This window comes from Thermobia domestica, chromosome 12, assembly GCF_964235325.1.
Source record: "Thermobia domestica chromosome 12, izTheDome1.hap1.1, whole genome shotgun sequence".
Lineage (NCBI taxonomy): Eukaryota > Metazoa > Arthropoda > Insecta > Zygentoma > Lepismatidae > Thermobia > Thermobia domestica.
Genome location: NC_137465.1, coordinates 28,564,796 through 28,636,884, shown reverse-complemented (window position 1 = coordinate 28,636,884; position 72,089 = coordinate 28,564,796). Strand labels below are relative to the sequence as shown.

At 35.9% G+C, this 72,089-nt stretch overlaps 2 protein-coding genes across 2 annotated transcripts; both read left to right on the top strand.

The window, feature by feature from the left end:
* Window positions 1-788: 788 nt before the first annotated feature.
* On the top strand, window positions 789-1,259 carry LOC145665911 (zinc finger MYM-type protein 1-like). The gene has a single exon (XM_081733016.1). The coding sequence runs from the start codon at window positions 789-791 to the stop codon at window positions 1,257-1,259; it is 471 nt and encodes a 156-aa protein (XP_081589142.1).
* A 22,388-nt stretch (window positions 1,260-23,647) lies between these two features.
* RIOK2 (RIO kinase 2) lies at window positions 23,648-70,134 on the top strand. Its single transcript, XM_081733573.1, has 7 exons — window positions 23,648-23,887; window positions 33,740-33,881; window positions 43,724-43,892; window positions 48,554-48,763; window positions 59,941-60,132; window positions 62,013-62,105; window positions 69,495-70,134. Exons 1-7 carry the CDS (start codon window positions 23,822-23,824, stop codon window positions 70,090-70,092), a joined length of 1,470 nt encoding a protein of 489 aa, XP_081589699.1. The 5' UTR covers window positions 23,648-23,821; the 3' UTR covers window positions 70,093-70,134.
* Window positions 70,135-72,089: the final 1,955 nt, after the last annotated feature.

Sequence of the window (72,089 nt, the reverse complement as noted above, 5' to 3'; positions counted from 1 at the left end):
CGGAAAAAGGAAATTGCGTTTTCTGAGAGACTGGATGACAAAATGGGAATGGCTAGTATTTTTTCCCTGTGAAATGTGGATCCTACTGTAAATACTGTGTTATATTCTCGTCAGAATATGCAGGAAAAGGCCTGCACCAGAAAGTTGGAAGTTTGGTATCAAAACCTTTCGACAATTCGAAAGAAGCAACTAAAAGATTTAGAGAACATTCTACGTCGAAATTCCATCTGTTTTCAACATTGGCAGCAGATTTTTTTTTTTTTTTTTTTTTTTTTTAAGATCATGACATCAAAAATGGAGGATATTGCTACGCAACTGAATGAACAAAAAAGAAAGGAAAAAGAACAAAACAGAGCGGCTTTGAGAGCTTTAGTTTCTGAAACTGCCATTTTCTGTGGAGAACAAGAGTTGCCCTTACGAGGTGACAAAGACACTGATCCCTTATCTCTAGAAAAACCGCTTCACAAGGATGGGAAATTTCGGACATTGTTGCGATTTAGAGCACTTTATGATGAAACTTTGCGAAAACATGTAATAAACAGTCCCAAGAATGCAACTTACTTAAGTCCTGAAATTCCAAATGAGATAATAGAAGTTTGTGGAAAGCTCATACAACAAGAAATAGTGAATCGAATAAATCAAAACAAATATTTCGCCATTTTAGTAGATGAAACATTGGACATGAGTTAAAAAGGACAATTTTTGTTGTGTGTTCGTTACACTTATGAAAGCACATTGAGAGAGGATTTCTTGAGTTTTTTTTTTTTTTTTTTTTTTAACTATGTAATATGAGTGCCGAAGCCATCAGTGAGACAATTTTGAATAAGTGCAAATATCTGGAATTAAATCTGAACTATCTTGTTGGACAGGAATATGATGGAGCAACCAACATGGAAGGGAAAATTAGTGGTGTGCAAGCTAGAATAAAAGCGCAGTTTCCAAAAGCTACCAACGTCCACTGTGCTTCTTACCGACTGAATTTAGTGCTTTCTCATTTTTTATCAGTTCCTGACGTGAGAAACGCCATCGGTGTTGTGAAGGAAGTGTGCAATCTCTTTAGCAACAATGCTTTAGCGAAGGAAAAACTGAAAGTAAATATAGAAAAACTTACACCAGAGAGCAAGAAAAAACGACTCGTCAGTGTGTGTGAGGCAAAATTCATAAAACATCACGACTCATTGAATGTGTTCTGTGAGCTGTTTGAACCAATAGTTGTGACATTGACAAATTTATCTATGACCCACCGAACTGTGGCATAAACTGCGTCGACACTTTTGGCTGTCATAGAGAAAGGTTATTTTTTGGTGTTAATGGAAACGTGTGAGCTGATTTTTAGTTTTACTCTATTATTGTCTACCTATCTTCAAAATCCGAACCATGATTTAGCATCTGCTGTTCAATATGCTGAACAAGCAACAAGTGCGAGAAAATGCTGACTCACAGTTCAGTGATATTTTCAAATCTTGTTCCAAATTAGCAAAGGAAATATTCGGAAGTGAAATCCAGGCCCCTCGGGTGATTGGCGAACAAATGAGAAGGTCAAATCTATCAAACTGTTCTCCAGAAGAGTATTTTAGAAGATGAATATTTTTACCATGTTTGGATGATTTAATCTCTGGGCTAAAAGAAAGATTTTCTGATAACAAAGATATATGATCTTCTCTAGAGATTCTGCTTCCAAATAATTGCTGATGAAAGAAAGCTGCAAGACCTTTCAAATATTTAATTCTATTGGGTAACTTTTGTTTCTGAACCTTTCATCAAAGTAGAGTACAGTCTATGGTGTGAAAAATGGCGAGCAGAACCAAACAAACCTCAAGGTATAATGGATATATTGGATGCGTGTGATCCAGCCTTCTTTCCGTCAATTATGGGGCGTTTACACTTGGTCGATTTAGTCGCACGACTAAATCGACTCGCTGCATTTGCCACTAAATCGAAGCAACTAGGCCGAATCAGATCGATGGATGTGTTCAATTATTTCAACCACAGAAAATAGAACGTCTTTTAATTCAGTTGCCAGTCGATTAGTCGCTTTCGATCAACAAGCTATTAAGTTGAATTCCCGTGTACACGGTCGATTAAGTTGAAAGTGACGTCAATTCAACTGAATCGAACGCAAATCGACTAAGTGTAAACGCCCCATTCGCAAGCTACTTCGAATTTTCACTTGCTTGCCCGTTTCAACAGCTTCTGTAGAAAGATCTTTGCTTCATTGAAAAGAATCAAATCATATCTCCGAAACAAGATGGGTGGTGAACGGCTTACAGGATTTGCATTGTTATCTATTCATTCCCAGTTATCGCCTGATGTTGAAAAGGTGATTGATGTGATGGCTAGCAGTGGAGAGAGGAAAATACTTTTTTAACTCTACTACAATTGTAATTTTTTGAGTAACACCAAATATCAGGGGCTTACCTGAGACTTCTAGTGCATTTAAATACTGTTTTCTTTTTAAATTTTTACAGTATTATTTAGAGTATTTATATGTAGAAAATACACTGTTTTTAATGCAGAATAAAGCTCTTTGTGCAGTTAATTCATGAATTCACTCTTTATATATATCTATATGTATGTATGTATGTATGTATGTATGTATGTATGTATGTATGTATCTATCTATCTATCTATCTATCTATCTATCTATCTATCTATCTATCTATCTATCTATCTATCTATCTATCTATCTATCTATCTATCTATCTATCTATCTATCTATCTATCTATCTATCTATCTATTCTTTTTAACTTGGTTGTCCCTCCTCCCCCCAAAAAATTATGGCTACGTGTTTGAACACAATATACACTTACATACGGCTATGCCGAAATTTTCCTATTTCATCCTTCCCTTTTCAATTTTTCTATCTCGAATCACTCTTCATTCTTCATAGAACAATGTGTTTATGCCGAGTTTAGCGATGAATTATCCTCACTCACCGGCAAACCAGAGTTGACAGCAAGAACGATCAAAGAGTTCTTTGTTGTTCAGGCAGCAACAACACATTTGCAGTAAAGAGAACACCTGCAACCTTGTTTGAAACGTCACTGAACAAGCTGGACTAGTTTGTTTGTGTGTGTGTGTGTGAGTGTGTGTGTGTGTGTGAGAGAGAGAGAGAGTAGCCAGTCAGTGATTCGTGTCACAGTGTGGTAGGTGGTAACAACTCTGATTCTATACTTTCACACTAAATATTTTTAATATTTTACTATGTAGTACGGTTTTATTACACTTCTGCCTGAAGAATTAAATTGGCGAAGAAGGAGCCAATCAGTGATTTGTCCATTTGCTCGTTCACTACGAAGTTAAAACACTTTTAAAAAATGCATATGGAACTTAATTCAGCGTGCGATATCACCAGGCATTTAAAACAATGTCTTTGCTTTGCTTTTTCCGTCCTGTTGAAGGAGAAAAAGGAAAAGATGAATATGAAATAACAAAATTTCACTATAACCGTACCCTTACTGATAGTATATAATAAGATAAAATTAATTACTGTATATATAACTGATAAACCGTTTTTTATTATCTTAACACAAATTTCATTTTTAAAACTTAATTTTAAAAGTGTATAAATTATTACACTCTTACGGATATTAGCTATATGTGTCACTGTTAGAAGTACTATGGCCATGTGTGTGTCACCATTAAGAGAGGGTACTCGCCAAAAGATACAATCTGCTTTTCAGCACTGTATTTTTTTTTTTTACAACTTAATCCAACAGAGTAAAAGCTTTTAATTATTATTGGCAGCAAACGACAGTGTTTTAAACGCCATGAGAATTGGATTTTCTCGAAAACCACGCATGAGAATTTACCCTCAAAGTATGTTATTTTCTTTAGCATGAGTAATCTGTCTACTGATATATTTCTCATGTTACACAACATTACAGTTTTTATTATTATTATTATTATTATTATTATTATTATTATTATTATTATTATTATTATTATTATTATTATTATTATTATTATTATTATTATTATTATACGGTCTAAAGCTTAAGAGTTAATCATAATTATGGGCTATATCTCATTAACCAGTTTATAATAATTAATCATAATTTTGGGTTACATCTCATTAACTATCCTCCTACAAGTTTCAAATTAACACTTTCGATCCTAAGCCCGAGTCACACTCGTTTTGTATGTTTATTCCAAAAACGCCGGAGCCCGAGCCTAACTCATTTTATTTATTTATTTATTTATTTATTTATTTATTTTTAGCTTCTATGTAACTTATGGGTTGCTGCAGGTCGGTAGCCAGCCCAAAAATGTAGGGGGGGGGGCGATGCAACCATATTATAGTTGATCACCATTTTATAGTTCATTTGCAAGCCTCCTGTGAAAATTTTAGGGGTGGGCCCGGCCCACCCTAGACCCCCCTGGATACGGGTTTGGTTGCTGTCGGTTGTCGACCGTGCTAAAACTCAATCCTTAAGAAATACTATTCACCTGACATCCAGCGAAGAGTAAACGAACTTTTATAGGTTGATTGTTGTGATCAACTTTCTTCGTTTGGCTCCTGTTCGTTCGGTATAATTGTGGAATATCTTGTTTCGAAAAGTATTTAATTTTACAGAAGTTCTATCATTTGAACTAGGGATGGCCAATTCCGGAATTTTTACTTTCCGGAATCCGGAAAGTAAAATCGGAAAATTCCGAAATTCGGAAAAATTCCTGAATTCAGAAAAATTCCGGATTTCGGAAAAATTCCGGAATTCAGAAAAAATATTTTTTCTTTTTGTAATCCTAAGAATTTCGTTCAAATGCAAACGAACAAATTTCCTTTTTGTAATCCTAAGAATGTATGATGCAAGTTAAGCTGAAACTTACATCCTAAAGTATACACTACTCAATCTTCCCATGGTTAATGAGATGTAGTCCAAAAGTACGATGTACTCCTAATATTTAATTTTTGTTTTACTGTGATATTGTCCAGAGGTAATACATATATCACACTGAGATAAACAACTTGACATAATGAAGATGTTATCATACGTAGTTTTCCAGAAAATCGTGAGAAACGAATTTTTATGAAGTTAAAATATGCGTCGCTTGTTGCCAGTGTGATGCAATTGATAACTTTTATGCTGGAATAGTCTTATTATTATTATTATTATTATTATTATTATTATTATTATTATTATTATTATTATTATTATTATTATTAATCGTTTATGTACTGTAAAAGAAAAATATGAACCGTTAAGTAGTAGATTTTATCTGTTGTTTTTTGATATCTTCTAACAGTAATAACAAACTGCTTGTAAATACGCAATGATTATCAAGGACAATGGCATATTAATGTAAGGACTACTCTGCAGACTAGCAATAAACGATAAACAATAACAGATAAACAATAGTTGCAAAAAAAAAGTAACTAACTTGGGCATGTCAGAATGTTCGCGAGAATATAGGGACGCATTGAGACTCTAGCAAAGAGCGTTGTGTTATTATTACTCAAAGGGCCGTACGATGGAGGCATTAACGCTAATGTTAATGGCACTAATGAACACTTACTTGCCCTAACGGTTAACCTCATTTTTTAGATGATTCTTAGAAGTGGGCGTGTTGGCATGCAGTTAGAAGACTTATATCCATTATTTAAAAAGCACACGTTATCTGTGGAGTACTATCGATTTGCGTCACTATCGAACACTAACATAGCACTAGCGACGTTTAAAGTCGAAATTGGAGTCTGACATAAGTGGCTTGTCAACTTCACGGACATTATATTTTCCTTGAATGCGAGAATTTTACGCCCGGGAAATTTGCGCCCTACCACAAAAATAGGAAAAAATGCGCTCGCAATATATTTGCACTGGGATGTTTGCGCCCTACCGCAAAAAGAGGGGAAAATGCGCCGGCTATATATTTGCACTGGGATGTTAGCGCCTTACGATTCAACTTATTTTTGTATTGTGTAAAGTAACTTCCACTCACACTTGAACTAGGCTTGCCTCTCATCGTCTCAGTGAGTTACTCCATCCGTTATAATATTCCGAACAAATGAAAAAAATACAATTTTAGTTCACTAAAGGGCAATCCATACAAATACAATGTTTCATTATACTACAAAATTTACAATAAAAATATAAATGACTGATATATAATTATTTATTAATATAATCAAAGAGTATAATTTAATCTACAAAAGTCTGTTTGGCTCTACCCAGATATCTCTGTTCACAATCCTTGCGAGTTGTTTGGCTTTTTAGGACACAAAATATAGAAAAGAAAATGTAAAGTGAATGTAAAATCAGTTCAGTAATATTATCAAGAAAACTATGTACAGTGTGTTTACTTGCTGGAATTACACTTCAAACACACAATTGCGTTCAGTCGTTCTTTCAGAAAAAATGTTCCGGGGGGCACACTTAGTATTCCGGAGGGGGTCACTGCTGGTACTATTCTATTTATTACACTGGTCTACATATGAAAACTTTTTTTCTGCTGACTGAGATGTTTGACTTGTGTTTTTAAAAATCGAGGTCCCTGATTCCAGTGATGTAGTTAGTTTTCGCCTATCTCGTCAGAATTTTACACAATCGGATCATACTTACATTGACAGAAGTTTCTGATTTGTTCCATATATCATAGTAAGAAACTTATATTCAATATTGTACTATTGCCTTAATATTAATATAAATACGAAACAAGTTATGATAAAGTTACTGACACCAAACCACACACAACCTACTATACATGTGCAACATGATGTTTATGGTTCCAGAATATTACGTATGGAGTAGTTTTACGAACCTATTTGTCAGTAATGAATTCAGATTGATAGAATGTTAAGCAAATCCAATATGTTTTTTTAATTTCATTTACGACGTCAAGCTGATAAATGCACACAACAAAATAACCCAGCGGGCTTACCTACTCAGGCAAAAATCTTCGTTTCTTTGATTTTCTGGAGTAAGTGGACTCCGGAACGTCACGCTGCAAGCACCATCATGTTTTCGTTCCACCTTCCCTGGTGCCAGTTCTCTATGGTTTTGATATCCTGATGAAATCTTTCACCCTATTCTGCACTAAGGACACCAAGATTGGAAGGAAAATAGTCTAGATGGCTGTGTAGGAACTGAAGCTTCACACTCATATTTACTCCTAACTTCTGAAATGTGGCCAACAAATTGTCAACAAGTTCCTCGTAGTTGCCTGCTTTAAAGTTTCCAAGAAAGTTTGTAACAACGACACAAAAAGCATCCCATGCATCTCTTTCTGTGGGGTTCATGATTTGTAAGAACTCTTTATCTTTCATTAGCAACCTTATCTGGGGGCCGTCAAAAATACCAGCTTTCACTTTCTCCTGTGTCAATGCAGGAAATTTCGAGCAAATGTATTTGAAGTAAGCACTATCCTGATTCAAAGCGTTTACATACTGTTTCATTAATATCAGCTTTCTGTGTAGTGGAGGGAGACTCCCACACTTTCTTAGGGTCAACAAGCGGTTCGTTCTGGATGTTTTCCTCTCTCACTTCAAAGTCTACTCTGGCAGGCCACAATCCTCGTACCCAGTATTCATTCCTTGCACGGCTGTCCCATAAACAAATGAAACAAGGATATTTCGTAAAACCTGATTGTTGGCCCAGTAACATTCAAATCCCCTTGAGGTCCCTACACAAAAGCCATCTATCATTCTCATCATTTATCTTCTCAAGGAGTATTTTGAATGTTTGGTAGCTTTCCTTCAAATGTGTGGAGTGACCAACAGGAATGGATGCCAACTTATTCATTCTACAGCAATACACACTTTAAACTCCTCTTCGAAGGGTCAATAAAGAGCCTCCATTCTTCCTCTTTTTGAAAATATTGTAATAGATGCTTCTCTCTCCCGATATACGATAGTTGTTCCTGGTGAAAAAGATATTCATCTCTTTCAGTCTTGAACCCAGCAATTCTGCTGATGCTTTTGGTAGAGCAAGGTCGCGAATTAAATCATTTAATTCTGATTGAGTGATTGATTTTGCTGCTCTCACCACACCATTGGGATTCCAAAACTAAGGCTTGTTCTTCGACCCTTGCTCCATTGTCTGAGATTTTCTACACAGGTCCTGCATACTTTATGTGGTGGCCATGGTCGTCCAATCTTCGCCCATGGTCGCACACGGTCGCATCTTGGTCGCCCAATTTAATTCCGAAATATGCATGATACACTTTTCGTACAAATTCCGAAATATTTCTTCGTTTTCTCGGGGTTGTGAAAGAACCACAAATATTGCAAATTATATCCGGATCATTCTTACACTTTCTACGAATAGATATCATATTATTTAAACTCGGTACAACTGCCGACTTGATCAGAATGTGTGTAGTCTACACTATAGTAATTATAATCCTGTAGATATAACAACACCAATACAGTGCATCAATACTAGAAATAACCAGATCAGTAAATGTTCGCAAAACTTCCACAAAATTCTTGTACACCTTTCGCAATCTATTAACTCGCCTTGTTTTCCGTAAACAAAGAGCGCAGCGTAACTCGTGACCCTGTATGAAAATTCAGCTGCGAGTGCTCCCTTAGTTGAATTGTTTACATACGTAATATTCTCTTCAATTTTAATTGAACATGATTTTGAATTATCTATACTTATATTCTTTAATTCTTACGTTTAAATGTTTTCCAATAACTCGTAAAGATAAAATTAAACGTAATAATGTATGTGCTGCCATCTTGTGACACATTTTAGAACTACATTACGATTAATGGTTCTAAAGCATACATGAAATACTAGATAAAATTTCATTTTGTGAAAATACCTGACGTGATAGAGAAAAACGGATTTCATTTTTGGATTTAGCACACTCGAATTATTAAAGAACAGCTGGTAGACTTCAGTCAGCAAAATTGATGTAGACCAGTGTTATTATATTATAGACGTATTATTTTGGTCTCCTCCGAGGGGGCACTCTGAGAGCTCTGGGGAGGCCAGTGTTCCCCCAAAATCATCTCTGGAAGAAGCAGTGATTGCGTTGATCCGTTGTGTTCTTTTGGCTTATATTGAAGTTTATTCTTCCCTTATATAGCCACAATGAAAATAAATCACAAATGGCATGGTTGTTGGGGGAGGATTGTTTATGCTGTAATGTCAGCCCCTCCGAGCAATGCGTAAGCTCCAATAGGTTCTTTTATTTCGCAGGGCTCAAACTTCCCGGTGGAGGTACATCGCAGGCGCAATTTTCCCTGTTCTTGAGGTAGGGCGCAAATTTCCCAGACGCAAAATTCGAATGACCTCGGAAGACTATATCTTTTTCAATACTTTTTTATATTCTTTACTCGAGATTCCTTCATAGCTTCTTATTAAAATACTTACTAATATATCCTCATTTTATTGTCCTAACCAATCAATATGGGTATGTTGTCAGTAAAATATTTAGATTGATCGAGCCTCTGGTGTGTAACCACAGTATTTCATATCATCCCTCCATTAGAAATCTTGGCTAAACGAACCAATATATGTAGCCAATAAAATAGTTTAGAATGATTGAGCCCTTGGAAATAACCACAGTATTTCGTGACAGACCCTCCCTTCCTATTACCATATTCTAGCTACGTGCCTGACTCAGCTAATTCTCTACATTATTTACCAAGCACACATTTTCTAAAGCGGAAAATGCTCTCTAAATACCTAAGCTCATTATTTTCAGCAGATGCACAAATTGGGTAACATTCTATCTACATGAATGTTCTATATGTCGATTACTGGAAACCGCTTCTCGCTATCTATTACCATATTTACTATATAATGATTAACGTTAAAACCGGAAATAGTTGATTTGTACCGCTTCCGGTTTGAATATTACATTCATCAGGGAACTCGATTCTTAACTATTGACTTTGTACATCGTGGCCAAAATTGATGGTAATCCATCAGATAGTTCTTGAGACTGTTTGTTTTATTGACGGATGGAATGAATATATGGCTATAGAGTTTTGATAAACTAAATTGGTTAATGAGTGATGATGGAACAAATATAAGAAAAGGAACCAAGAGTAGGCCTACCACCGGAAAAATTTTCGAACACAAAATTAGCCATCGAAAACCCATATGTCCTGGGTTAGAATACCATAGATGAAAACTCTACCACTGAGTCATCAATCACCCGCTTATTAGTTTTATTAATTATTATATTAATATAAATTAATGAATGCCTGCTTATGTTAATTATTAAACAATTACATTGTATACTTCGTAAAGTCAAAAATTGTAAATTTGTATTTACTGTACATACAGTGAGCGCAGAAAGTGTTCGTACACCTATGCTATTGAAACGAGAATGCCCTCGAAAAAGAAACAGAAAATTTAAGAAGTGTAATAACACACACAATATGAATAATGAAAACTAAGCTTTATGAATATATCAATAAAGAACCACAAAGACAAGTTTAATGGTCAGAAAGTAAATAAATTCCGTAGAAAGTGTATAGAGTAGACGCAAAAAGAGATCGTACACCTGACGTACGAATACGAAACAAAGATACCACAACTGGGGTTCACTAGTATTCACCTGAGTATATACCTCTATATAGAATGACGAATAACAGAATGAGTTTAGTTGTGAATAGGAGTGAAAACACTGCACGGTGGGCTGTCAAAATGGGAAGCAACCGAACAGAAACAAATGAGGAGACAAGAAAAGTAATTATTAAATTGCATAAGAAAGGTAGGCCTAAGTTTTTGAGAAAGATAGCAAACCTTGCAGACAGGCCTCGTTCAACAGTACAAACAATAATTGCGATGTATAATGTTTCTATCACTGTGAAAAAAAAAAAAAAAAAAAAAAACCTGGAAGACCAAGAGTGTTGAGTGAACAAGATAAACGTTACATTATTAGAGAAAGAAAAAAGGTTCCGAAAAGTAGTGCTGTGCAATTGGCAACGGATCTGGAAACACGCGGTGTTAAAGTATCAGCCAGTACAGTGCGGAATATTTACAGGGTATCATGGTCGGATAGCCAGGAAAATGTTATGGGTGAACAAGACAAATCGTATAAAGAGACTAAAGTTTGAAAAAGAGTATAAAGATAAGGGATCAGGCTTCTTTCTGGAATAGGGTCACATTTTCGGACGAAAGTAAATTTAATCTTATCGAATCCAATGGGAGGCGAATGGTATGGTGCAAGGTGAATACAGAGATGAATCCTCAAAATCTCGTCCCTAAAGTAAGACACGGAGGAGGGTCCGTGCTCGTCTGGGGTTGTATGAGTGGCTCAGGAGTGGGTCGTCTCCACTTTATCGATGGAGTGATGATCCACAAAGTGTATATTAACATATTAAAGGAAAATCTCCATACTAGTGCGCAGAAAACAATTTATTGTTCAGCAAGGCAACAACTCCAAACATACAGCGGAAAATACTCGATTGTGGCTACTCTATAATACCTTGAAACAGCATCGCACACCTCCCCAATCCCCAGACATGAACCCCATAGAACATCTATGGTCTGTTCTGGAGACAAGAATCAGAAGGCACAGCTTCTCTACTAAAGAAGGCCTGAGAAAAGCTATTCAAGAAGAATGGGACATAATCAGTCCTGAAGCTACAGAACTACGAACTACTACAGGTGAAATCAATGCCACGAAGACTACAGACAATCATTAACGCACAGGGTAATCCCACAAAATATTAAATAACGTAATATACTTTATAAGCATTAATTCAATCATAAGTGTACGGTGACTTTTTGCGTTTACAAAAAAGGAATTATCTCTTTCCTTCTGAACAAAACAGTGATTGTCTTTGTTTGGCCTTTCTCTTGTATATAGAAATAAAATGTATGAATGTGTAGTCTTAATTCTGGTTATATATATATATTCCACCTCCCGTTCTCATGCTAGCTGTTTCCAATATAAAGTATGCACGGTGTACGAACAAAGCAAATGTTATTAGAATATTTGTTGAGATTTCTTTTCCTTCACTGCCTTTCGCCTGGTTAAAAAGTAGTTTGCAGTGCTTTGGAGCAGCTGCCAGAGCAGCTGGATGCAGGTGGGAACGCGATAATGTTTGAGACATACCGGCAACTTTTTTGTGTGTGAAAATAAGACCTTCCTCATAAAGCAGTTGTAAATGACTGCAGTAGCAATTGTCTACGTACAAGTGTAAGTGATAAAGACATATCCAACTACAAGAAACTAATACAGTATATATATTCATTATTGTGTTTCTCTTTTAACAGCTACTAGCTAGGGATGGCCAATTCCAGATTTTTACTTGCCGGAATCCGGAAAGTAAAATCGGAAAAATTCCGATTTTTTCTAAATTCCGGATTTTTTCCTAATATCGGAATTTATCTGAATTCCGGAATTTTTCCGAAATCCGGAATTTTTCCGAATTCCGGATTTTTTCTGAATTCCGAATTTTTTCCGAAATCCGGAATTTTTCCGAATTCCGGAATTTTTCCGGATTTTTTCCCGAAATCCGGAAAGTAAATTTTCCTATTCCGAAAAACAAAATTTCCGGAAAATTTTGGCCATCCCTAATTTGAACCAAGTACAACGAATGTAGAAGAAATATCAAAGATTTTAGAAGAATGCAGTTTAGATCTCGTTCGGAAGGTGAAATTGATGATTCAGATTTGGATTCTGATTTGGAAAATTTAAAAAGCAGGTGAGTACATGAGAACATCCATATAAAAATATTTGCACTAGGCGCATCCAGAAAGTAAGTTTCCCACGCGTCCCATAGCTAGGAAACCGTACGTGGCGCGCAGCGACTGCGTTGACGTGAGAGAGTAAGGTCCTAACATGGCGCGTGCGCCAGCAGAACTTTTCTAGTGCTCTCAGAAGCGTCGTGGCAGTGGTTGAAGATTCCTATTCCAGGTCCCGCCCCGTGTGAAGTGCGAGCAGTGATAAAGTTTCTGAATGCACATGGCATAGCGTTGATTGAAATCGATCATCAGCTGTGCCAGGTCTATGGACCTAACGTCGTGAGCAAGCAAATCGTGCGTTCCTGGAATAGACAATTTGCAGCAGGACGCAAAAATATGCATGATGAGGAGCGCAGTGGGGGGTCAACCGTCATCACAGACGACATTGTGGATCTTGTTTGGGAAAGCATCATGCAGAATCGTCGCTTCACCATAACGGAACTCAGCGGTCAGTTCCCGCAGATTTCCCGCTCCTTATTACACACCATTGTCACTGCTCGCACTTCACACGCAGTGGAGTATTATTCTTCTATTGTTCAAAAAGCACACATTTCAAACAGCAGCACTACCCCAAACTACCCCTCCTTACATCACCAAATTATATATTCATAATAAAATCTAAAGTACAAAAATTTGTTTGTAATGCTTTTAGTGAGTCTATTATTATTTAGTAATGTACTATATTTTTTTTAAAGGCCTAAAAATCCCAGGATACTGGAATAAACAAGGCCCGATTAGCCTAGGATCGAAAGTGTTAAATGTTTGTTGAGGGTATGGGTTCAATATCCCTCTCCAAGCGGCACTAGTTTCTATAAAATTAACTTAACACTTGGTACCGTCTTGTTATATGGTAAGAGTATATTTTAACAAAGATGAAAATAGATATAAAATGTTATAAATATGGTGTAATCCAATTTCAAAAGGTCTCGTTTATTTACTGGTGTCACATTTTTCAGTTAACTTCTTTTTTGATTTTCTTTTCTGTTTTGCGTTCTTACCCAGCAAAGAGGGTATGAAGGATAGGATTAACTATTAACGTGGGCACCAAACCATGCCCACGGCTTCAATCCAGTACATTGATGGTCACACAGACTATCACGCAAATATCAACTCAGCATAAGGCATTCTGCAGCACATTTTATCTCCCCCCCTCTAAGGGAGCTGCATTACAGGACTAAGGAACTGACCTCGTTCTTTCCTCCACAGTTAACTACAGTATTTATGGCCTGTTGGTAGTGATGTGAGGTGGAAAATTTTCCGCTATATTTTTCCGCGGAAAATTTTCCGCTATATTTTTCCGTAAAATTTTCCGTTCTAAAAAAATATCAGTAATCAAATAACAATTCCTCAGGAATCATGAAATTGATTGAATTTATGTATAGAAATGTTAAAAAGTGAAAGATCGTTTAAAGAATCTGAAAATTTTCATGGATCAGACAATTTTCAGTAGTATGTAGGAACAAGTTAAACAATTTTTCATGAATCCAAATATTTTCTGCCTTATATGGAAAAATTGAAGAACTTTTTATGAGTCGGAAAGTTTTCATCATTTTGAAGCAAGAAGTAAAACAACTTTTTTTGTGAATCGGAAAGTTGTATTGCTCTGTAGAAACAAGTGAGAGGAATTTTCATAGATCGGAAAATTTTCATCACAATGTAGAAACAAATGGAAAACACTTTTCATAGGCCTGACAATTTTGGATATTATGTATAGTGATGTTAGGTGGAAAATTTTCCACTATATTTAACTGCTACAAAAATTGAATTTCAGTAGAGGAAAGTTAGTCAGCATCAAATTATAATTTTCCAATTAGCTTTCGGGAACCGGAAAATTTTCTATTTCAAGTTGGGAAATAAAATTTTACAGTGTTTCTCTCTCTCTCTCTTACTCTACAAGCTCCTTCGTTGCTAAGCGGTTAGCATACGCGCCTTTGGCATGGAAAACCTGGCTTCGATTCCCAGCGGGAGCTCATGTAGTTCGGATTCCACGTTAATCAGTTAGTACCGTTTTATATAGTATCGCTGTTGAATGGGACGTTAAACTCAAAATCAACTCAATTCAACTACTCTCTCTCTCTCTCTCTCTCTCTGTGTGTGTGTGTGTGTGTGTGGTGTGTATGCAAAGTGCAGAGAACATACCTCGAGTTCGTAGAGTATAAATATCACATTCTATTATCTAAAATTTCAATTTATTAAAAGTCATGAATATTTTCCGATCCATAAAAACATACTCCACTTATTCATTCGATTCATGAAAAATTGTTCCACTTGTTCCTACATAGTACTGAAAATTGTTTAAGCCATGAAAATTTTGATTCTTTAAACGATCTTTCACTTTTTAACATTTCTATATATGAATTCAATCAATTTTATGAATACTGACGAATTGTTACTTGATCACTGATATTTGTTAAGACCGAAAAATTTTCCGGAAAAATATAGAAGAAAATTTTCCACCTCACATCACGGCTAAACAACGATGTAGGAATAAGTGGAGTATGTTTTTATGAATCGGAAAATTTTCCGGAAATTTTTCATCACTGTACAGGACAGACAATTTTTCGATTCATGAAAAAATGCTCCACTTGTTCCTACGTAGTACTGAAAATTGTCTGAGCCATGAAAATTTTCAGATTCTTTAAACGATCTTTCACATTTTAACATTTCTATATATGAATTCAATCAATTTTATGAATACTGACGAATTGTTATTTGATCATTGACATTGGTTAAGAACGGAAACTTTTCCGGAAAAATATAGAAGAAAATTTTCCACCTCACATTACGGCTAAACAACGATGTAGGAATAAGTGGAGTATGTTTTTACGAATCGGAAAATTTTCCGTTTCAAAATTTCCCGGAAAATTTTCATCACTGTAGAGGATTCATGAAAAATTGTTCCACTTATTCCTACATAGTACTGAAAATTGTCTAAGCCATGAAAATTTTCAGATTCTTTAAACGATCTTTCACTTTTTAACATTTCTATACATGAACTCAATCAATTTTATGAATATTGACGAATTGTTACTTAATCACTGATATTTGTTAAGAACGGAAAATTTTCCGGAAAAATATAAAAGCAAATTTTCCACCTCACATCTCAACTAAACAACGAAGTAGGAATAAATGGAGTATGTTTTTATGAATCGGAAAAATTTCCGGAAAATTTTCATTGTACAGGACATAATTTTTCGATTCATGAAAAATTGTTCCACTAGTTCCTACATCGTACTGAAAATTGTCTGAGCCATGAAAATTTTCAAATTCTTTAAACGATCTTTCACTTTTTAACGTTTCTATATATGAATTCAATCAATTTTATGAATACTGACGAATTGTTACTTAATCACTGATATTTGTTAAGAACGGAAAAGTTTCCGGAAAAATATAGAAGAAAATTTTCCACCTCACATATCGACTAAACAACGATGTAAGAATAAGTGAAGTATGTTTTTGTGAATCGGAAAATTTTCATCACTGCCTGTTGGTTATCCTGATGTAGCACTATAGCTAACATTGGGATATAGGTGTATCGAAAATTAGAAAAGAATATCACCCTCTTCATTTTTAAACGGTTCACCCGTTTTCCTGTGATGATTAGATAGACAACCTCGATGTCACTTTTATAACTTGGCTCTCTTTTGAGAATGATGGAGCATGTGCACATTAAAAAAGAGAAAGAAAAAAGGGTATTCATATAAGAAGTTTCTCCTCTCTAACGTAAGGTGCTTTATTTTTGGCATACCCTCAACCCCTTATGATACACTTCCTAATGAATATAACATTATAAAACTTGACTGGAGCCAAATGTTAAATACTCTATGTAAAAGAAATAAATCAAACGGTCCATCCGTTTTGTAGTGAGGATGAGACATACAACCTCGATGTTAACCTTAAATATCAAGAAAAAGTTACTGAAATTGCCCTTCTTTCCCGCATAAAAGCGGAATTTCTAAAAACGCTTAGATGTATGCTCACTTGCTTTTTAAACAAGTTTCATCTCTCTAACGGAGATACTTTATTTTTGGCGTACATTTTGAACTTTCTCTCCTCCCTTATGATACACACTTTAATAAAAATGACGTGACAAAAACTTAGTTCGAAGTGGGTACTAACTATGTTCAAGAATTCACCATTTCTTGTGCATACGGATTCGCCATTTCTAGTTACGATGTGTAACAAAGAACGTCTTTATAGATGTAGATTGATGTGTTGTCATGTATGCATAAATTGTTTTTTTTTTTTCGTATAAAAATGAGTTATTATGCTTAATGTGATGAATAATACATAAGAACATTTTCCATGTTATCACAGTCAAGCAGTAAATTTTGTCTTTAAGACTTATATTACGTTGATGCAATATATATCACACTACTAGCAATGTTAAGACATTGTTCAGCTTCTTTCTCAAATATTTTCCCCCCCCCTATGCAGCCATTATTTTGTCAAAGCTTACAAAAAAATAAATAGGGATGATTGCATACCGGGACCAAGCATTTGGGGAAAACCTGTAGGCCTATATTGTCTGAAAGCTTTTCCCATGAGAAGTACGAAACCGTTTTCAAATTACGCGAAAATCCAGAGTCTAACACTAAAAGGGGCTAGTTTGTTGGCAGTAGCGTAGCCAGGATGTGTGTTTGGGGGGCCCAAGTGCTGTTATAGGTACAGATAGAAAAATTACAAACATATATATATATATATATATATAAACATAAAAATATATTAAAAAATTACAAACATCGAAATACCAAAGTACATTGTCGGATCTCTTTGGAAGGTGGCCGACCGCTCCTGCCCCCCTTCCCTACGCCACTGTTTGTTGGTGTTTGTGACCCTAGCCCACCCAACCAGGTACATTCTAGGAACGTGCCATTTAAGTTCCATATGTACCGTTTACGTACCTGGTACTTGAAAAATGTACATTTCATATGCATAGCACGTGTCGCTAGGTACGTGCCTTTCGAGGAATTTCTGACACTTGAAAGGTACTTTTACATGCTTCACTGGAATGTGAGGAATGTGAATGGCACATACCCCATGTACCATAGCATGGTTGTGCGTAATTACTTAAGTTGCTTCGTATTGCGACTAGGGTTGCCAATTTAGCCACTTTGTGACGAGATCTGGCCATTTTGAGAACGTCGTTAGTCACATAATTTCCAAAGAGCCAATAGTGGCTTTTTAGCCATATGCTTTTCACTTCTATAGCCACTTTCTGAGTTTAGCCACATTGTAATATATTGTGTGTGTCATTTTGCAATTTTCTGACGTTTGATGCGTTCTCGAGGTTGTAACATTCTAAACCCCACTGGCAGAATTGTCCTCATAAAATTAGCATTGATGGTTATATTGTGACGTTACACAGCAGAGAATTAGTTCAAAACCTGTACGTTAAAACTAGACGTTAAATAAATTTTTCGGGAAGACGTAAGTTTAAGTATAAACTAACTCCTTAAAGAAATTCAGCCTGATAATATAGACATCCTTCAGGAAATGGTTATCCTTCCTTTTCCATTATTATTTGGCTATGAAACAAATGCCGGAGACATATACAACCGCTATATACAACAGTGTGGTGTTGGAATGTGTAATGATTAGGATGTGATGTTTTATTTTATTTTTTTGAAAGTTCAACACTTCCAATGTACCCGTAAAAATGTACTAAAGAAATAGTGCCCATGTTTTTTAAATATTCAATTAGAACTGGACAATCTACATGAAATTTGCAATCGATCAGTGAAAACGTCATCTTTCTAGAGCCTGTAGTTTCTGAGATCTCATTGTCGAGAAACATATATGTGTATTTTAAAAGAGCTCCAAAGATGGCAGCACAATTCATTTGCATGTATTTCGGAGAAGGCTTACTAAAGGCAAAGGCCTTTGAACAATAATTTAAAAGGATAAACTTTGTGAAAAATATTTATTTCAGTAATTTATTGAAACTACACTCTTTTAAAAATATTTGTCTTTGTTATACACGTGAAATCACAAATAACCGTAAATCAAAGGTTTGAATGCTAAGATTATAGGTTAGAGCTCGGTCGCTCGTAAATGTTACTGTAGTATTTTAATAGATAGTTAAATTACCACACAGATGCCGGAGGAGGGCATATATTTTCAGAGTTAGTTGCTTGGCTTTTTTTAAGAGTACAAGCTTCTAAATTCGAACGTAAAAATGAGGCGTTAAGGTTTTAGTATTTAAGTACTCGCACCCCCAGTTGCATAGCACTGCCCTAAGGAACATTACTGACATGCCTAGTACATTCCTGGCACATGCCAATGCCAAGTAAATGTGTCAAGTACATACACGGTACGTGATATACACATAATAGATACATTCCTCGGTATGTGTCATGCACGTACTTTTGGGCGGAAGTAACCTTATTCCTTACATGTGCATTTCACATGATTGCTCTATTCACGTACCTATCATGTACATTCCAATGTACCTCGAGGAACATTCTTTACACATGATCAGTATGTACTTGTGTTGGGTGGGGAGTACCAAGAGAAAATCCACGGACATGATATTGTCACTACAAACTTACTTTTCCGGGGATGGATCGAATCAGGGACCCCACGTATTAGAGGTAAGCACTGTACCAGTGAGCCATCGTGTCCCCAAACGAACACTTGAAAATGTAATGAAATTTTGCTACTCGAAATCTCTAAATCCTCTATCAAATGTTAAAATAACGTTATCATGTACAAACATACTACAATCTTCTAAATTTGGTAGGGAATTCTAGATCTTAGGAGGGCAAACTTTCATCCACTAACAGGTCTGGATAAAACATTGTTTTTAATAAATTGTATACCAACATAGTAAGAAAAAAGAACATCAAAATTTTTTATCTCAGTGGACAATCTTGTCCGTACTGGTATATTTTGCATTGAATTCTTCTTAAATTTTGCGTTGACTGACATGGAGTGTGGACCCTTTAATGCGCAATGATGAATAATTGCGTGTAGTTGGACGGAGCGAAGAATGTAGAGTTTTGGCTGGATAATACAACAGTATTGAGTGTATTAGTGGAGCCAGTGTTCGTAGTTTCAGGGAAATTTCCCTAATCAAGGGAAATTTTGCAGGTAAATTTAACAAAAAGGGACCTATGTATGTTTGTTAAAAAATGAAACTCCAGGGAAATTCTGGTTCTGACTGTGACCAATATAAATACTTAATTTTTTCTTTGTTCTTCAGAAATAAATCAACACAATAGCACATTTTGTGTATGTATGTCTGTTCAAAGTAGCAAATTTGCTCCCAGTGTTAGCTAGATGTATTTGTGAGTGCTGCCGCAAATCCCGGAGGGATGAGCGGTACATGTCTCCTTGAATCTTAAAACAGGAAGGACTGCCCCCCCCAATAATCCACTTTGAAATATGTGTTTTGGGGAGAATGTGATGATTTGTGTCCGATTTTCACAAAGGAAGGGGAGATGAAATTGATATCCACCCAAAATAAGTCTTAAATCTGCCCGCTCCCAATGTTGAAAACAACTCTACTTACCTGATTGATCCTACACAGCATTGTTTTTCAACTTCATAAATATTTTGAACACAAATATGGGAATGGTCTACAGATTTGCGCCGCTGTTTTGTTGTTGTTAAAAAAGTGAGTGAAAAAGTAAAAAAAAAATAAAAGATAAATGCAAATGATTAAAAGAAATGTGGTTGACATTCCATTAATATAGCTAAATTAATCTTATCACATAACTTCTGTCCTAAGAATTAGACACTCAACAAACTAGGGAAAATTTGATAAGAAATGGGAAAATTTTGTGTCAGTCAAGGGAAATTTTCTTACAGAAACCTACAAACCAGTGATGCCAATTGAAGGGAAATTTCCCTTGGCGCAGGGAAATTTTGAGTAAATTTTGGAGAAAAGGGAAAAAGGGAAATTGCTTGTAATCTCTCAATATTGCAGGGAAATTTGAACCTCTCTTCAATCATTTATGGATTGAACATATTTACGTATCTGATTAATCTAATTAAAATTCAGTATAAATTCAACATCTTATTTGTTCCAAACATAATCTGTTGCACATATTTCACATAAATTCTCACAAGTTATCTTGCTTTGCATTCGTTAATATTTATCAACATTACACATTGATCAACATATTCAGTTAAATTCGAAACATTACAACAATGCTTATTTAAAATCTTTTATCAAAACTAATCCTCCCATTGTTGAATTAAATGCAATGCAATAAGATGAAATATTTCTCAATTAAATTACCACTCCAACTATTGTAAGTTTGGTTTTCCCAATCAGAAGATGTTTTTCCCAACCAGAAAATTGATTGTGAAGAGGATTAATCGATGTAAGAGAAGAAAATCTGCGTGTCGTGAATGTAAATATGTATATATGGGCGAATACTGGGTCATTGGTGAATGTGCGTTTGTGTAACTTTATAAATTTTCTGGTGACTGTGCGCACAGAATTATTAATTCTTAAGAATTCCGCATCTCTAAACTTTGTATTGTGCTTACGAACATTCCTCGTGTACAGCCAAAGACAGTAACAACTAGAGTTTTCTTTGTAACTGTTCGTATTCGTTTCAGTAAATATGGGAGTGCTGTTCTTAAGTAAGTATTGTCCGTTCACTGTAGCTTGGCGCTGTGTTTTGACACAAAACCTGGCCAGCGAATCTTAGCAGTCCTTCCCCTACTTTCCCCTTATAGCAGTTGTAACAGTGGAACTAACTCATCAATTTTAGCACTAGTAGGGTTTGGTATTTGCAAGTTGCGTAAATTTAGAAAGAATTTACTTCTTCTCTAATCAGGACCGTAACTTGTGTGGGACAGGGGAGGGGCAACTTCCCCCCAGGGAGGTTCCCCGCCGTTCGAAGGGGCCCATTTGGTGACGAAATTTTCTTAATCCATATACAATACGAACATGAAATTATAAATGAAGCATTAAACAGTTTCACTACATTACATAAAGCAGCGCACAAAAGGTAAATAAAACAAAAGTGAGCCTTGTGCCCACTTCAGTAAGAAACGTCTATTATTAGGGGCCCTAGAAATAACATTTATTCGTATGGCTTTGAGATTTGTCAATGTTGTCCCCTTAATTAATTTGTCATGTATGGAATGGGCCCAAGGGCGTAAGTAACGGCCCCGCAGACCTTGCCGTGAGGGATGGCCGACAGGCTCCGGGGGGCATAAATAGTAAGAAAAAGTTAGAAAGAGGGGGGGGGGGCAAGAATGAGAAAAACAACTTTTTCTAGGAGGCCCAAATACACATATTAATGCTTGCCCCCCAAGTTACGGCGCTGTCTCTAATGTGAATTTATTGGTACATTTCTGCTAATAGTTAACTATATCAGGTTGGTCTCTTTAAACCTTGGGCCGTGGAGAGAAACAATATTACAGGAGGATAGTATTCATATTTTAAGAAGGTGGGGAAAGGAGAGCAAGGATGAGAAAGATGAGAAGAAAGAAAGAAAGAGAATGAAAGAAACACTTCTACATTTACTTCATAATGAATTTAAACACACACAAACGAAAAAGGGATGTCGGAACCCACCACCATAATATTTGTGGAAGTGTTGACAACATAATATTCTGAAGGAATATATTTCCCGCCAATTCTGGGGCCTCGGTGTTTGGTGTATTAAAACCCACCGCCCTCAAGAAGTCCGTCCTGGATCCGCCCCTGCCTTACAGAAGCTACTATCTAGTCATTCACCTCGTGGGACTGAGGAAAACCTTAATAAGGAATACCGGCCAGAGCCGCGTTCATGCCCACGCTCGATCTACCTATTTTAATGCCTTTTTTCGTGTTGCACAGTGTCTGGTAAGGGCACACAAACAGGGCAAATGTGTACAGCTTTAAAATGTTTAAATGTTAAAATTCGCTTTATACTGTACTTTGAACACTTAATTCAATGTGTATTATATTCTTCTTACAGCAGCATGGTTTATTTCCTAATACTTTAAGTCTATGGTTGTTAGTATTTATAATTATTGCATCATACTAATCCTTCTCAAAGCTCGTTCAATTAGTATGAAATTCTACACTTAGCAGTTTGCAACATTGCAAACCTTCACCAACAGGCAATATGTGGGGAGAATATTTCCACCTATACTCGCATCAAAATTCCCAGCCCTTGTTTACAATCAGTACAATATGTTTCTGTCGCCTTATCATGAAAACAACGCTGTCCAGCGAACCTAACGGTCTTCGCTACCTCTGTTTATTGTTTACAACACAAACTGCCATCTTCCAATATTGCCAGGCGCACAAGGTTTTCGCACACTTTCGAACAAGAACACTTGTACAAAATTGAGTGTGCATTATATGTAAGATTGTATTACATAATAACTAACTCAATTTTTCATAACGTTAATATCTCAGTCATCTCAAAAGCAGCAATTTATGTAGTAATAGCACTTGGTCCATGACTGTGCAGAAGTAGGTACATTCGGTTCGGAGATTCATGTGCCTGGCAACCATGAATTAACCGTGTAGGGGTGAGAAGCAAGGTTTTGACGCTCGCACTACAATTGTTGTTTGTAAACAATCTTCCATCCTAGAGTGAACAGACAATACATACCAAATATATACTTAATATTTTCTTTGTACCTTAGGTTACATTAATATTAAAATCTATCATGAAGTCTAGGATAAAAATTAAATTTACATAATATTTATTTTACATTTTTTATGATTTCTTTAGGTTGTCCGTCATGACAGAGGTATTTATACGGTTTTTCCTCAGTCACACCGGGCAAATGCACAGATTGCACCTTTAACATAGGTCCTGGCCTACACCTTTCCCCTCCTCTATCGCGACGCCTTAGATACCTAAACAACAAATCAAGTTCAAATTCTGCGTAAGCTCAAAGGAAGGTTGTCAGGTATCTGCTTGTATGTGGTTATAAGATTGGGTGAGGGGGTGGAAGCGAAAACAATTAAAAGGGAAATTTTGTCCGGAAAAGGGAAATTCTGAAGCTTGTGAAGGGAAAACGGCTCTGAAGGAATTGGCATCACTGCTACAAACGCTGTGTGGAGCATGTTGCAGAGTAAAATTGTTTTTTATGGCAGTAGTTTTCTTCGAACGTAATTTTATAAATGAGAATCTTACAAGTTTGAACAGAGTATTTTTTTTATTGTGTATATATCTCTTGGAAAGTGAGTTGTAGTTAATCAATCATGGGAAAACTAGACGTAACTGTACTTCGGTACCTCTCTAAAGAAGATTTTCGTGTGTTAACAGCAGTAAGTATTGCAACTATGTTTGTGTTTAAAACAGTGCTGATCAAGTTTAGACACATCACGTTTTGCAAAATTTATAGGTAAAATTCAACACTCTAAATGGAAAGATTTGTTTTTAATAAAGGGTTCACTCAAGCAGATGGTTCTACCAAATAAGAAAATTTATAGGTAAAATACGATATGAAACATTTTTCGTAAAGGTATTAGAGTGTGAATATAAGTAATTACTGTCAGTGCACAGTATATTAATTTTTAAGTGATAGTGAAAGTATTGTGTAAGTGTCCTCATCCACTATTCTCGTTTATACATATACCCCCACCATCGCTGACGTGCCTGCTCCCTACAAACGCAACCCCTCGCTACTGCTCGGGCCCCCTGCTGCGCTTCTGCACTGAATCTGTTAGATACCATTTGTGCTTTTTAGTGGCCACCTATCACAAGTTGGTTCGTGTTTTTGCACTAGTTTTTATGGCGTACCTCCACATTGTAGTTATACTGAGTCCTCCTGAAGTCAGTCTGCAAATAGTAAAGGAGCTCCTCATTTTGTGTCATGCTCTGTTGAAAGAAATAGAAAGCTGTAACCTAACCTGAAAATGTAAGAAATGTACCAAAATTTGGTATAACCGTCTGCTCGAGTGAGTAATGCCCTAAGGAACACATTTCTACAGGCAGCAGAATTGCACTTTCTAGTTGCAGATTTATTGTAGGGGTACATACATAAATTCATTTTTTCGTATATACTTCCGTGCAGTTTTACTATACGGATCTATAGTAGAAGTAGTAGTAGGAGTTGAAGTAGGGGTAGTAGTAGTAGTAGGAACGGGTTACAAGTCCCGCAGGGGTTGATTGGGGGTAATAGTATACATGAGAACCCCCTGATGTGCTTTTCTTCTGTGTTCTATTACCACTTCTACATGAAATACCATAAATTTTCTACGTAGTCCAATAGTAAGAAGTATCCATGTGCACAAGACATGTGATATGCGTTAAATTCCCCCCTCCCCACACACATACATAGTCACAGATAAAGTACAAGGGCACTACACATGCAGATATAAAGTACAGGTTCGTTTATTTTTATTTTCGTATCAGTCGATAAATAAATAAAAGTCGCTTTGTTACCCCCTTGTTAAGTTTGTAGATACTCAATGAATAATCCCTAAAAGTGCGAGAGTCCAGCTCCTTCGGGAACTGACGCGGCTTTACGTATACTATATCCTGATTGGGTTCTGTTTTCGATATAAAATGAGCAAATTAAAGACTCGCCCAATTTTTTTTGGTACATTTTACAATCTGTGGATCCGTATAGTTGGGTGACATGAAAATATCTCACGTGGCGTAGATAAAATTTAAGGTAATTACCATATGTAATTGTTTAAAAGTTACAGTTCTTTTACGTATAAATAAGGCTTGCGGATGTGTAACATAAAAATTACAGCTAACATAAAAAAATAGTAAAAAACAGGATAATATACAGCTGATATTCCTGTTTCGATGTTCAATTACTCAAGAAAATATCGTAGGGGACCTGTACAAATCATGAAGGGGAGTGAAAGTGACTGGAAAGGAAGTAAACTATTTGTTAGAAGGCAGAAAACAACATACCTTGCAGAGCTCCCTCGCGGCTAAGCGGTTAGCGTACGCGCCTTTAGCGTGGGAGACCCGGGTTCGATTCCCGGCGGGAGCTCATGTGGTTCGGATTCCACGTCTCATATAGCCTCGCTGCTAAAGGCCAACATACACTAGCGTATTTTCAGCGCGCATTTTCGGTCCGTAAAATGATGTCGTAAATTTCGGTCCGTAAGTTGGCCCATACACCTAGCGTAAAAATAGGCGCGTAAAAGAAGAAAAAGAAGCGGTCATTTTTCGCTCTTCCTCTTGCCTGTTGTTTGAGCACATGGACGTTTTCCAGTTTACTCAAGTTGCTTGAACAAGATGGATCTATCTGAGGCCATGGTTTTAAGTGCAGGTGCTATAAACATTGTGTTGTTAAGTAAAAAAATAAAAAGAAAGCATAGAAGAAACAGACTGGGAGCCACGCCGAAGAGGATTAAAAATTAACATTTATCTATATTACGTCCAAGCAGCTCAATCCACTTGGCCTAGTTTTGGTACAATCTTAGATCATTGTACTTAGTGATCTGAGATCACTAAATATTTATATAAATCGTACTTCGAAGGAGGAGGACACAGGACAGGGAAAAAGTTATATTCAATTTTTTACGATGTAAATTGCAAACATTTAAATTTCTAAACAGACACAATGATGATTCAATACAATCTGAACGAGCTTGATGTGTGGTTTCCTCTTACCTTCCGAAATAAGCCTATTGTTTGGAACTGCAGTTTACAAAGAATAAGGGAGTAAAGGAGTGTTCCGATAGTTGAATAATTGATTGATTTTTTTGTTATACAATGTTTTAGACTGTTGACTTTGCTGTTGCTGTATTAAGGTTGCTGTAAAGTTTTCCACAGGGTTGGTAAGTGTGGCATTTTTTTTTTTTATCAAGACTTGGCAATTTCAAGTTTCATTTCTCTCCCCCCCCAATCTTGTAACGCTCGCTACGCCGCTGTCCAGCCCCATTCTTTAGAAATAGTTTGATCCTTGTTACCTCGGCTTTTGTAAGTTGAAGGGATCCTCCCCGCTGCTTCCACCTACCTTTTTTTATTTCAAAGTTTATCTTGCCATTTAGTTTTTATCTAGTTGTTAAAAATCATTTAAATATTTATTTATTGAAAGGTTGGGTGTTAGCGGACTTGGGTAATTTCATCACCGAAATTTTCGTCACCGGTAATTTTGTCACCAAAATATTAGCATGTAGGTTATTTCGTCACCGGAAATTTCGACATAGTAATTTCGTCACTTGTAACTTTGTCACCAAAATACTAGCATGCAGGAAATTTTGTCATGGTCATTTTTTCATCTTTGTTGAACTAAGTAGAGACAAAGTAAACGACCGAAACAGCTGACCTTATCTTAATCAAAGTTGGAAAACAATTCAGTTAGTGTTCGACTCTGGAAAATCAAAGTTTCGGATACTCGAAGCAAGAACAAACAGCAGTAAAATAACATAATGTCAGTTTCAGCAAATGTTAAAAGCACAGGCAAAATGGGCCAGTAATGGATTTATATATCACTATTTACAAATATAAGTTTTGGCAATATTAAAATTTCAGAACAGAAAATTAGCAAACAAAATATAACTTGTATTAATGCAATAAATGGTTTACATGTTCATTCTACTATAGGAAACAACAAGCAATTTTTTTTTTTTTTTGAAACATTTAGTTCCAGTGTTATACGTTAAGCACAAAGACTAGAGCCGTTTCTAAAAGATCTGAAACACTCTTCTAGTTTGCTGTTTGGGTGGTTGCCCCACAGCATCTTGATGAAGCACAGCTGAAACCGTTGCTTCAACTTGTTGAATTTCATGAATAAGCTTCCAAATAGTTGCGTGGGACATTCCTACTAGATGATGAAACTTCTAGTTCCACAATTCACAAATATTAATTATCCTAGAATTGCTGCTAAAGGTAGCCTGGTGAACGTTCCAATTGTCTGGGGGATATAGACGGGGCACATTACGCAAACAAATATTTCCAGCCCGAGCTTTAACAGGGCGATACGTGTTTGACACGTAAGTGCTATCAAAATAGTCCAGAAGTTCCAGCTTTTCCTCCGAAGTCACTTGTATTAATCGATGCACATCTGCTATTGGAAGAAATGCAAATCTGTTTATTTTCTCGCAAAATAGACGAAAATTTTCATTGCTTTTGTACCGTTCTAAGAGTCCAAGCTCTTGGACCTTCCTCCATGTTCACTGAGTCAGGTGAAAAAAAGTAACACTATAAACGAGTTGAATCTCCAAAAGTTGCATTTACAGCCAGCATTTACGCTATATCAAAATCCATTACCATAGTTACAGGTCCGGATATTCACTAAATTCACTGCACTGATGCACCACCGCACGAAACAGTTCTTCATATGAATTTTGTGTCTTGGTCTACATTAGGGCGTATACCTAGTAAAGGAAGTCTCACCTCAAATAACATACACTTTTTTTTTTTTTTTTTTTTGGCGCCATTGAAAAGTTGGCGTTCACCATCCATGTTTCACTTTTTAATAGCTTCATAAGGCTATATTTAAAGGAAACATCCGGAAATATTTATACGCTTTTCTCCCTTTATAGAAATTTGGTCTCCACATATATCCAATAACAATTTTCCAATGTTTACTCAGAGTTGAAATATAATATAATTCTTTTAATAGCTTCTAAAAAAAAGCCACTCTTTTCAAATGACTCTGTTAACTTGGAAGGTCCAAGAGTTTGGGCTCAGAGAACGGTACTAGAACGATGTAAATTTTCGTCTATTCTGCGGGAAAATTAACAGATTGGCGTATCTTCCCATATTTGTTTATTATTATCTGTTCTGAAATTTTGATATTCGCGAAATTTAATATTTGTAAATAGTGAATAATGAACCCATTAGTGACCCATGTTGCCTGTGCTTTTACATTTGCTCAAGCAGACATTATTTTCTTCTACTGGTGTTTGTTCTTGCTTCGAGTAACAGAAACTTCAATTTTGCAGAGTTCAACACCAACTGAATTGTTTTCTAAGTTTTATTAAAATAACGTAAGCTGTTTGATCGTTTGCTTTGTCTCATTGAATTCAACAAAGGTGAAGAAATAACCGTGACAAAATTTCCTATATGACAATATTTCTGTGATAGAATTACTGGAAACTTTTATCTCTTGTCTCAAATATAATATCTAAAATATGTAATCCCTTATTTAATAATAATAATAATATATTTTGATTATGCTGCATAGTTTTGGCAGTTGAAGATTAAAGAAAACAATTTCAAAAACTTTTTCGAGTTCATTCATTGTACTTGTATTATGTTCTAAAAGACACTGGTGATGAAATTATCGTGACATTATTTTCAGTGACGAAATTACCTATATGGTAATATTTTGGTGACAAAATTACCGGTGACGAAATTACCGTGACGAATTTTCCGGTGACAAAATTACCGTCGCCCGGTGTTAGCATGCGGGGTCAGGTTAAATTCAGTTCTACTCTGGTTTTCGTTTATTGCCAGTTTATCACTGTTTATTTTCATGGTTTCTTTAAATGTAGTCTTTAGTAATTTACTGTATTAAAAAAATGTTTTAAACTTAATGACTTTTTTCTTCGTTCTTGCTGTCGGGTATGTGACATGAGGGTAAAATCCACCCGAACTTGAGGGTTTCCACATATACAAACAAATCAATTGAGTAGTAGTAAGGGCGAACTCAACATCGGATAATTTTCTTTAAATTCGAGTGATAAATTTCTTAACTTAATACCTTTATCAGATTTCCAAGGGAAGGTTTTCGAATTTTCTTCCTATCCCCCAAAAAAAGGAAGTTCACTGATAGATGAAAATAAAAAGACAAACGCGATTTTATTGAAAATGACTAACGATTCTTCTCGTACATCAATATTTCATTACCACTTTTACTATTTGGCATAAGTTATTTCTGTGGTAAAAATACAAAAAGGTTAGTTTACTCTTGTCTATGAGTTTTTTCGAGATATTTTCTCAAACACGAGTCAGTTAATTTTGTTCGTAATTGATAAATAAATGGTTTATTAATAACCGGACAATATGACGTAACTAATTTTCCCTGAAAAGATCCACAACGGGTAGTTTACTCTTGAGGGAGAATTTTTTTCGAATTTCTGATAAACGCCTTAGGTGATAGTTCATATTTCATAAATAAATGTTTAATTAATAGCCTGCAATATGGAAACATCCACACGAAGCAGTCTTGAAGATGAGTTTCTACTATGTTTAATATGTAATGTCTATGAAAAATATACACTATTAAGTAGCAGATTGCGTCAATTATGTCAATTCTCCTAATAATGATGCATATACTACTTACAAACATGGTAAAATGATTGAGTTGTTCGTGAAATAAATTATTTAAATGACAAGTATTGAGTGTTACATAATATTTTATGGCAATATACCTTAAGTTGACATTTATCTAGGAAGGTTTGATAGTACTCCCAACACTGAGGTTGAGAAATGCTTTAATAAGTTAATATAAATTTATGAGTGTATTTCCTGTAAATGGGTGTAATTTTCAATTCTGGTCTTAGTTATGATCTCTTTTGGGCTTACATCTATTGTACGTTTCAGGTAAGTGTTCGTAAACATATCCCCATCATGATGAGATATAATACAATGTTGAAAAATATTCAACATGGCCGGCACCTCGAATTGAACCAGAACTTTTACGGCTGGGAAGCAACCATACAGAAAAAAAAAAAACTGTACAACGATTTGCTATTTGACTTAGTATATAAGCATTAATGATGAAATAGGATTATTATTAGATTTAAATATTTGCACAAACTGAGGTTTGGAACAATATACGAAGAAAGAAACATTATATATCGTGGTTTATTGAATTTTTTTACGAGTAATATCAAGATCGCGTGAAAAAATAGTTACTTTCTGAACCTATTTCGCTATAAGTTCGTGTAAAGTTGAGAAAGTATTTAAAATAACAAGCAGCACATTGTCAAAATAACAAGAATCGTCATCGAATTTCGATATTCAAACTCAATGATTTGCTCCGTGTTATCAGGGAAATATCGGATAGTATCTTGTTCAAGGTCAGGATTACTACTATTGAAACTTACAGATACAGCACTAGGCCATTTTACTCTGAAAAATTTTAACAATTTGATAACAATTTGAGGTCAAGATGGTACAAGACAACAGCAACATTACAAAAATAGCTTATTTATAGATGATCTGAAATTATACTCACTTGAAAAAACGTCTACAGTTTCTGGTAACTGATCATAGGTACTGATCTAATTTTGTTTAGAAGAGACCTTTGGATAATATTAACTTTCACAGCTCGAGTGTAAAAGAGATCACTAGACCGTGTTGTTCTCGCGGGTACGCGAAAATTGATCTGACTTAACAACTGTTCATATGATATGTGGCCATTTATAATTTTTTGGAAAAATATTAGGTCAGAAATTTTGTTTCTCACTAGGGGAGGTTTGATATTGAGGGATTTTAAAACGTTATTTTTTGGAAGTGTTCGGAGGTGAGGTACTCGGTAGGATACAATAGCTAAAAAGAAATTAATTACGGAATTTAATTTTTTAAATGAGTAGGGCAGGCCATAGACCAGATAGGAGAACAATACTCAATGGTGGGAGCAACATATGATTTATAGATAATTTTCAATTCGGCAAGAATTGGCCAAATGCTATTGACAGTCATGCTTTTTTTTTAAAAAAAAATTATCACAACAGAGGGCCACAGCGGCTCAGTGCTAAAGCACTTATCTCTGGTGCGTGGGGTCCCTGGTTCAATCCCCGTGCAAATAAGTTTGTGTGGGCAACATCATGTCCATGGGTTTTTTCAGGGTACTCTCGTTTCCTCCCAAATTTCATTCCACCAATTCTCTCATCATCATTCACTTGCCTTAATTATTGTATTCTTTAGTCTAAATGGCATAATCGTGGGAAGTTAAACTCAAAGATTTCATTTCAGTATCACAACATGGGTAACTCTGAAGGTGTGACTTCATCTTTATATGCGCCTTTACCTGTGTGAAAAAAAAAAAAAAACTAATGTCCAAATATTAAATTAAATCTTAAATTCCTAGTCGAAAGGCATGAGGTTCGATAAGTTTAGCGAGCCTATATGAGAAGTAGAACCCGAATCCCATGAGCTCCCGCCTAGAATCGAACAGGGCGCCCCGCACAGAGGACGGGTACGCTGACTATATAGCCACGGAGGAGCTCTCATAATTTGCGAATTCAGATTAGGAAGTATTGGATTTAAATACCTTTTTCTCTGTGCACTCAAAATGAATTATGAATTTTAATTAGGAAATAATGTCTCGTTTTGTGCAATAGGAAATATTAGTTTAGCCGAAATCGTATCTTGTATGGAAAGACTGAAACTAGATTGGAATGATGATTTCTGGTGAGTCTACCAGCAAACCTCAGCAACGATTCGCGAGGACAACACAAGAACAGGTTTTCTCTTCTGAAAACAATAAGACCAGACCAGGGAGAAGGCCGTGGAAAGGGCAAGAGACCACCTGCTGCTCGAAAACCCTTTCATCTGAGCCGTTTTTACGCGCCGTATTTACGCTCGAAGTTAAAAGCAGCCAGACTTTTCCAGCGTATAAAAATTCGGTACGTAAACGTACGCCAGGCCCCATACACTAACGTATTGACAGCTGCTAACAAGACTAGCGCAAGAAATTTTATGGCTACGGCGGAAAAATACGTCAGTGTATGGCTCGTATAAAAGGGACGCTAAACTAAAATCAACTCAACGTACTTTGCACCAACGGGGCTCTAAACCGCCTTCACTCGCTAACGTTCGCGGACAATACTGTGTGAATTAAATGGTATCCTAACCTAACTTAATGTATGGGACCATAAAACGGCCAAATTATAGGGCCTATCGCAAAAAAGTGGATGAAAAAGCTGGCCAACTTGTGCAAAAAAGAAACCAACTTGTACTAGATGGCCTCTAAAAAGCACGAATGCAGTTTAACTGAGTGAGGGCATGGTGAAGCTGTTTAGCTCGCGGAGATGTTGCGAAGGAAGCAGGCACGTCAGTGATAGTGAGTATGGGCGCAAGCGAGAGTAGTGATGAGAAGTGGGTTTTGGTAATGATACCAGTATCAATACAAGCATTTAATAGAAATGTGCCACCGGTGCAAAATAGCATTTAATAGAGCCACTTTTCATATCCGCTCACGTATCTTATCCGTTGTAAAGCACTTGTAATGATTTTCATTTTACACTAGTAACCCTATACTTGTAAACGTAAAATACAGCTGTATTATTTTAGTTCTGTCGCCTGCCAAAATATGTTCCTTATAGTGTCTTTTGGTGGAAAGTATTGAATTTTACCTGTAAATCTTCCAAAATGTAGTTCGCCAAAACTGCACCTTCACCCAGTATTATTGTTAGTGTTGACTTTCATTCCTCTGTGCAGATTCACTTTAGGAGAGCTTCAGTATAGATAAACGGTAGAAACTATAGAGCAAATGACAATCAGTTTATGTTAAGTGGCCGCTGATAAGTACGAATGCTGTCAAATCGAGTCAGGGCAGGAACTCAGCAAGGGAGTTGCGCGCCTTCGTACGTAAGAGGCACATCAGGGAGACAGGGTATGCATATGAATGAACATAGCGCAAAGTACCGTATGGCATAAAAACACACCTTGCGTGTTAGGTATGTATTATACGTTACTGAAGGCGTTGTAGGTACTACTCCGTGACACAGTCTGGTTCTTATAGCAAACCCGATAGGCCCTTCGTAAAATATACGGAAGAAGCGTGTTACTTGATTTTGCAATAGGATTGTACAAGTAATGAATATATATCGGGGTTTTATTTCTTACATGTATAATAAAGTAGAAGTTCTAAGTGAAAAGTGTTATCCTTATCACCTAATACTCCATAAGGAAGACATGAAGTGAAGTGCTATGTGAAGCAGGGTTGGCTGGTTTAAACCAGCTGTTTTTTGGTTTTTCAATAAAAACCATGATTTTTGCCAACCCTGATGTGAAGGCAGTGTACATAGTGATCAAAGAAGTATCGTAAAGCTTTACCCACGCATGACACTTGTTTTTATACTATATAAAGTGTTTTTCGATTATAGGTATGCCTACCGTCGCTGACACGCTTACTCCCTACGGACACGCTCCTTCGCTGCCGCTCTCATAAGTATGTATGTGTATAGCTTCAGTGTGATATTTCGTTGAAGTAGACTAATTCCACTAAAAATATTTTTTGTTCAACTTTCTAGATTGAAATGGGAATGAAGAACCATCAGCTTGTTCCAGGTGCATTAGTGGCATCGATTGCAAATCTTCATCATGGTGGCGTCCACAAAATTCTGAGGGAATTATGTAAACATCGACTGTTAAGCTACGAAAGAGGGAAACGCTGTGAGTAACTGTTGATAGTTGCTGTAGGATATATAGTTGGTAAATGCAATATGAACTGTCTTAATAACACTCACCTATGATGTGTCCTGGGGTTCCTAAAAGGATTTTTGTTCGTAGCATCATTTCGGCAACTATACTGTGACTATAGACGAACTCAGTCAACGTGTTCCTTACATCGAAACAAGAAAAATATGTATATTTATCTCAAGAAGGTACAAAATAAACCTTTGTCTTGTTTTGATGTAATGAACACGTTGACTGATTTTGTTGATAGTCGCTGGCATCAAGGGCGTCCATGTCGTAGTTTCCAAGGGGGCCAAGTATAAGCGACGTTTCAAATATAGTTTCAAATTTTGCTGTAACTAATGTAAAAATTCTATTGGGTTTTCGATATTCTGAAGTCCAATATCTTCTAGGGGGGCGAGCGCCCCACCTTGCCCTCCTTGATGGGCGTCATTATTACTGAATTATGTAAAGCTGCCTGTATCTCCGAAATTAAAGTGCTTTCAAGACCAGAAACAAATTGACAGCTCAAAATCACGTGCACATTTGTTTTGAAAAAGGGAATCTATGTCACATAATTATTGCGGTCACTCAGCGAGGGTCGAATAGTAGTAACTTTAGCAACAGTACGTGGAGGGTTTCCTTGGCAACAGACCTTAACATTCCTAGTAAACATGTGTTTTTAAAAAGGAAAGAAGCTGTTTTAGTCTTTCGTTTCTTCTGTGCGTGGAAGTGATTTGAAAACTCACACAAACACAGCACATGCACAAACTGGGACGCCAAACGTATCATTTCATCCATCCAAACAAACTAGTATTTAGAGATTTTCCTTTTCGTTGCGACTCAGAGGACAGTTCCAGCTGATGACTTACCGGGGTGCGCACGAAGTGGCAACAGCGTACCACATGCTTCTCCAAACGTCAATTTGTTCCTAGTTTTGAAAACACTAGAGGCACTTCTTATCAAAGTCCAAGATAAACTTTTCTCTTTTTTGATGCTAGAAATATGGGTGGGAACTTTGTCAATTTCTTTCCAGAACACCCTATATATATACAACTTAAATCTTTTTTCAATAGGGGAACGGCAGCTCAATGGTAGAGCGCTTACCTCTGGGGTCTCTGGTTCGATCCGCGACCAAGTAAGTTTGTGGTGGACAACATCGTGTGCCCGTGGGTTTTTCGGGGTAATTCCGTTTCCTCCCATTTCCCCGTTTTCATTCCATCAATTTTCCCATCATCATTCATTTGATTTATCATCGTCTCCCTTAGCCTAAATGGCATAAACATTGGACGTCAAACACTAAAATATTTCATTTCATTTTTCAGTCTTTTTCCACACACAGCACTAAAATGAGCAATATGTTATTAAGATTTTAATGACCACAACACACACACTCCAGTTCGTAACTAGGAGTGTCAATATATGTGAATATTAGTTATTGTTAACAAAATGTGCCAGATGGTATCTGTATTAAAGTATAATAATCTTACCTTGCACAACGACGCAGTTTAACGTTAATCAACGAAGTAAAGTAATGGTTTAACTTCAATCATTGATATCGACTGAAAAGACACATTTTAAGTAAACTTTATATTCTTCACGGATTTTATATATATATATATATATATATATATATATATATATATATATAAATAATAATCGTAAAACTGGCAGAAAAGTTAATAGAAGTCCTTACTCCTATTTCTATTCACAAGAAGGACACCAAATTAAAAAGCATAGTTCATTATCGTTTTGAGAATTTTACATTTTCGCTTAAAAGGGCTTGACAGAAGACGGGAATCTTTCACATTATCTCTTCCCAGTTTAATATATATTTTAAAATGGTTATGGGGGCCACGGTGGCTCAGTTGTAGAGCGTTCACCTCTGGTGGTTGGGGTCCCGGGTTCGATCCCAGCCCCCGCCAAGTGAACTTTGTGGTGGACAAACACCGTGTGAGTTGGTTTTCTCGTGGTTCTCCCGTTTCCTCTCACTTTCTTTATTCTACTATTTCATTCATTCCTCATCATCACCGTCTCCTTTAGCGTAACCGGCAAAATCGTGGGACGTAAAACTCAGATATTTCATTTCATTTTTCTAAAGTAGTTATCAAAGTTATCAGTGCACGCTGAAACCATTTGATTGAAGTTCAAGTGCTTTGCAATGCAAGGTGAGACCCCCCCCCCTCATATTTGAGTTAAACGGTGTGAGTGTTCTCTTACGTATTAATGATGTATCTCCAACATCGCACACCATTTTATAAAAAACTGTTGTGGCTGACTTTAGTAGAAGGAAGAAATTTACATAACCTTACCCTCTTGTACAAAGTACTTAAAACGCAGAATCATCGTGTCTAGCACGTAGTTTCTTACATTTATCGGATTTTCACAATAAAAGCACTAGATCACGAGATAATTTCTTTCTCTCCAACTCGGTCATAATCCGAGTTCATACTCCAAATCCTTCACATTAAGTGCTACACGCCTTTGGAACAGTTTACCTCAATTAATGCACAATGTTTCAACAGTTGCCAAATTTAAAAAAGAAGAAAAAATCTGTGTATTCCCTTCTCTTAAGCAAGGATAAAGATATTAGTGGGCCATGAGGCATCTTCCTCTTACCAGATTCTTGATTATCGATTATCTATGACTGAACATACACCTAATTAGCAGGGTAGGCAGAAATCATGGTTTATTTTGAAAAGACCAAAAAACCCGTTCTTTCTGTGTTTCGTTTAAATCTTGTTCTTTTGGTTTAAATAATTTGCTCTATGTATTTATATTACATATGGACAGAAATAAGTTTGTTTCACCTTGGTGTTATTATGAAACAACGGGGCTATGCTGGAAGGGGTCACATAAGCTTAAAGCGAAATCCAAATCGCTTCTCGGCATACATCTGAAAGAAATTGTCTTCCATTTGGACTCAAAACCAGGACTGATTGACCAAAATGCGATGAGTCTGCCGACTCACTTACAAAGGACTCCTGATAAAAATACGTTATACTGATCTTTACATACTTAATATAATTGTCAAGAGTCAACAGTCGCACAAATGAAACCATTATACAGAAGTATATATAAATCGGGAAACTTTTGCCTTAGCCATTGGGAAAATCCCGTTATTGTTTTGCGTGTAAAATTTTAGGTCAACGTATCATCAGTACGCTAAAACTGAGGTATTAAATTTCAAATTTAGTATGTCGGTATCAATCAATAAAATTAAAACTCAAAGTACAATCCAAGCTAATGTTGGACGGTACGTAGGCTGTCGATAAATTTTGCCAATTTCTATCAATATATTTAAACAACCTTATCTTTATAAAACAACAGGCATTTAGGCAAGCAATAATATACAATTTGGTTTCGTTTCGTATGTTTAGGCCTTACATCCTGATGTAATATCGATGTTATCAAGAAGACTTGTTTAAAGTGACATCCGAACCGCTACTTGGTTTAGACTTGATAGAAGGGTTGTGGTTTGACCGAGAATTGAACATAGGACGCCTTGATTAAAAGGTGAAAGGGAGATAAAATTTATGCAGATGGTTTGATATGTGGAGACGTCACCATGAAGGTCACACGATTTAAAGCATTTTTCATTTTTTTTTTTTTTGTTTAAACTATTTAAAAAAAAACAGCTGTTTTAAATCATGGTTTAAACCAGCCAACCCTGCTAATTAGTAACCCTTATTAATTTCTACAGCTTATATATATATATATATATATATATATATATATATCTATATCTATATCTATATCTATATCTATATATATATATATATATATATATTATTCCTAGTATCGCTATATAAAATTTTTAATTCATGTTTCCTTATATTATTTTTATTGTGGATTGTTCCTACATAGACGTCTTCTTTTTTTTTTTCTTCTATTTAATTCGATTTTATGTTTCGTAATGTTTAACTGTGTTCATTACTTAAGTAGTATTATTTTATGTGGTTAAAATCCGTTCCTTTTGTAATTATTTATATTTTTTTGTGTATTCATGTTTTAAAATACGGTACAAGGTATGCATGTGATTAAGTGCTCGGAGAAGGCTGTAGAGCCTTAACTTCGCCACGTAAAAGAAGTTATAAACAAATAGTATATAATTTGGTATTTTTTTAAAAAAAAAAAGTAATTTTATAAGTGTAGTACAATTAGCATATAGAGAGCATTTCTATTTTTTTTAATTGTATTTTCCATTTATTTTTTAACTTCCTTTCCCGTCTGCTGTTGGTTTCAATTCACTGAAAACTTTCAACCCCGTGATTTTTTTTTTTTTTTTTTTCAAACGAATGTGAAGATTACAGAAAGTGGTTTCGTACTGAAGATTATTATTATTGTTTTATCCATAGGTGATAGGTACAGAAAGTCGTTTCAGGTTCATAGTAGCGATTGGTATCGTAAGTTAGCAGGCTGTGGTGTGTGAGAGTGGACTTTGAAAATTAAGACCTTTTGGGAGGGCTAATTTATGTACTTTTTGACATTGGTTATAGGTTAGTAAGTAAAAGATATATGAAAAAAAAAATAATGAAAATCATACTTTAAAGAAAAGCATCAATGCTGTGTTGAATGTCAACAAAAGGAAATAAACTCCGAATAACAACATTCGCTATTTTTGCATCTGACGATATCCTTCGCTTGCAACTATTCTCAATAAGCTTTAATTCTCGATATCATTTCCTGAGCTAGTTAGTTGTATCTGTTACTACACGGGCCAGTGATTTCTGCACACCCAGAAATCAACAACGTTAGCAGCTAATACGCCACTACGGATAACTCAAGAAGACCCAGCGAAGAGGAAGATCGGACTGCTACCGTCAGCATGATGAGTAGAAGTAGAGACCTGTTATCGACTGCCATTGTTACACAGAGTTCGAGACCCAAGGACACAGCTTGATGAGGCAGCTGATTCTGCTGACCCAGGGTTCCAACCTCAGGACACTATGACCTCATGATAATGACCACCATGTGTGTAGGAATCATACAAGTTGACGTCACTATACGAGTTGTTAAAAACTCTTCGTTTCTTGATGAGGGGATCATTCGATAGACAAACATTCAGACGACGAGACGGTCAGATTAGAGCAATTCTCGTAAATGGTGACGAAGTGTAAAAGCTCGCCGATTTAGTGTTGGACTTCGAGTGTGTATATCAGACTTTGTGAGATAACTCTTTGATAGTTGCAATAGCAATCCTATTCCTCACTTTAATTTACCTAAGATATTGGTTATTCTCTCTTTTGAAAGTGTTGTGTTTCAGTTCTAAATTACCCAGGTATCGATCTATCTCTATGGTAAACAAAGATTGTGGTATTTGCTAATTTTAGGATAAAGGTATATCTTCCAAACTGGTGTTTGGTGGTGGAGACATCCTCATATGGTATTTGAATGTATTTGTATTGCTGAGTTCTTTTTCAACATTTATAATGTTTCTTTCCAAGGACTATTGTGGAGATTTGGTTTCCTTCTCCCTCTATTTTACATGATTTTTTCATACAGTAACAATAGATCGGAGGCGCGGGCGTAACCCGAATGTGATGCAAAATGTGCCTTCCGTGATGCGACGTGAGAACACAGTCTCAAAGAACAGTACAGTGTTTCACTGCGACCATACATCGCGTAATTGCACTAGATTTATATCTGGTAAAGAAGCATAAGGCTCAATTTCATTTGCTTCTCCACATTATCATGGAAAGGAAGATGAATAATCGAAAGCTATTCAAACGGCATGTTACAGGGGACATGTGGAAGTTTGTAGTAAATCTAGACGAGTCATGGATGTATCTGTTGGAATGTGATAAAACGAGCACCAGTTATCGTCCCCGTGATGCCAGAGACCGTTCTGACTGAATACGAAAATATGCGGGAAATTTTTCCACTCAGCTTTATGGTTGTTAGTGGTTACTGTTGTAATGGCAAACTTGCGGAACACGAAATGGAGAAAAAAGGCTAAAATAAACCCAGCTTATTAGCAGACGAACATTTTAAAGGTGCTACACCAGGGTGTCTACTGGTCATGAAAGTCATGAAAGTCATGAAAAAGTCATATATTTTGCTTAGTGGTCATGAAAGCCATGAAAAAGTCCTTTATTTACCCAAACTGGTCATGAAAATCTGAAATCTCAGAGTATATTTTTATACTTCATACTTTTATACCTCATACTGCATGTACTGAAACAGTTGTATCAGGTCAGTAATTGTGAGAATTTCCCCCACCAGTTAGTGCTGGCTAACTGGTACTTTACTGTTTTCCTAGCTGCTCCCCATTTCATCTTCTAGTCTCTGTAATATAGTAACAAATTTTTACTGTCCAACTTTCTGATCTGCTATTTCTTTACTTCTAAGAAATGTAAATTGTGTATTTTTGAGCCTTTAGACTTATGCAAATAATATTATTCGTTTAAGTTTGCAGATTTTAAATTTGATCTATTTTTTTAAAAACGAATTTCTTTTATAATTTGTTTTGTCTTTGGGCAGTTCTCTGAGTGCTTAATTTCAGACAAATTTCTGCTAGATGGATAATTATACTCAGAATTAAAACTTCAAATACAGTATAGAGTGATTCACTGGTAAGAGCAGGCCCGTATTTAGGTAAGTGCTATTCTGTGCTCGAGCACAAGGCGGCAGAATTTTAGATTCTTTCTTTAAGATTCACAATAAGTGATATTTAAGACTAGCAACCTGCATAGTTCCGATACACCACTGATGGTAGGGGTTTATTATTACTAATGGTAAATTTTTATCGCCATGGTCATGAAAATTTGAACAAAAAGGTCATGAAAAGTCATGAAAAAGTCATGAAGTTACTTTCTGGTATTCCAGTAGACACCCTGTACACCGGAATGATAATTCATCCTTATATGGCAGCAACACGTCTAGTGTTGTGGGGACACTGTGGCTCATTGGTAGGGTGCTTATCCCTGGTGCGTGGAGTCTAGTTCGATCGCCGGGCAAGTAAGTTTATGGTGGACAACATCGTATCCGTGGTTTTTCTCTGGGTACTCTCCTTTCTTCCCACATTTTCATTCCGCCATTTCTTCCATCATCCGCTTGCCTGACTTATGTGTTTTCCTTAACCTAAAGGGCATAATCGTGAGACGTTAAACTGAAAAATTTCATTTCGTTTACTTACAACCGGCGTTGTCACTCACCAGGACACGAACATCTAGTCAACGGTGACGTACGTACATGGACCTGGTAACAAATGAAACGGAAATTCATACAATTCCCTTCTCATACATTCCTGTAAAATCTGATGCATTCACCATGGATTTTGTTGGTGAATTGTTGAAAAGAACGTTGGGAGTCGACAGCAACGTACACTCCATTATCCTTGGAAAGTTTATCAGGAGGCATGAAACGAACCTAATCAAACTCTAGCAGTAGCTAATCAAACTTCAAAGCAGTATTCTTCAGTGGAAATGAGATGTAGGGCGACAGGGCCTCAACTTTGATTAGCTGATGACTTCGTTGTATTTTTTTTAAAACCGTTAATGGTACCAGATTCGTTACCTTAAGCCTCAAGTAATCTGTAATTCAATACACCTAATAATGCAGACACAGAAAAATAATTTTCTCTTGTGCCTTCTTGTTTTTGTTTCTCCGCTAAGTGGGTTAATACTGCCAGTGTATGTTGTTTTTCTTATTATTTATTTTGCCCGTACTTAACTAATTTTTGGCCTGAAAAGAGTAGCAATCACCACAAATTTTCGATTTTCTCCATAGATTTACCGTTCTTCAGTTTTGTACCATTTTCAGTGAAAAATTAGTCCTTAAACCCCACCTATGGACACCCTTGAACCTGAAGTCAGGATAATTTCTTTTAAACATTAGTTTGAAGATTTTCGTGTTGCGTTGCAGCTTCTGGCTGTATCTGGTTATGATACGCCTACTTTTACTTGCGTTGCAGTTGTCCAGTTTAGTATGGGTTTCTTTATAACAAAGTAGTATGCTTCAGAAACATTTTTTTTTTTTTTTTTTTTTTTTGTGACTTAGTTGGTATGTTGTACTTTTGTGACAGGTGTAGTGAGCATTCCTTAATTTATTTTCATGTATATTAAACATTAAAATACATTTGCGTCCTGTTGTCTTTCCATACATTTCATGAAAACAACAGGACGCTAAGCGTAGAAATTATTAGCAGCAATCCCTATGGCAGAACTTTGTTTGCCTTTCTGCGATGAGCTTTTGTAAGTCAAAAGTTTTCTGCAGGAAGTCTGCAAAAAATTTCTGCACAAAAAACACTTGTGATTGTTAAAAATACGCTTTTCGCAACGTAAAAAACAGTTTAAACTACATTTGTGCGAGTAGTTCGTCCATTTAAGACATCTACACATAGCAGGCATGTTTTCATAGTTTTCTGTTGGCTATTTTTTTCTCCTCTGGCAATTTTTTCTGCACAGGCGCGGCAAATTTTCTGCGATCACATCGCAGATCGCGGAATGTTCTGCTATGGAGGCAGCAATATTCGGAATTAAATACGCAGTAATATCTTGTTAAGGCATAAGAGTTGCTAGTTGATATTTAAGCAAACCTTCACTGTTATATATATATATATATATATATATATATATATATATATATATATATATATATATATATATATATATTATCCATAGTGCGAGGTGTGCTCAAAAAATATTGGTTGGCAAAAATACATTTATTGATTTGGAAATCCGAAACACTAATCCCATTCAAAGTAGTCTCCTTGGTAATGCACACACTTCTCTCAGTGCTCCCACTATTGTTAACACTTCTAAAACGCAGTAGAATCATGAGCAACCGTGCCGTTGCATTCCGCATGATGTCTTCTCTTGACTCAAATCAGGTCGTACCCATAAACACATATTTCATTGCTTTGATCACGGTGTTCAGAAAATTGGGGTCATTGTTTGCATTGTCCAGTGTGTTCAGTGTGATGACCAGACGCCATTGCTTCTGCTCCTGTGTTACCAGCTTCGGTACAAATTTCGCGGACACTCTCCTCAAGCCCAAATTCTCGTTCAAAATTGAATGCAACAATCCGATGTTTACGCCTTATATCGTTCGCAATTTTTCGGACTGTGATAACGACCGTAGTCCGCACTTATTCAATGACATTGTCATTCCCGGTTTGTTGAGAGCCTACCCGAACGTGGTTCACTGTCCACTGATTTGCGGCCATTTTTGAAGCTTTTGTATCACTTCTTTATGAGTGAGGTGCTCATGGCATCGTCCCCGAAAGCCTGTTCAATCTTGCGAATGGTTTCCGCTTGGGTATCGCGTAAGCTTTTGGCAAAATTTGATGAAATGTCGCTGCTCACTGAAATCAAAAACTGAAATCCGACAACAGCTTACTACATGTCTTCACTCCTTGGTTGACTGCTAGTGACTGACGCGTTCTGCGGGCGGGAAAATTTCAAACTGTGCATGAGTGTCACCTCTACATTTACACTGAAGAAAGTTCCACGCGCTTCATTGGTTTACGCGAGAAAAAGATAAGATCCAAGCGCTTCATTGGTTTACGCGAGAAAAAGATAAGATCCAAGCACTTCATTGGTTTACGCAAGAAAAAGATAAGATCCAAGCGCTTCATTGGTTTACGCGAGAAAAAAGATAAGATCCAAGGGCTTCATTGGTTTACGCGAGAAAAAGATAAGATCCAAGCGCTTCATTGGTTTACGCGAGAAAAAGATAAGATCCAAGCGCTTCATTGGTTTACGCGAGAAAAAAGGTAAGTTTCGATACTTTTTGAACACACTTCATACTTATATATGGACACTCCATGAAAATAATAATTCAAAAATATTACAAAGTTTCATTTATTTACATTTTTTGCTGTATTTCTGTTTCAGATGATGGCTATAGGTTAACTAACTCTGGCTATGACTATTTGGCCTTGAAGACTTTAACTTCACGAGGTGTGGTGAATTCCTTTGGCATTCAGATTGGAACTGGAAAAGAGTCCAATATTTATATAGTTGCAAATGAAGAAGGAGAGGAACTCTGCTTAAAACTTCACAGGTATGTATTTTGATAAATAGTCAATTACATTTTTTTTTTAAATCTTAGAACTGTATATACACAGTGAAACGTCCTTTAGCTATCAACTCTCTTAATGATATTTTTTTTTTTTTTACAGGAACTGAAAACACGTGCATCCTCTCCCAAGCAACCATTTCGTGCTTTCAAACATAAATAATAAGGATTTATGAACTCAGAACAATATGTGAACTAAATTTTCCCTTTCTACTCGTGTAAGAATATTTAGAATTGAATAAAGCTGTGAGACATGCATATGACTGGATAAGGCTTATCCGCTTTGAATAAAAATTCACTAAATTGAATCATGATAATACTGCAATAAACAAAATCAGACGAAGCTATATCAATCACATTTAATGTAGTGTTAAAGACAGTGTATATCGGTACTGTAAATCAATTATATAAGATAGCAATTTTAGGAACTATGATGAGAAGGCGCGTATTCATGACTTACTTAAAATACCCTTAAAGTCATTATTTGAGAATAACATAGTAAACATAAACAGCTTAAATTTTAATTTTATCTTGGCCATCAAATATAGCGAGCTTTATTCCTTAGATAATGGGTTACTTGCTCACTAAATTTCGTTAAGATCTGGCCATTTATTATGGAGAAATAAAGTACCACAGAAGAATCCAGCATATCCGAGCCTGTCCCTGCCCGACTTCGGCCACCCAATATAGTATAATTTATTCCTTAGACGATGGGCTACTTGTCCACCAATTTTGTTCAGATCCGGCCAGTAGTTTTCGAGAATTGAAGTACCACACAAGGCGAGCCAAATCCGGCTACCAAATATCGCAATCGTTATTTCCTAGATCAGCGTTTTTCAACTGCTGTGTCGCAACACATTGGTGCGTCGCGAGATTTTTAATGTCTTCTAACATCTTCTACAAAGAAATTATCTTTAGAAGAAAATAGAAATTTATCGCCAATCGACTTGATTTCACACTTATCTTCCAAGTTTAGAGCTGGAAAGTTTGCTTTTAACGCTGTTAATTTTTCTTTGGAAAGAAACACTGGACACAGAAAAGTAATTTCAGTAACACGATTCTTGGTGCTACTGCCATTCTCAACACCCTACTTGTGCGAATCTGGATTCTCTACATTGAAGAACATAAAACGTGACTACAGGTCTCGTCTCCTTGATGTGGACGCCGAGATGAGAGAGTGTCTGTCAAGAGCTCGTCCACGCATAGATATACGTTGCAAAAATCGCCAGGGACAAATATCTTGCTAGTTTTAACTTTGATGTCTTCTTATATTTATGATGGTAATATTCATGCTTAAGAGTCATAACTTTCTTTTATGGTAACATGTTTCTATTCAAGAATCTTATGTAATTTGGTTGTGATATTTGTATTTCATAGTCGTTCCATAATAATAATAATAAAAAAGTATGTATTTGTGTGTGTGTGTGTGTGTGTGTATTTTCGTGTAAGAAAAAAAAATCACGTCTTCCCTTAAACATTGACGGGCTAAATGGCTTAGATGCGGAAAGCCCTGAAATCTAAATCCTAAAATCGTTAAGTGTTCCTGTTATTAGTGGACAATTCTAAGCAAGATTACGGTGTTCAAAAGTAGTGCGCCTTCACGAAATTTGAAAAATGAAAGACTCTTACAGAAATTAAAATCTATTACATGTACTTCTCAGGATTAATCACAACGAAAAATTTTAAAACGTAATATATGTAGCAGCGAGACGGCCAGTCACTCCGACAAAGGGGCGAGATGTGTCTCGAAACTGTATTTGTAACAAGCTTTAATGAATGTTAGAGGTAATAATTTTGTATCTACTTGAACATTTGGGTGTAGGTTCAGTAATTTAAAAGAATTGAAATCTGTATAAGCCTTAATGAAAATGATAATATAATGTGCGCATTTAAAATACTAGTTAGCAGGCCTGTCACAGATGGTGATTCTTTTTAAATGCTTAATATACTTGAAGCAATGGGTTAAGAAAAAATGATATAATAAACTTCGAAGCTAAGGAAAGTGCAGAAATCAAATAAAACAATGAAAACAACAGTTAATCTCTATACTTCTGTTCACAAATAGCACGCAGGCCTATTGTGCATGAAGTCCTGGGTTCGATTCCAGGAGAGAAATCATTTGAATGTACTACAGTTGTTTATATTCCACTTGAAAAAAAAAAAAAAAAAACCTCTACAAGTGATTAACCAATATTTTATTCATTGTATAGTCTCTCACTGTACGCAGGGATATATTTCCCAAGGAATTGTTATTCTAGCAGTTTTTTGACCGACTAAAAAGTAGGCAAGCTAAATATGTGTTTCCATGTCAATGTCATGCACTGACGATTGATCCATAAATTCTCACGTAACTTTATTTCGGAATCACGTAACAGTAATTTTACTCTGAAATCACACTGTGTGAAACTTCATACCGGTCTTCATTTCCAGTTTTATTCATTCGCCTCTGGATTAAGGAAAAGAGTGTGCGAGTCTTCGTCTAAGACAGCATCTGGACTCTGTACAGTCTACAAGTCGCAGGCTCAGTATAGTCAGACTTTACTTTGAAATAGTTGCTATTACTTTATTCATTTGGACTAATCGTGCTATATATTTGTGAGTTTTGTAAATGCCGAAATTTTAAAATTGAACTCTTATTTTCCTGAGGGGCTTGTTTTTAAAATATCAATAGTGGTATAAAATTTTATTACTATAGATAGTGATTCAGTTACGTTGGCATTAAGTGTAAAGATTTCAAATTGTTTACAACAGGACACTAGTTCAATACTCAATTTATGTAAATTAATTACATTTGTTTTTCCTTAAATGAAGGTGAACAGTGCCTTTCCTTGTATTTGGCTTAGGGGTAATTTTCCCTTTGTAATTTATTATTGTGATGACATTTTCGTGAAAGTAATTTGGATAATGGTAAAATGATATAAAGTCTTCATTTAAAACGCCATAAACTACTATGGAATAAGTAAATAAATTTATTTGCGTGGCTTATATATATTTTTTAAATGCGTATCCAATCATATCGATGTCCCCATAATACCTGGCATCTTCGTCATAAAAATATTGTCCGTGAGCGTCTAAATCAAATAGATAACTTCACATGATGCTTTTTACCATTGCAAAAGTAAGTCTTTCTTCCACACATTACTATAGATTGACGGCGACTTTTTCAAGGATCATCAAGTGTATTTTATTTTATTTTATTTTATTTTTTTCTTTAATTCTGCAAAGTACTTGAGAAATGTTATTTTATCCATCAGTGAAAGCATTATATGAAGTTATCTATTCGATTTGGATACTCAAGAACAACATTCCCGTAAAGAAGATGACAGGTATTGGGGGGGCATCGATATTATTGGACACAAGAAATGTACTCAAGGAATGTAAATCAATTTATTTACTTACACGTGGGATAATGGTATTTTGCATATACATTAATAAACATGATTCACATTATTTGGGTTGGAGAACAATTTCTTTCATTCCATTAATGTTCATTACTATCCTACTGATTTTGAAGTATTTGTAGTGTTTACGTTATCATTAGACGATAGTAGTGCCATAGAATTTTTGGTGTTAACCCAGCTTAATGAGAAAGTTCTGAACCTACTTGACTTAAGTAAATTCCGTTCTAGGGAGCCAGAAAACAGTGAGCAAAGTCAGGGAGTTGAATGTAGTGTAGGTAATTGCAAGTCATGGTCAGGATTTCTAACTATAATTCTACTTACACATTTATGCAATTTCTGAATACTGCTTTCATTTGCGAGCTTTTGACTCTCCCCTGGAGTCTAGGTCACGGATGATAAAAACAGAGAGAGAGAGAGAGAGAAACATAAATAAAACAAACGAACTTAGCCGGGATAGAAAGGTGTTGGAACACACATTGTTAAAAGCAACGATCACATTCAAATGATAAATTTCCAATTTAGATCATTTGACATGTGACCCTTGTTTATAACAAAACGTACTGGAATATCCTAGGTAAGCCCGTTCCTTTTAGTTTTTCCCATACGTTTTGATTTTCTTTCTTGCTATTTTTGTCTTCTGTAACTAAGATCTCAGGGAAGAGTCGGGAGACACGGTAGCTTAGCGATAGAGTGCTTACTAGGGATGGCCACAAAGTCCCGGTTCCACGAGGAACCGGTTCTCGGAGATCCGGTTTTCAGAACCGGTCCCAGACCTGGATCCGAAAAACCGGTTCCGGAACCTGATCTTCTAGAACCGGATCCGTTCAGACTCGAAAACCGGTTCCATCAGGAACCGGTTCTGGCCATCTAGTGCTTACCTTTGGTGTGTGGGCTCCTTAGTTCGATCTCCGGCCAAGTAAATTTGTAATGGACCACATCATGTCCGTGGGTTTTCTTAGGCTCACATTTTCATTCCACCAATTATGTCATCATCACTCACTTACTTTAATCGTCTGTCTCCCTTAACCTAAGGGCATAACGTGGGACGTTAAAGATTTCCTTCTTCTTCAGGGGAGGGTCGAAATCTCGGAAATGCAGGTAGTATTCAGAAATTGCATAAACCTCTAAGTACAGTGTTAGTGTAAATTATTAACTCGTTTGAAAAAAAAAAGTGAATTTCTTTTAATTATGTACGTTCTGTTCATTGTATAATGATCTAATTTGTGTGTATCTTTTTATCACTAGACTTGGTCGAATTTGTTTCCGTAATCTGAAAGAAAAGCGGGACTATCATCAGCATCGCAGCTCTGCGTCCTGGATTTATTTGTCTCGCATTGCAGCGACCAAGGAATTCGCTTACATGAAGGCCTTACGTGATCGTGGATTTCCAGTGCCCAAACCTATCGATTTTAACAGACATTGTGTTATAATGGAACTTATTCACGGCACTGTGCTGTAAGTAAGATTATCTATACTAAAATCAATCTTACCTGTATCCTTACCAAGAAATGTAAGTCATGGTACAGTCCATGTGATGTGAGGCGGCTGAGTACCGACCTCAACAATGGAAGTGAGTAGTTAGCGCTCATTGGCGAGGCATCCTGCAGACCTAGATGCCATTCCCGATCCATTTGCACGTTTTCATGTGTTAAATTTCATTATACCTATTCTTACGTACTACGTGGTATAAATATATATATATAATCTTGTTCTATTTTTCGACACACTCGTCTATAATTTTTGATTGTAGGATTAATTTTGTCAATATTTCTGCTGTATTTTCCAGCCTTGTTTACGAAGTATAAGCTTTATGAATGCAAGGAGTATAGTAGTACAAAATGAAGATTTTCAGTTTTGTATCGTTGATAGGTTTTGTAAAGTTTGAAGGTATATATTCATATGAAAAACAGAAAATATTTTGTACGTCTATAATGTGTCTGTTTCGTTGTAAATTTGCTACTTACTATTATCGGTAAAGATTGAAATACTAGTAACAACTCAGCGTAGAGTAAATTGAAAGCATGTGCACAATAAGGAAAGGAAATGGAATGCTTCTCACGTATTCAGCTACTATATTTTATTGTTGGCCAGAGAAACAGAGATTCCAAAGAAAAAATTCTGACTAGCGCTCTCTCTTTCGCACTCTCCTTCCTGCCTTCCTTTCTTTAAATAATTTCCCTCCCATTATGTTCAGAAAATCGATTTAGCTAATTACTACTTCTATTGTGGTATACCACGTTAGTCACTCTATTACAATTGTACCTTGTGCTGGTTGTGTTGTCTCTGGGGTTTGGAAATGCATATCTATTCCATTTGCTCATGTTAAGGGAATGCATGACATCACAACCACACCGCATCGTGGCGCCACTTGTCCTGCATATCTTGGAAGTAGTATCAAAATGACCGTACTCTTGGAAATACGGGCAAAGGTAGAGGTCCGCAGTGTGATCTGATTTCTTGATTGCCAAGCCACCAGGCCCGCTGAAATCACCAGGAATGACTAATGTGTGGGAAATATCGTCGCACTATGATGACCATCAATATTGCCTGAGGAGGATGAAAACATGTCAGGGAAAGTCAGGGAAACCATGTATTTTGCGTAAAATGTCATGGAAAGTCAGGGAACGTACATGTGCAAGTGTAACATTCTTTTTTCAATCTAACATTGTTTTCTCTGTATCAGTTGTAGATATTGACATGTGAAGGGGACTACAATGTTACAGCATTCCCATGATGACAGTGATGCAGTGTTGCTATTTCGTGCTGAGGGAGTGAGGTATTGTGTGTGTGTAAGACAGACAGAGAGAGGGATAATTGATCATGTAAAAACAGAAGTCGAAGTATGACTTGTCATCTTTGTGGACATCACTTTAAAGACAGAAAAAACTACTGAAAGAACTGAAAGCATCAGATAAAGATAAACTAGCTTTCAAGCTTGACTGTCGAAACTTTTTGCTGAGCAATCAAGAAGATTGTGGATAGAAGCCCTCTGAAGTACAAACTAGTACATGCTCTGTCAGCTTTGGACTCCAGGTTACAAAAGAGCAATCCAGAACTTGCTCAGACTAGGATAAAACGCATCTTACAAACTCTGCATGAACATAACAATATCTTATTCTGTATCTCAGAAAGCAAAGTGTCAATTTATGTCTTTCTGTACTGAAATCCAGGGGTTTCTTGCAGTTTACTTCAGGGAATATGAAGAGAAGATAGGCAGTATCAAGGTTAGATTACTTCTTTGCAAAGGTAATGTCCAAGAAACAGTAATATTTTGATCTGTGGAATGTTGTGAAAATATTTAATTTCATCCCACGGCAATGTCTCAGTGGAGGGCGGGTTCTTAGTCAATAAGACACTTATCGTAGAAAACCAAATCGAAGATTCTCTGGTAGCACAGAGGCAGGTGCATGGTCAATTATGTACTATGGAGGTATAGGAATCTGTTCCTATTGATCGAAGAATGCTTCTCTCAGTTCGTTCAGTTCTGAGATGGTATGTTGAATATCTTAAACAGAAACGAATCAGAAGTACAGAGGAAAGTAAAATCAAAGGTGAAAAAAGGAGACTAAGTACTGAAGTTAAGAAATTGGAAGCAAAGAAAAACAAATGGAATCATGTTACAAACAAGAACAAGACGCTATCGTAGTACAAATTCAAGAACTGAAAGCAAAACAGAATTTGTTTAAAAAATGTAAATGTGAGGATTAACATATCTCAGAGTTGGCAATATTAGGACTGATAGTGGGCCATGGTGATTCAGTGGTAGAGCGTTCACCTCTGGCTCATGGGGTACTTAATTCGATCCCAGCTCGCGCCAGGCGAACTTTCTGGTGGACAGACACCGTGTGCGTAGGTTTTCTCGGGGTTCTCTGGTTTCCTCCCACTTTCTTCATTCTCTCATTTCATTCATTTCTCATCATCACCGTCTCCTTTAGCCTAGACAGCATAATCATGGAACGTAAAACTTGAAGATTTCATTTCATTTCATTTAAGAACTGATAGTAATAGGTCTCAGGGAGAGTTGGCAATGTATTCTTGACTACATGTTGTATTGCTTTTTATTGTTTTTTCTAGCAAAAAAATCTAATTTGTAATGTCAAGGTATGGGGTACTGTATCATACATATATTATTATATACTTACATGGTAAGTTTTGTGTAAATAACAATTACTCATGTTGAACATAACGAATATGTAAATGATAATTAAAGGAGCGTGTTGGACGGGGTTCTCTCGTGTACGGAGATGAAGGAGGCCGTTAAAAAGGTGTAAGTTAGAACTTATCCCATATCTTACCATGCATATTCAAGAATTTATGTCAGGGTAAACAAGAATTTGTGTCATGGAAAGTCAGAGAAATCGATCTTCACTTTTGTGTGGGAACCTTGATTACGTGACGTGTGAGGTATCGGGCTATAGGAAAAGTGTGTTCAACATAGGTGCCGAAATTGCTGTCCGAAGGCCAAGAGGCTACACAAACGACATGGCTCTGACTCATCTCCAGCGTTATAATGTGGAGGGAATGTGTTCTTGAAGCGCATTACCACAGAGATGAGACAGTGGTCTACTTCAGGACCGCAGGCAGTCGCACTCCTCAAGCATATGGAAACTTCGCCGTCACCTTCTTTCAAGAAGTTGAAGAGCTATTCATTCCAGCACAAAATCATGGTCACAGTCTTTGGAGACTATAGAGCTGTACTACTCATTAACTTTTGGAACGTGACGAAACTGTGAATACTAATAGAGTTGCCATACCTTCAATACATTACACAATGACATTCCAAGGAAGCAGCAAGGACTACTGTCGGACAGTATCAGTCTCGCACGACAGTGCTCGTCTACACGTGGAAAATATCACCAAAGACGGATAATGGCTGGAAGATATTTGGGCTCCCCTTCCCTGTAGTCTCGATTTAGCCCCAGAAACTTGTATTTGTTTGACTCCTGAAGCATCACCTTGGAGAAACACACCTGTAAGCAGAACAGAAGGTGCGAGATGTAACAACATAGCTCAGTAATTCCACAATGGAATCTTTACATTGTCAGAGCGATGGAACACTTGTCTTGACCGGCGAGATAATTATGTGGGTCATTACTTACCTTAAGGACAGTACTTACCAAACAAAACAATTATTATTATGATTTATGCACTGGAATTTTTAGAGTTAACATAACATTATATTACCATGTTCATCCTGTACTCTTCACTTTTTTTTTTAAAAAAAAAAATACATTTTCAATCTAATCCGTGGATGCTTTTCGTGTAGTACAAATTGTATTGAGAAAGTTAAACGAATTGGACAAAGAAAACACCCAAAAAGGGTCGTAGTAAAAAAGTTTAAAATAAGTGCAACTCTCTATCAGGTTTACCCTCCTCGATTAAAATGAGCCTCTAAGAGGTAAGTTTACCTTTCTAAATTAATAACGATAATAATAATAATAATAAAACAACTAAAAATTACATTAAAATGAAAGTATTTGAAATTTACTTTATGAAAACCAGAAAATTTAAATTAGATATAGTTGCGTTGTACTCCTTTCCCCTTATTTAGCATCAGATACAAAGTATAAACTCTGGAATGATTAAAAGTAAAAGCTGAAATCAGTATACATCATCATTTCCGAACATTGTTAGCCGTTTGTTCAGAGAATAAAAATTAGAAATATATCAATAATTTCAAATGTTACATTTTTCTACATTGTTTTAAAGATTCTACATTTTATCTGCTGTGTTGAATTGTTTTTATTTTCCTCTGCATTATTTTGTACTACAGGAAAAAAAAAATCCACGCATTAGATAGGAATATGAGAGAATTAGCGAAGAATGGAGGACAAAAGGTTAAGTTCGTTTTATAAAATAAAATGAAATCTTTCAGTTTAATGTCCCACGTTTGTGCTTTTAGGCTAAGGGAGACTATGATTAAAGCAAGTAAATAGTTGTGGAAGAATCTGTGGAGTAAGAAAGTGGGAGGAAATGGGAGTATCCCGAGAAAATCCACAAACACGATGTTGTCACCACAAACTCACTTGACAGGGGATCGAACCAGGACCTCACGCACCAGAGGTAAGGGTTCTATTACTGAGCTACAGTGTTCCCCCCTTCCAGTTTATGTTATACAGAATGTCCTAAAATAATTAGGTGTTTTGAAAAGTCAATAACTTTTATTCTACTGAAAGGGTTGCCTCAGAGAGTTTTTTTTTTTTTAATTTTTTTAATTCTTTCCCTTACTTCTTACAAACATAGCATTCTTCAAATCATTGCCATTTTCAGCCTCGTACATTTTTGCTCTTGTTCTGCTGTGTATTGGAAGAATGTGATCTATCTTTTCGAGGAAGGTCAATTACAGACCTTTGTTGTTGAAAATGAGTAATCAGATTGTGTTGTCGTATCCGAGGGTGCATTTCTTACAGTAAAACGTCTGCGATAGCCTCTTTAAGTCGCAGTAATTGGTTGATCGGTTTTCAATATAAGGTTCCAGAATTGCGACTCTTCGTTCAGTAGTGAATCTTTCCGTATCTTTAACGTCTTTAAATCTTCAAATCTGAAACGAAAACGAAAGCTTTTATGTTTGTAGATTTCAAGTCTAAAACAAAAATAAAAGATATTAATTATTTTAAAAGTTATGAAGTTTTAAAGTCATCTAGTTACTTTTGGGAAACCTTTTATTTATGAGCGCCTTTGTTACAGAGGACGATGTATGAACGATTACAATTTCAGTGGGATAACACATGCATGGGCCAAGCAGGTGTTGGTTGGCCTTTGTTGGGTGCACGGAGTAGAATCAAGATAGCTAACAGAAGTAGGTAAGCATGGACAAGTACGAAACGTCAAGCATCACTATCCCCGTTGGCATCAAAGATGACAAAATAAGTAGAGGGCTGCGTTCTTAGATATATGTACAGCCTACTTTAAGGCGGCCTTTGGTACAGTGAAGTTGGTGCGTGTATAGGGTGTTCTTTGACGACAGGGATGAACGTGTGGAGTCAATGAACAGAAAAGAACCGCGGCGACAATCGGATAGTGGATGATGCAATCCGATCACATTACAGGATGATAGACAACTTATCCGTATAGCCATGATGGACAGTACAGCGTCGACCACTGCGTTGGCTCGACGCTAGATTACACGAGTATGGGGTTATTATCTGTTTGAAAACGTAAGAGCCTTGTCTCACATCAGAAGAGCTTCCCAACCCTTGTTAGGACGGTGGTTGGTTGATGTTGCCAGATGTCCATGTCATTAGGCAGAAGAAGAAACAAGTGAGAAAAATAAAGACATGTTTAAAGACATCATTACATTTTGTGATAAATGAAATAAAAGAAATCAGGAGAAAAGGGGACGTTTGGCAACTTTTCTCCTCTTTCTAATAGAGGGTCGCCTATTGTTTTCTTAGATTTGTGGCATGGCATGTTGACAAGGGACAGGGCCGTGTGACTGTTTGTGCCTTTCCAAGAATTCTGGTTCTCTCGCTCTGAAATCGTCTATGCCTGCGTCTGCAGTTGAGCAACGTTTACTGAACGTCTTATTGGCGGCACGCATGTTTATGAGTCATTTTCCATTGATCCTGAACCAGAAACACCTCAGACTACAATGGGCTTGTGAACACCGTCGCTGCCGTGCCAAGTGGCACACAGTTATGTTTCGGACGCTTCCCGCTTCAACTTATTTTACAACAATGGCTGCATACACGATAGACGCTATTGTGGTGAGTGCAAGCGTGCATTTGCGAGCATCATAAACCGAACGATAGATGCAGAGCGGCATGCGATATAACACATGATCTCGGCTGCTACACGCTGAAGGCAATGGCATAAGAAAGTTTAGAGGCTGACATCATCCCCTTTCTTCAAAAAACTTCGGATGCTATACTTCAGCAGCACAGTGACTGGCCATATATAATATATTGGAATGTGAAAACTTTTTTCAAGGAAATTTGGGTGCAACTTCTTCCGTAGTCTGTACGGTCGCGTGAGATGTTAATCGAGCATGTATGAGATATGATCAGTCGACACATTGTTCGTCACAGTGAACTTTATTAGATATTGTTGAAATCTTTTAGCATGGAAGATGATTCCTCAGAACACATCTAACACTTGTTTGATTCAATGCTACGACGTACAGAAAAACAGATTGTAGGCTTCACGTTGTACCAATTTATCAAAATTAGATGGGTTAGACATCACTGAGATTGTAACCATTCCTGCATAGTCATGTACGGAGTCCGTGGTTATAAATTTCATTTTACTCATTTTTTTTTTTTTCCTTTTTGGTTTAGCAAGTTTCATAAGTAGGAGTGTTTATATACTGGAATACTTGGTATCAGAAAACGTTTAGAGCTGCCTAATAATTTTGGGAGAATGCTGGTTTACCAAACGTATTGTCGCCTTAGCCGTAGTGTCGAATTTATTATTATTCTCTAAATCTTTTTATTTCTAGTTCATGATAATACTAGTTATAATAATCTCTTCCTCTTCATCATTATGATGTTTCTTATTTTATCTTGTGCTGTTCATTGTTTTAGCACGTAATTTTCTTCTATTCGACGCGGGAGACACGGGTTCGATTCTCGGTGGGGGTTCAGATTCTACATTAGGCTGTAGGTTCACGTTTTAGACCCTCGCTGCTTAAAGACGCGCTGAGCTCTAATACAACAACTATTTCATTCTGTCATTTGTTACTTTTATAGAAGTTGTTGTATATTTTTATTATTTTAAGATATGATATTTATCTTTCTTTTAATCTATGTTCTTAGTTTTGAAGTTTGTATCCTTAAATAAGCACTGACATGGCCACTAGCTTTATGGTGACGGAAACAAAATAGCCTCATCGCTTACTTCTCATTAAGTCCTCACTGAATCAATCAAATCAGTACGGAAGTTCTCAGTACGACAGTATTTAAAGTTCAAATCAATCTTTAGAAGATATTCATAAAGAGTCGAATTGTCTTGTAAATAATATCTATTTAAATTTGTTACAGCAGATATATTTATTATCAACGGATGATTTCTACATAGTATTTTTTTTTCCAAGAAGCAGGATGTAAAGCGAACTCATCGGTAAATCCCCATTTCCTCTGTTACATCACTTCTCCGTTCTGCAAAAGATAATAAATGGGAATTCTTCAGAGAAAGATAATAAATTTATATCAGGAGGAAATGCTTACGAAAGTGTAGCACAGTTTTAAATGCTTAGTATAAAATAATGAAGAAATTTGAGCAGGAAGTTACATGAACTCTACATATACATGTAAACTCTTTTTCTTAATTTAGAATTTTCTTTTTATAAATTGTAAAACTATGAAAAAGTTATATTTATCTCCTGAAAGAATTTAGAATTTCAAGTCTTTTTAAATCATAACATGAATGTGGAGTGTAAATTACATCTCCTTCACCCACTCTCTTGCTCGGTCGTAGCTGAGTGGCTAATGTACTTATGGTTCTGGTGGGGGCACTTATCTCGGATACAAACTTAGTGGTTTAAACAGTAAGTTCCGAGAAGACAAAACGATATTTGGATTATAGCTATATCAATGTGTGTTCCTTTTACATATATATGTTTGAGTAAACTTACTATACATATTTATCTATTTTAACATACAAAGCAATAAGGTACACACAAATATTCTCCGATAATGAAAACAAATCAAAAGCCAAACATCATATAATTTGCGATAATTCATTCAATCTTCGTTGGTTATAATATTTTCAACTTTAGAATTGTTTCAGATAAATTAGTGACGAGAGAGAAAGGAAAATCGTGAACTATGGCAAAGAATGTTCGAAATTTTGACCTTGAGGGTTCTAGAATGGTTAAATAATTGTTAAAAAAACACCTTTTTACAGTTTTATTTATTTATTTATGTTTGACAATGTTGTTGTCAGTCTCAGACCCTGAAAAAATATATCTTGTACCTAAGAGTATTACATTTTGAACATAAAATCAGCGATGTGTCCCTTCCAAAAATTTTTCTACGATTTTTTAAAAATGTTCAGCAAATAAATGCATCGATTTTTTTTTTTAAAAAAAAACAAAAATCCCATTTACACCTACATAGTATTTACAATGTGTGAAACTTTCAAATTATTTGACCACCTCCACCAGAATTTTAAAAATATTAAATTTTGAGCACGTATGATAGATAATTCGGTAAGGCGTGGAGTAGGGGGTTAGAAACCTTTTTTGGCGTGGTTTTAGATCAAAACTAACATTTTAAGTCAATAACTACCCATTTTGGATGAAGGGCCGATTTCATTATCTTACTAGGGAAGACACTTTGGAGGTTTTTGACCTTTTTTTATAGCCGGTGTTACCACGTTATATATGGTTCAGTATAGGGGTTTATTCTCTTTCACAAGACTGATGCACCCATCTTGACTTTCGGGAAGGGTATATCGGCCCGCCCCTTATTGTCAATCGGAAATTGTAAAATAAATAAAATAAAAAGTAAATACTCTATAGGGCTCGAATATATAACTGTAAATGTGGGTAGTTCTGCGTATCCTTCTGATGAAAAATTGCTATATGCGTACCACATGGTCGGTTATTAACCTAATTTATCCTTTTTGGTGAGCTTCTATCACGGTATATGGTAGAGTGTGAGAGTCTATTCTTTTATAGGACATTGGTATATTGAAGCTCTCTTTTCTAAATTTGGGAGGGGTATGTTGGCCCACTCCTTATATTTGAGAATTGTTAAAAAATAAAATATTATCTAGGACTCGAATATATAGCTTTGGGTGGTCCTGCTTATTTCCTTCTATGGGTAAAAAATTACTAAAACTATCTGTAAATAACACCATATATTTTAGCGGGAAATTTTAATTATGACGAAGCGGGATTTTGATAGTAGTGCCCCAGGATCCACTAAAGTGAGGCTTTAGTGCAAGATCCGATTAGATGAATGAGTACATTGGTTTCTTCTCTTGAATAGGACACGGGTATCATGATACACATCTTGAAAATTTTGGGAGGAGTTCACCCTTAAATTTTGGAAATTGTCAAAACTAATAAATGATCTCTAGGACTACGGTATATATCTGTGTAAATTTGGATGGCCCATGCTGTTTCTTTCTATGGGTAAATAATTAACAAAAACATCAAATTTGGAAGATTTGTAATCTAATTTGTCTTTTTAAGATGTGGAATTATCGTAACATATGATCATATGAAAGAGTACAGTGTCTCGTTGTATTGCATTGAACATGAATACCGTGAAATCCTCTCCTTAAATTTCGAGGGGTACATTCAGACCACCCTTAAATTTAGTAATTGTCAAAAATAAAAATTGATAATTGTTCTCTAGGACAGGAATATACTTTTATAAATTTAGATGGCTCAACTGTATTCATGTACTGAGGTAAAGTTTGTAAAACAGCGACTTCTGCCCCGTAGTGTAGTATTATATTTCATTCTAAGGCGGAGAGAATTTTTGGCTATACCCTGTTTTTTAGAGCTTTATACAGGGTGTTCCGGAAGAAATAGGAACAGTCTGGGAAATGGTAGTATGGGTGATTCTAAACAAAACGTTCATATGAATATGGGTGCTGCTCTCAACGGTTTAAGAGCTATGAGTTGTGAACTATTTTTGACATTACGTTGCTTATTGTTCACCTTGTATTATTCTACATAAGCGAGACATGGCACAGCTTTTCCAACGGTGTGCAACATGTGGCAGGGTGCCTTTGGAAGCGAAGTTATTCAGGGACATTTGGGAAAGTTAAGATTATTTTAAGATAGTTCAAGGGAATTGGATAACAACACTGATTTCTAAATTTCCCTTAATAATTTACCTTCCAAAGACACCACGCTATGTTTATATGAAATTTTTTGCTTAAAATCAGCCATACTACTGCCATTTCCTCTAGGGACACGCCGTATATATAAAATATACACAAAATTCCTCCCCTTCCCCTCATTGAATCAATTGTTTTCTCTGAGCTTCTTGGTATATCCTAAGGTTCCTTATAAATCTACACTACACTTGTAATTTCTATGCGAGTGACATGTTCCATCTATCTTAGTCCATTCGATCCACCCATGTTAGTCGATTTTTATAGACTTGTTCCTCATGTCCTCAATATTTAGTTCCACATTTTTCTTTTTCAAAGCTCCCTTTTGGCTGTACAGCTAGCATATGCACCTTCGGCGTGGACGACCTAGGTTCGATTCCCGATGTAAGCTTATGTGGTTAAGTTGTGGGTCCACGCCTGATATAGCCCCGTTGCTGAAAGGGACGCTAAATTCCAAATCAAGTAACTTCTCTTTTTTCTGATATCCACATATATCCTATAATTTAACGGCTGGAAGGTTTTCAAATTCACGTTATTCACGTAGTCGAGTGATTAACGCGCTTCTCAGATTCGATTCTCGTTGCGGACTTTTCTTGGATATAAATCCGAGTAGTGATAGGTCTCGTCTCCTACAGCCTTGGTGCTGAATATAGACGGTAAATTCCAATTAATTCGATGGTATTTTAGCAGTGAATAAGAGTGTGAAGAAGCGTTTACGCAAAACGCAGTCATGTTTATGAAATGGTTATTGTAGTGCTTGTATGATAAGTCAAAAATTGAAAGAAATTTAAATTGATTGCTCTTAATATTATTTTATTTATTTATTTTTTGATACCTTTTAGGAGCCATGTTTATGAAGTGGATGACGTCGAAGGCCTCTATGATGAAATGATGAATCTTATAGTTCGACTGGGCTCCCATGGAGTAATTCATGGAGATTTCAATGAATTTAACATTCTTCTTGACCAAGAAGGGAAACCAGTTCTCATTGACTTCCCACAGATGGTTTCAACGTCACACCCTAATGCTGAAATGTAAGTACAGTATGTTAGTTTTGTATTCAGTTCAATTTATTCATTACAGAAAACAAATTCACTCACAGGATATACGTGGTGGGCATATTTAGTTACACTTAATTTTTAATAATAATAATAATGTTTATTTCTGTGCCATGAACAGCCTAACGGCAAAAATACAACACTTTATCAGAGAAGATAAACACATATTATATACTACATACAAGACAATAAAACATAATGATAAAATAAAGTAAAATAACATCGGATTAATAATTCCTTGTCAAATTAACACCTTTTTTTAAGTATCAAAATAGTCGTCATAAATAGTAAAAATAATATTTGTCAAGCTCTAAAATTCATGCTTTTATACTGATAAATTAAACTAAATTAACAGAATTGGTCAATCTTCTTAAAATTACAGATTTCGGATTCAAAGGAACTAATGTTGATATATTTCTTGTATTATACATTGGTACCTTATACCTATATTATGCAAGCAATATTTACTATTATAGCTATTGTCTAGTAGTTTATTAATAAAATCTCTTTCAATAACTTTTCTCCTGTCGCTCAGTGCTTGCAATCCCCAAAATTGACACCAGTATTCATAACTACATGAGTAGTAATCTCTATTCATTTTATAGCAGAGTAATCTAATAAAACATTTTTGTACTGATTCAATTTTGTTTATCAATGTTATACCTATACTATTCCAAATAACTACACCAAACTCTAATTTCGATCTTGCTAGCATCTTGTATAAATATACATATGAACTAGCATTTCTAAACTCAGGCCATTGTTTGAAAATAAACCCTATTATTCTTCTAGTCCCTTGGATTGTATCATTTATATGATAGGTAAATTTCATGTTTCTGTCAAACACTATACCCAAATCTTTAATCTGTTCGGCTTTATGCAATGTTACTCCATTAATTACATATTTGCTCACGTAGTATTGGATTTTGTTAGTATATGATATGTATTTAGTTTTCTCACAATTTATTTTCAATAAGTTACTTTTACACCATGTACTAACAGTATCTAGATCTTCCTGTAGTAAGTAGTTATCATACTCACTATTTACTATTCTAAATAATTTTAAATCATCGGCATACAACAAAATATTTGAGTATTTAATTTTCTCTGGCAAATCATTAATAAATATTGAAAAAAGAAGGGGTCCCAGAGGAGAACCCTGAGGTATGCCATTCTTTATATAACCGTAACTAGAGGTTATTTGACCAATTTTTACTTTAAACGTTCTGTTTGCAATAATAATAATAATAATAATAATAATAATAATAGTCCTTGTAGAACCTCACAGTATATAACTTTACTTTTACAGTAAAGGATAATTAACAAAGATGTATTGGTAGAATAAATACATCTTCCATTGATTATTGTTTACTCTAGCAACAAATTTCTTAAAGGATTCGTGCTGAAGAAGGAAATGACTCTGCTAAAACATTCACAGTGAGATTTACCCTCTACTTTCTTTCGGTAGCTACAGCTTAATATTTAATATGATTCCTATCAAATCACTAAGTAATAAAAGGGTTATTTCATTACCATTGAAATATATTTGTGCCACAGATAAAATGACAATAATGAAATCATCTCAGTAGAAGTGATAACTTTCAATGAAAATGACAACTTCTTTATCGCTGCTTAGTTTGACTTCTCTGTGAATTGTAATAGTTGAGAGGTGGTCAAATTAGTGACTATAAACACTACCTCCAGGATACTGACCATTTTATTTGAAGTACTTTCTAAGTATTATTCTTTACGTAATGTAGGTTCAGATAAAGTTTTTTTCGTTACCACATAGAAGTGTATCCACAGAGCTTCTTAAAAATTAAATAGTAATAATAATGATTACATTTATGTTTCAGGTTCTTTGAGAGAGATGTGAACTGTGTTCGCAATTTCTTTAAGAAGAGGTTTGGGTACGAGAGTGTTTTGTATCCAACTTTCAAGGACATAAAGTACGTAGATTGTTTTACAATAATTCCTTTTATACATATATAGTGCGGGACAAGAATAAACGACCAAAAATGCCATTAAAACTAATGATGTTTTTGGTAGTTTATGCTTGTCCCGTACTTTATATCTCATTCCATTATAATGAGAATATGTAGACGGTAATAGTATTGAGAGACAGCTTTTAGGACGGGTAAACGGGGCTCCGTGCATGAATTTCAATATATTGCATTTCTGTGGGAAAGGTTATCATAATAAAAATGGATACTCACTCTGTCAAAGTTATATACAATTTTGTGAGCACATGTATCTAATTTCTAAAATATGGAAGTATATTATCATAATTTACTCGTGTACGAGCATGGTTAACGTCATAAATCTGATTTCATACTCGTTATCAGTAAAACAAAAGGTGACATCGTTAATAAATATTTGCCGCATCTATTAGAAATTATCTTAAAATCAGTATTTTTATATTATATAAGGTATATTTTATAAAGTGTTAAAGGTTTCATTAACTATAACATAGGCAACTTTTCTATTGCATTGTCACTTTCAGTCACCAATAAAAATATACAAATAAGTCAAAAGTCTTTGGATCCTTTTATTTTGAAACCTGAGAGGAAAATGTGAAATGTGTTAATGGGAATCTTTTAGAGATCAATGGAATGGGAATCTAATGAAAATGGTACTAGAGAAACAATTTCTAAAGTACATGATGCCAATGGCCGCCATTTTGAATTCAGGTTCAAATGTTAGATCGGAAAGGAAGCATGTCATATATGAAGTGACACTGACATCAGTTCAGGAATTCGAAGGGTGTAATCGTTTCTTTCATATCTTGTATGGTGTACACCTTATAAACACTGGGAGTTTGGAAATCACCTACCGACGGCACGCTAAATCTTATATTCTTTGTGTTGGCTATCTCATCGAATGCACAACCATAGTCGCCCTATTCGCTCCGACTGCAGACACAGGAGAATGTTTGGTGAGATACAGTCACACACATGCTGAACACGTATCTGTAGGTGCCTTAAGTCGGTGGGTTTCTCAGCATATACCATCTGCTGCAGATGACCCCACAGGTAGAAATCAAGAGGTGTGAGATCAGGTTATCTTGGCTTGTATTCCACGAAACCACGGTGACCAATCCGTTCTCCTTGAAATCGTGCATTACGGACAATACGCCATACACTAACGCCATAATGAGAAGGGGCCCATCGTGTTGACAATAAGAAAAGTTGTCTGAGTTCAGAAGGAAAGGAAAGGAATTTGGGGTTACGTATGCGACCGTACTGTGCAATTTTCGATATGCATATAAGTGCCGTCTGTTGTATTCCTCTACTGATGATTTGTCAAAGGCCTCTTAGAGCACCTGCTACAATAAAATATTCTGTCAGTGACAATAAGACTTCTTAAACTATCAGTGTTTATAACGTTCAAACTACACAAGATATGAAAGAAACAATTACAATTTGGGATTCTTGAGCTTACGCCGGTGTTACTTGACACACGCGACATGCTCTTCTTCCACGTGCGACGTGAACTTGCATTCAAGATGGAGCTACAATCGCCAAGTATCGTAGAAGTTACGCCCCTCAGCCCTAAGTTGTTATCTCCCATTAACAGATATTACATTTTTCTACCAAGTTTCAAAATAAAACGGTGTTCAAAAACTTTCGACTCATTCTGTATTGCTAATGCGATTCTCTTGAAGAACTGACTTGTAATAAACTCAAAATATACCCACCTTGATCTTACCCAGTTACACATTTGTTCCAAAAATCATAAACGTCGAATTTTCGTTGATGGCTGTCAACATGGTCAAGGTAATGCTAAAAAGTAAACACAAAAATAAGATACGATATCGTAAATGACTTGGATGGCTTTGTTCGTAATAAATTTTAAAAGGGTTAGTAAACAACTATATTGCTGAATGGTTTAAATAAAGGGTTCTGTAAACAATAGTATGTTTTTAACGTGTGAAAAAGGATGAATTATTTATATGAACCTAAGAAGAAAAATGCATTTATACTTAACACTGAAACAGGATATTCATACCGTTTACCTAACATTGTTAGGGTCAATAAATCTATAAGGCTCAGGTGGGCTGGTCGTGGAGCCAGAATAGAAGAAAGTAGGAATGTTTTCAAAACTTTAAGTGGAAACCCAATCGGAAAACAATCATTAGGAAGTCCTAGTCACAGATAGGAGGATGATATTAAGATGAATCTCGCAGAAATAAGAATACAAAGTAGCAGCTGAGTCCAGTTGGCTAAGGACAGAAGTCAGTGGAGGGCTTTTGTGAATACGGCATTGAAGCTCTGGGTTCCATAGACCATAGAGTTAGTTTGAGAGAAACATATATAAGGAGTTCAGTAATGTGAAATAGGAATATGTAGAGAAAAAGTAGTAATCTTTATTGCCAGAAGAAGAAAAACGGTGTAGATTTTGAAATATTGGGACATGTTTATGTACTTTTTCTATCTTCAGGAAACAAAGAGGTAAAAAGAAAGAAAAGAAAAGGAGTTTAGTAGTAGATGGATTATTCCACAAGTGATAGCTATATTGACCTGACTACAATAGTAATCACTAATTTCTTGAAGTTTGAAAATTCGACGTTTAATATATAAGAAATCCTTAACAAGATACAGAAGAGTAACATAACTACATTTTCAGTTTAACAAGAAATGTAGTTTATTAACGCAAGCATCTACCGCGCAAAACATATGGGTGGGATTAAATTCATAAACTGTGTGGGAATTTATGTGCCTGTGCAACTTTTCTTCGCTTCAAAAGTAGGTAACACAGGTGTGAAGAAGATTTCCAAGTCAGTTGTTGGTTAATTTGAAATACAAGACCATATGAAATGCTATAGAGATTTCATTAACCGTGGGGAAAAGAAGTGATATTAAGTGAAAAGGGACTGTAGGAGAATTGATGTTCTGACAAGTCTTAATGTCTACCTGAATACGCTGTTAAGAACCTGCCACACTACTGCTTATCTAAGGCTGGTGACTCAGTGATAGAGCGCTCACTTCTGGCGCGTGGGTCCCTGGTCCGATCCCAGCTCCTGCCAAGTGGTCTTTGCAGGCGGAACACCGGGTTTTCTCGGGGTTCCTCCCACATTCCGCTATTCTCATCCATTTCATCACCACCGTCTCCCTAAGCCGTGGTACATAGTCGTGGGGCGTTAAACTTTTAAAAAAGGTAGATCAGCAGTTACTGTTACATTCGTAGAGAGAGGATTTTCGACACTCCTACTCAATAAAAGACCTCAGGAGTACTATGCCCCAAGACAAGACAGGTCGTTCTTACCCTTCTTTCCATCAAACACGACGCGGAATCTTCTTTAGATTACAGTGCTTTGGTAGACGAATTGAGTCAACGTAAAATAAAATGAATAACAAGCTGTTTTTTTAACTAAGCGATGTAGTTTCTTACACGGCCATTTTCACATCAAATCATCCAGCTGAAATTGTCCACCCGACTATCTCAGATTTAAATTAAATTTAAAACCCTTACGTTGTACTTTCCCAATATTACATCTGATGAATTTTGTACATTATCCGAGAAACTCCTTCCTACTATGCAGATAGAGTACACGCTTTTTGGCGCCGGAGATCCGGGTTTGATTCCCAGCGGGAGCTCATGTTGTTCGGGTTACGCGTTAAGCCGTAGGTTCACATCTCGAATACTTCACTGCTGAAAGAGATGTTAAACTCAAATCAAACATTGTCCGAAAGATTGCTGTGCTAGAAAATTTTGAGATCGATTCAGTGAAAGAACGGAACGATATCTCTCACTTCAATTAAGAGTAGACCATCAAAGTAGTGAACATCCAGCGAAGCAAAGACACTGAGATCCCCATACTGGAAAGTCATGAGGATTTCGAAGATGTGGTGTAAAACGACATGAATGGATTCCCGATATATGCAAATAGTAAATTTTAAAACGTATATACATTCATCTATCAAAATCACTATATCCTTTGTCTTTCAAGACGTAAAATATTGATGTATATATTCTTGCAAGCGCACAATTTTCCATTAAAGGGTTAATAATACAGAATGCATGATGTACAGGACAAGTCAAAACTTCCAAGATATTCTTCTTTCTCTGAAATGGGGGTGTTGTCGGTATAATTCTATATCTAATAAGCCCCGTATGTTAGAATACTTCAATTAGCCAGAGGTAATATGAAAAAACTTACAAATGTGGGTTCTTTTTGCCCTGTAGTTGCTATATACATAATTTCATAAAAATCTTAGGTGAGGTGGACACCATTTTATGATGTGACATGGAATGATACGGTCTTGACTCAAATCAGTCGAAAAAAAAAAAAAAAAACTACTTAGTGTCTCGTGACGCGGACTCGCTAGTACCCCGCAGACAAAGGTCGCCTCTGGTAGTATTAATTTAGTAAATTTTCTAACACGTGCTGTTCCGTCAAATTCTTAGCCTATTATATTCGTAGTACAACTATTCCTCGAGTTACGCGATTGATTCGTTTCGACAAATCGTTGCGCCAAACATGAAAACACATAAAGTAAATTAATTTTAATAGACATAACTTAAGAATATGTGTGGTTTCAAAGGGAAAAATAATTAACATTTCCTCAGACACATGATGTAGAATCTGCTTCCGATGTGTTAGGTTTCATTATCTTGCCCTCTGGAAGGCCCAGAAATAAAAGGCTGGTGACTTCTGGGTGTGAGGATGTCTTAACATGCTGTCCAAGACACACTTATTTCTTTGACAGTAAGTCGCCAGTTTACGGCAGAGTACATTGTAAAATTAGTACTCAGTGACACTTGCTGTTATCCAATCTTTTTTGTTTGGCTGCCAAACAATGTGCAACTCCTTGAGAGAACGAAGTACGTACTGCATCAATACGAATAGCTAGTTCAACGCTCCGTATTACACTAATACTGGTAAGATGAGGTCAGCAGATATAGGCACACAAAGTTACAGTACTACCATATAGAGGATTAAATTACTGCGCTTTTTTTTTTTTGGGGGGGGGGGGGCTAAAATGAGTTATTGCGAGCTTTTAATCGTAACTGTATTGTGCATTAATAAAGCATTAATTGTGTATAATGTTTTTGAGAATGTTTATTGTTCATGATGGGTATGAGAATATTTATGATATTACTAGTGTAACGTGCAAAATCAAAGTATAGTAATAATAAACACTTCTGACCAGAGTATATACACTTGTTTATTAAAAACTAAATTACAGTGTAACGGTTTCGACAACTTAACGTTGTCTTCATCAGACTGTAATTTAGTTTTTAATAAACTAAACAAGTGTATATACTCTGGTCAGAAGTGTTTATTATTTCTTTAGTGAGTTCCCGAGTCGTGATGGATAGAGTTGCAAAGTACAGTATTAATGAAGAAGTATATTGAGACTGTGAATCATACTTGGTACGTAGAAATAATTTACCGATCTGAAACGTGGATCATCATCATCATTCTCATATTATTATTATTATTATACGAGGGATACATGACTACGAGAGATTATTAGAGGTTTTTAATCTAGATCTTTTATCACAAAGAAGAGAAAATAAGCGTTAAGATTTTTAGGGTTATACAGTGAGTACCTTGAAAATAATATCTCATACAAAGTACCAACTCTCGAGAGTAAGGAAAGCAAATTTATTGTGTAAGAACGCTACAAAGAACTCTGTGTAATAACAGAAGACAGGACTCTTCAGAAATTAGGGTGTTAGATTTTAGTACTTTTATAATGTTTATCCTGTTATAACAACAATTCATACATTAATTTCTTTTATAAATAGTTATACTTTATTATTAGACAATCTAATCATTAAGATTGGGATTATTTTAGTGTTTTATTTTGTTATATTTTGCTTTATATGACTCAATTTTAAACTATGAAATATTACAATAGTGTATTCTTATATGGTATTAACATTAAATTTTAAGCCTTTAAATTGCACAAATTAGGTATGCACAAAATATTCAATTACCTTGTACAGCTATACTTTGGTAACGCTGTTCTTAGCACTTTAAATATGTTATTAAATTAAATTAAATTAAATTATTATTATTATTATTATTATTATTATTATTATTATTATTATTATTATTATTATTATTATTATTATTATTATTATTATTATGCATAACATGACAAGTTTTTTCTTTTATTTTCACTCTTTAAATAGTTTTCTTTAAAGTACTGATAATACCTAATTTTGGCAATTTATCAGAAACCTTTTACGAGCTGTGTTTAAAAATATTTAGCACAGACAAATTCCTTGAAAATAGTTTCAGAATTCGCCAAGACTATATTGTAAACCCTGTGATTTATTATTTGTTTACGTCATTAAATTTCAACACGAATAAGAGGCATATATGTAGATATTATAATGAAAATTTCGTTCTATATCAAATTTTAACCTAAAACGATACCACTGCATTAGCAGTTGCAACTAACAGATACTTATATTTTAAAAAGAAAACGTTTCCATACTTCACTTAAGTATCTTCCTAGTTGTAACAATTTATATTCCTTATTGTAAAGAGGGTTGATCAGAAAGTAAGGTTACAAAGCGTGCAGTGAAACGTGTATATATTATTTTATACAACCAATACAGCCAACAGACAGTACATACATTAGATTATTGCTCGCAACAGTCTCCATATCGATTGAGGTACTTGTCACATTGTGGGATGAGTTTGAATATTCCCTCTTGGTAAAAATCCTGTCCTTGCATGTTTAGCCACGTTGTCACGAAGTGTTTCACCTCCTCACCTAAAGCGAAGCGACTACCTCCTTGGTGCTACTTGAAGTGCAGGAACAGGTGAAAGTAGCTTGGAGCGAGGTCCGGGCTGTAGAGAGGGTGGTCTATGATGTCTCAGCTGTGTTCAAAGCTGTTGATGCTGTGCTGGGTCGGTCACTGAGTTCCTCGTCGGTGACGTTTTCTCTATCAGCCGCAAACTTTCGACACCATTCTGCAAAAATGCTGACGAGACATTACAATCTTTCAGTAAACCTCTATCAGCTGCTGGTGAATTTCAGCTGCGGTTACTTGCTACGTCCATAGAAATCGAAGAACTGAGCGGACTTCGCGAGACCAGTTTTCCAAACGAGTCGCCATTTGTGTTTACATACAACTAGCGCCGTAGGTGGCGGATAGCTGAAACTGCACAGTTACCAATTCCATGTATTAAAATTACCGCACACTCCTCATTCCTCTATAACAGACGAAACTCCAGAAATATCAGCCTTGTAACCTTAGTTTTTCATCCCCCCTCATATATTTAGAAAGTTAAGTAAAGTACAGTACATAAATTTACAATCAGTTAAAAGTTAAGTAAATGTTTGTTGATGTTGACATTTTTTTTTTTTTTTAAGACGAGAAGACGTGCTGGATGTGGAGGTATCAGCAAGTGGGTTTACACGTCAAATGGAAAAGGATTTGCAATTAGAATTAGGTATGAATGAAGAAGGTAAAGGAGAATCTGATAGCGAAGAAGACGAAAGTGCAGAAGATGAAAATAGTAAACGTGTGACCGAAGCAGAAGTTGAAGAGCTCAGACGAGAAGTGGAGCAAATGGTGAACGATTATTCTACTCAGAAAGCAAAACCTAAAGAAAAAAACACGGAGGGTAAAGTTGATAATGCAGAACATTTGGGTAAAGAAGAAAATAGTGCTGTGTTACAAAAAGAATGTGATGATTCTAATGGTGAAAATCAAGATTTGAATCAGGAGGAAATAGAAGCTCGTTCAGAACGTGCGTGGAGTGATGTATATAGTTCACGAAGCTTCTCGACGACGTCGACCATTGCACCCGAAGTCATTCGTTCGAGAGTGAAGAAGTCTATTGAGAAACGAGAGAAACAGTTGGCCAGAAAAAGAATCCAAGCGAAAGGTGAAGCTAGTGCTGTGACGCGAAAACGTAGGGAAAATAGAGACGTTATTAAACAGAGTGAGGGTATCTGGGGAGATTAAATGTATTACTTCATACAAGAATAAAATAATTCTTATAACCTACGAGGTTATTTATTTATTTATTTATTTATTTATTTTGTGATATTAAAAGTTCTATCGTACGCTACGTGTGTGGGTATCCTTCCTTACTAATATAAAAAGGGCATGTTCTTGTTACCAGATTTTTCCCATATGCATAAGATTTTCCCATATATCTGTTACCAGATTTTCCCATGTCTCTTATCAGATTTTCCTATATTTCTTATGAGATTTCCCATGTCTATTGTCAGATTTTCCTATAGGTCTGTTGTCAGATTTTCCTACATGTCTGATGTCAGTTTCCCATTTGTCTGTTATTAGATTTTCCAATATGTCTGTTATCAGATTTTCCCACATGTCTGTTATAAGATTTTTCCATGTCTGTTATAAGAATTTCCCATATGTCTGTTTTGAAATTTCCCATATATCTGTTATCAGATTGTCCCATAGAAAGCAGTCACTTAGAGCCACCAGATTTTGTACAGAGATAATCTTTACCATATCTAATCGTTTACGAAGCCGTTATATCGACTCGAATATGTGTGAGTGGAGGGGGGCCACATGTGCTGGCATTTCAAACAAGTATAGAGTATCTCAGAAGCTCCTCAAGTTAGACAACCCACACTGCTGCCTTGCAGGTTGCGTAATGTTCAGTTCGTGCGAATAACCGACACTTGTTCTAGTATTTAATGAAAACCGAATTTTATCTTTGATAAATAACTAATATTCTTTACACACATCCTAAATATTGCACTTGCTGATCACTCTCTTAGATTTCGTTGTTAGACGCAGAATACTTTGACAACTTAAAATTATTAATTTCCATATGTTCAATTGCATCTGGAATATACACTTCTTAAAACTTGAAATATAGACTTCGCCTTATTCACTGATATTGTAAGAATGTTAGTGGTGTTCGAGCAAATAGATCTCGAACCTCTTTTTGATCTACTATAAGTAAATGTAAAGGGTGTCGTCCCTCCTCCCATTCGAAACAGACTTGTCTGTCGTACTGGCGATGTGCATGTAGGGCTCTTCCACATTTTTTTATAAAACTTTTGACACATACAAAAAGTCATATAATCTTCACCACCCCGCAGTAGTCTTTTCCTGCCAGGTTGCTCCCAAATACCCATTTTACAGAGGATATGTGAACCCCCAAAGCAGGTAGAATAAGAAATAAACCCCCTCCGCACCGGGGTTCGAATCCTGGGCGTGCTGTTGAACGGTACATGACTTACCGCCTACGCTGTGATCCAGCTAGTTCCGTAGATTAAAAAAATAAAAAAAAATTAGCGTTTAACGGAAAACGATTACTCCAAAGAGAAGTATACCTATCGATGAATCTCAGATCTCAATTTAGCCGGAAACCTGGATTTTTCCCGAAGTTACCATTTTATGTAACTACTTTTAGTAAATTTTAAAGAGAGTGCACGAAGAAAATTACTTTTAAATCATTAAAAATATAGAAAAATGTTATACTTAATAAAAACAAAACAATATAACATTTTTTTGTTACTTAACAGTATTATTATACAAGACCAAAGTACAGAAGTAACCTTGGTAGCTAGGATTGCATCTTTTAGTTTAAGGACTTCTGAATATTACGTCGAGTCTGGCTGTACTGAAAAAGAAGTAAATTGTAAATCGGGAATACCGTACCTTCTCTATTTCTCTTTTGCTAGTCATTCCTTCTTTGTAGCATATATAGAGTTGTAATGAACTATACCGAATAACTATGAAAGATGTTTCCTCACAACAAAATAAAAAAAGAGCTCATATAAACCTGTGTACCGAAGTGCATAGTTACGAAGCTAAGGCCGCCCAAAATCGCGAAAAAGCTTTATTTCAACACGAATTCGAGAAATCGTGGAGTGGCAGTCCATATCAGCTTAAAGAAAATCAAACATGGGCATTCAAAAATGCATATTTCAGGAATGTGCAGTGAATACTCAAAGGATTCCCTACAGGACATAATT

Bases quoted from the DNA above. Each gene is read 5' to 3' on its own strand.
- LOC145665911 (XM_081733016.1), top strand. From the start codon at position 789: ATGAGTGCCGAAGCCATCAGTGAGACAATTTTGAATAAGTGCAAATAT.
- RIOK2 (XM_081733573.1), top strand. From the start codon at position 23,822: ATGGGAAAACTAGACGTAACTGTACTTCGGTACCTCTCTAAAGAAGAT. The intron at 23,888-33,739 runs GTAAGTATTGCA...TCAACTTTCTAG, and splicing joins ATTTTCGTGTGTTAACAGCA to ATTGAAATGGGAATGAAGAA. The intron at 62,106-69,494 runs GTACGTAGATTG...TTTTTTTTTAAG, and splicing joins CCAACTTTCAAGGACATAAA to ACGAGAAGACGTGCTGGATG.